We start from the raw sequence: 72,089 nt of genomic DNA on the forward strand, positions 1-72,089 counted from the left end.
AATAATTTTAGACATTCACTCAAGTAGTATTTAACTGGGTGACTTTCACTTTTACTTGAGTCATTTTCTAGTAAGGTATCTCTACTTTTACAACAGTATGACTTTTGACTACTTTTCCCACCACTGCCTAATATTGGCACCCGGCCGCAGGACCCACTAATTTGTACAGTTTGTAACATTCATCTCCGTCCGAATGCTTGAAAAAAACAATACCACGGGGGGTAACAAAATATGATATAACATCACATTAAAGTGAATTACTTAGGCTTTAGGAAATGCAACCAACTACAGAGATTGATGGGGAGGGGAGCGGGAATGAAATGGGGCCCATGTACCCCACTTCAATCAAGCAGACTTCAGTCACCCACTTGGCCTCAGTCACCCACTTGGCTTCAGTCAAATCGAATCAAATCAAATTGTATTTGTCACATGCGCCTTACAGTGAAATGCTTACTTACAAGCCCTTAACCAACAATACAGTTTTAGAAAAACAAAGTCAAACAATTAAATTAAAATAACGAGGATTCATACAGGGGGTACCAGTACCGAGTCAATGTGTGGGGGTACAGGTTGGTCGAGGTAATTGAGGTAGTATGTACGTGTCGGCACAGTATGGGTAAAGTGAATAGATAATAAACAGCGAGTAGCAGCAGTGTAAAAAAGGGGGGGGGGGGGTCAATGCAAATAGTCCGGGTAGCCATTTGATTAACGTTCAGAAGTCTTATGGCTTGTTAAGGAGCCTTCTGGACCTAGACTTGGTGCTCCGGTACCATTTGCCATGCGGTAGCAGACAGAACAGTTGGGGGGAGCCTTCTGGACCTAGACTTGTTGCTCCGGTACCATTTGACATGCGGTAGCAGACAGAACAGTTGGGGGGAGCCTTCTGGACCTAGACTTGGTGCTCCGGGTACCATTTTCCATGCGGTAGCAGACAGAACAGTTGGGGGGAGCCTTCTGGACCTAGACTTGGTGCTCCGGTACCATTTGCCATGCGGTAGCAGACAGAACAGTTGGGGGGAGCCTTCTGCACCTAGACTTGGTGCTCCGGTACCATTTGCCATGCGGTAGCAGACAGAACAGTTGGGGGGAGCCTTCTGGACCTAGACTTGGTGCTCTGATACCATTTGCCATGCGGTAGCAGACAGAACAGTTGGGGGAGCCTTCTGGACCTAGACTTGTTGCTCCGGTACCATTTGACATGCGGTAGCAGACAGAACAGTTGGGGGGAGCCTTCTGGACCTAGACTTGGTGCTCCGGTACCATTTGCCATGCGGTAGCAGACAGAACAGTTGGGGGGAGCCTTCTGCACCTAGACTTGGTGCTCCGGTACCATTTGCAATGCGGTAGCAGACAGAACAGTTGGGGGGAGCCTTCTGGACCTAGACTTGGTGCTCCGGTACCATTTGCCATGCAGTAGCAGACAGAACAGTTGCTAGGATTGCTGGAGTCGTTGACAATTTTTAGGGACTTCCTCTGACACCGCTTGGTACAGAGGTCCTGGGTGGCAGGAAGCTTGGCCGCAGTGATGTACTGGGCCGTGCACACTACCCTCTCTCGTGCCTTGCGGTCGAACGCCGAGCAGTAGCCATACCAGGCGGCGATACAACCAGTCACGATGCTCTCGATGGTGCATCAATAGGACTTTTTGAGGATCTGAGTACCCATGCCAAATCTTTTCAGTCTCCTGGGGGGATTAGGCATTATCGGGCCCTCTTCATGAATGTCTTGGTGTGCTTGGACCATGATAGTTTGTTGGTGATGTGGACACCAAGGAACTTGAAGCTCTCAAATTGCTCCACTACAGCCCTGTTGATGTGAATGGTTGTGTGCTCGGCTCTCCTTTTCCTGTAGTCCACGATTAGCTCCTTTGTCTTGATCACGTTGAGAGAGAGGTTGTTGTCCTGACACTACACTGCTAGGTCTCTGACCTCCTATGGTCAGCGCTTACAAGATCCACTAACCCACTGTCAATGATGGTACATCATCCTTATTCAGGATTAGCTTCCTGGCAACACCCACCGAATGTCCTCCCTAATTGACAAAGCAACTTCACTTGAAATGTGCACTGCACACTGCACACTGCACACTGCACAATTTTCAGTGCACCCTGTCCACCCAAAATGTGAAGCAGCCACTTCTGTCAGATGTCTTCATTCTTCGTAAAATAGTGTAAAGTTAATATTACACTATGACATCCAGTCACAACACAGTGTGCTTTTGCCGGCATGCTGGTAAGTAGCTTGCTAGCTAACAGTCAAACCACAGATGAAAGGTTACCAGTGTCTTTGGTCGTAGGCACACATGTGACGATGGTTTTAAGGTGGTTCATATTTCAATTCATTAAAATGATAAGACACTACTGTTGGTGTATAACATTTCTGGCTTTATGTGACATTGCTTAAACCAGGAAGTAAATCCTTGGTCATGACTTCCTCTTGAATCCACAAGGGGAGGGGCACCACTAACTTTATGATCAAACTTGATCAATGTAGCAGCTACAGTCATTTTTCATACCTAGGTCACCCCACAGTACTTTGAACTGGTTTCATACAAATATCATCCAATTTTGATTTACAAGGTGTTATAACCATATCATAATGCATATAAGCACTTAATTATAACCACTTCATAATACATTATACGTCAGCTTCAAGTGTTTGAAAAACTGTGATGTCATATTTTCAGATTCAGCTAATATGGAGTGTTCAGCTTGGAAATATGAGGTAAAAAAAAATGATATACGTTTAAAAAAAAGGAAGTATATAATCGATAACTTGAACTGCTTAACAAAGGATGTAGATAGTCATAGTGCATTGTAACCCACAGTATTATAGCCACTACACTATGACAACCTTACAGTGATGCCAAGCCAAATAATGCAGCAAATCTGATTCCAACCCTACAAAATGAACATTACTTCAATTTCACAGTCAATTCCATACAGCATTATGATCACTAAATTACGTTGATGGATATTATGACAGTTTTGACAGCTATTACAGTGAGTCTCTCAGAATATGTCACTGTTCATGGGGTGGATGTCAGGGCCAGATAGATCCTTTCATCACGTCTTCAGTCAGACTGCTATCCTCAGTGTCCAACAGAAACAACAGCTGCCATAGAGGTCAAGGCTATGAAGCAAGTGCTACAGACACTAAACAGTCAGGGACAACTTTATTTTCTCATTCATGCACAGACAGGAACACAATCAGTCAAGTGTGCGACTGGTGGGGAAACTGCAAATGAATGGACTGTGCTGTACCTTACTCTTACTTATATCAGACTGGACCCCTGCTCCTCTAGTTACTGGTCCTCTAAACCCTAACCATTGGAACTGACCGGACCCCTGCTCCTCTTGTCCTTGTTACTCCAAACCATAACCCTAAACCTAACCCTTAGAGCTGACTGGACCCCTGCACCTCTACTTCCTGGTCCTCTAAACCCTAACCCTTAGAGATGACTGGACCCCTGCTCCTCTAGTTCCTGGCCCTCCAAACCCTAACCCTTAGAGCTGACTGGACCCCTGCACCTCTACTTCCTGGTACTCCAAACCCTAACCCTAACACTTAGAACCTACTGGTCCCCTGTTCCTCTAAACCCTAACCGTTAGAGCTGACTGGACGCCTGCTCCTCCAGTTCCTGGCCCTCTAAACCCTAACCCTTAGAGCTGATTGGACCCCTGCTCCTCTAGTCCCTTGCCCTCTAAACCCTAACCCTTAGAGCAGACTGGACCCCTGCTCCTCTAGTCCTTGTTCCTCCAAAGCCTAACCCTTAGAGCAGACTGGACCCCTTGTCCTCTAGTCCTTGTTCCTCCAAAGCCTAACCCTTAGAGCAGACTGGACCCCTGCTCCTCAAGTCCTTGTTCCTCCAAAGCCTAACCCTTAGAGCAGACTGGACCCCTGCTCCTCTAGTCCTTGTTCCTCCAAAGCCTAACCCTTAGAGCAGACTGGACCCCTGCTCCTCTAAACCCTAACCCTTAGATCAGACTGGACCCATGCTCTAGTCCCTGGTCCTCTAAACCCTAACCCTTAGATCAGACTGGACCCCTGCTCCTCTAGTCCCTTGCCCTCTAAACCCTAACCCTTAGAGCTCACTGGACCCCTGCTCCTCTAGTCCCTGGTCCTCTAAACCCTAACCCTTAGAGCTCACTGGACCCCTGCTCCTCTAGTCCCTGGTCCTCTAAACCCTAACCCTTAGAGCTCACTGGACCCCTGCTCTCTAGTCCCTGGTCCACGTTACAAACGGCATATCACATTCAACAAAGCAAACATTCAAATACCTGTTATGGAAGGTAAAGTAAAACACAAACTGGTTTGTTCATCAATACCGGTATATTGTAAAATACGCTATACCACCCAGCCCTGGTTTCAATGCTCCAGCAACCTCCCCTTGTGAGGATAACGGCACTGAGCCTTTTAATAAAATGTTTTCTGAGATGGGAGGACACATTGGAAAGGATCTTAGACAATTCCTCCATACAGAATCTTTCCCAGATCCTTGATATCCTTTGTCTGCGCTTGTGGACTACTCTCATCAATTCAAACCACATGATTTCATTGGGATTCAAGTCCGGAGACTGAGATGGCCATTGCAAAAATGTTCACGATGCCGTTGAGCTTAACAAAGGCCCCAGGACCAGTGGAAGCAAAATAGTCCCATAACATTAAAGGTCCACCACCATATTTTACAGTAGGTACAAGGTTTGTTTCTGCATATGCATCCATTTTTCGACATCAAACCCTCTACTGGTGTGCGTGGCTGAAAATGTAGCTCAGTATTTGTATAATTTATTTTATACAGTCTTTTCTGCTCATCTTTATCAAAGGGTGCCAATAATGTTGACTGACTGTATATTTCTCCCATCTGCAACACAGCAAAGCAGAGATAGACGACAGACATTAACATTTATGTTAACGGTCTGTCACAAGAGACTATACTCTAGAGGACTGTGATGTCACTCTTTCCTAAGGCTGGTCTGGACGAGTCGCCCCTGCTACCCAAGATGCTTGTTCTGCCAACAGCTGCAGGACAAGCGACCTTGAAGGAAGGGAGGGGGTGGGATTACCGCTTTCATCAATGTTCTCTTTTGTATTTCACACTGGTCTGTATTTGGCTTTGTCTGGTCTGTATTTGGCCATATCACGCTGGAGCGCAGCTCAAATTGCAGCAGATGTGGTTTGATACTCATTACTATGGCGGGGTGGTAATAAAGCCATCGTGCTATGGTGGCTGCATTTACTTCTAACACCCAGTTTGTGAACATATTGAAGACAAGGTCATTGTAAATAAGGCTTGTAAATAATCCTGTTTTGGTCTACTGTGTCTACTGTGTCTTTGACTTCCTGACATTGAACCTTATTTAAGTCCAAAGGTTTAACAGATCTGTTTGATTGGGTGGTTATGGGGGATGTAAATCTTGCTAAAAGACACAATAACTCACCTTTGGACTAATTAATTAATACTTTTAAGAAATATGTTTAATTATACATTTCAGACTTGCTGTAAAAGTAAAGCCAAGGACAACCTACACTGTAGAGCAGAGGGATCCGGTGCAGGACAGCACAATATTTTGACCATATTAGTAGACCCTGTCTTCACATTGCTGACATTGGGTACTGTAATAGATTTTACCACGGAGATATGGCCTGGAAAAAAACAAGCTCTGAATGAGCTGAGCCTTGCACTGGCCTCTCCAAGTCTTTCAAAGGGGACCAGGAGTGTTATGTGGATCCCTGCCACCGCATGTGACATTACACATCCCAAAATAGACCTTTTACCGTGGGGACATTGTTATGGATTAAATCATGTAAAAAAAAAAAATCTGCTGTTGTGAGCCAACGGCTCATGTCTGTTGTAGTGAAAACTACTTTGTGAGTGTAGATGTAGTATAAAACACCATTAATGTGTACTGGATCAAGAGTTTACTTAGCAACCACATAAAGGCTCCGCAGTCCAAAAATATCAGACTTTTAGAATGACAGTAATGACAGTTTAGCATACTTATCGACAGCTGACGGTCAACAATACCATCGGGGTTTGGCAATGGTTCTGACAGCTGCAAGGTGTGCAGACTTATGTTCCATCCCAGCAACACCCTATCACAGCTTATTGCGAAATAGACAAATTAGCCTACTCATTCGAAATTCATTGTTCGTTGTGTATTATACACCATTTTTTTCATAATCGTGTACATTACAGCATTTTCTTACGAATTCCAATTTATTGTGTCTAAAATAAGCTAGGTCAACTCTGTGGCTAACGTTAACTAGGCTGAAATAAGCTAGGTCAACTCTGTGGCTAACGTTAACTAGGCTAAAATAAGCTAGGTCAACTCTGTGGCTAACGTTAACTAGGCTAAAATAAGCTAGGTCAACTCTGTGGCTAACGTTAACTAGGCTAAAATAAGCTAGGTCAACTCTGTGGCTAACGTTAACTAGGCTAAAATAAGCTAGGTCAACTAAGTGGCTAACGTTAGCTAGGCTAAAATAACCATTTGCTAGCATGTTAAGGTTAGGGTTTAGTTAACATGCTAGCTAATTAGTAAGTAGTTGCACAGTTGCTAATTAGCTAAAGTTGTCAATGATGTGATTCTAACACGCAACATTTGGTTTGCTAGTCCTTTGCGTTATCCGTCCTGACCACCACCCTCCTATTGTTTCTGTCTTAAGTAACCTACTGTCTTTATCTGATTGAAATGCACTGTATATTAGTGTACTGTACACACACAAAAAAAACGAATTTCCAATAAATAATTTTGATGTTTTTCACAATAATCTGTGATAGTGGGTTGATCACAGCTCATAGTTTTCATTTAGATGAGCCAGGTGTGTTGATGCTGGGACTGGTTTAATAAAGCATGTGCACAGCAGCTCTCCAGTCAGGTGGATCGAATCCTGAGCTGACAAGGTCAAAATCTGTTGTTCTTCCCCTGAGCAAGGCAGTTAACCCACTGTTTCCCCGGGCGCCGATGACATGGATGTAGATTAAGGCAGCCCCCCTTCCCCAGCATCTCTCCGATTTAATTCTGCTTTCTTTTTTTATGCGGAAGACACATTTCAGTTGAATGCATTCAGTTATACAGCTGACTAGGTATCCACCTTTCCCCTTCCTGTCGAGGGCTTTGGTCCACAGCATTCATCGTCAGCACACCTTTACTCCTTCCTGTCCAGGGCATTCATCGTCAGCACACCTTCACCCCTTCCAGTCCACAGCATTCATCGTCAGCACACCTTTACCCCTTCCTGTCCACAGCATTCATCGTCAGCACACCTTTACTCCTTCCTGTCCAGGGCATTCATCGTCAGCACACCTTTACCCCTTCCTGTCCACAGCATTCATCGTCAGCACACCTTTACCCCTTCCTGTCCAGGGCATTCATCGTCAGCACACCTTTACCCCTTCCTGTCCAGGGCATTCATCGTCAGCACACCTTTACCCCTTCCTGTCCAGGGCATTCATCGTCAGCACACCTTTACCCCTTCCTGTCCACAGCATTTATCGTCAGCACACCTTTACTCCTTCCTGTCCAGGGCATTCATCGTCAGCACACCTTTACCCCTTCCTGTCCAGGGCATTCATCGTCAGCACACCTTTACCCCTTCCTGTCCACAGCATTTATCGTCAGCACACCTTTACTCCTTCCTGTCCAGGGCATTCATCGTCAGCACACCTTTACCCCTTCCTGTCCAGGGCATTCATCGTCAGCACACCTTTACCCCTTCCTGTCCACAGCATTTATCGTCAGCACACCTTTACTCCTTCCTGTCCAGGGCATTCATCGTCAGCACACCTTTACCCCTTCCTGTCCAGGGCATTCATCGTCAGAACACCTTTACTCCTTCCTGTCCAGGTACCGTTTTAACACTCCTTTACACTGCTCATTCCATTATGAGAGTCCTCCCTTGGCTGTGAAGTCAGTTTTGACCTTTGTGGCCTACTGTACAGGTGTGCCCTCTGGCTTGGAGTGAAATGTATATAATTACTTTTACATTGATCTTTGTAAATCCCCCTCCACCTGTAATGGTTAAATTGAAGATTTGGTAAACTGATGTTAAGGGAAGCTTCTAACCAACTGTTTATCTTAGAGAAACATGCCCCTCAGGTGTCAAATATCAAGTATGCTACATCTCTTCCCATTCAAATATCTTTCATGTCATGAACTCCATTGAAATAATCTTCACGTGCGAAGGCTCTCGCTATCCACAAACGAGTCCAAGAAAATGTGTTGTGTCTCTGTGTGGCATCAGTGGCCAAACTTAGCTGTGTGCAAGTGTTGGCTGATAATCACTTCAAAGGTGTTAAACAATAAGCCTTGAATGCAGAGATGAGAATAGCATAGCCCAAGAAATGTAAAGATTGTTTGCCTTGCCTACTCAACATATGTCTCCTGCAACGCCCCCAATGGAGTTTCCAACTTGATTAACATTGTGACATTGTCACATCGTTGCACAGGTTTGGAGAATGTTGTTATCAGTTTACTAGTAGGGGATAGGATGAGACATCTAACATAAACAGAATGCCACATTAATTTAGCTGAACCAATTGGAAATAACTCCCTTTTATTGAACAACAGCTGATTGCAGAAGTTTGACAGAAAAGATTCACTGGATATTAAAAGCTGTGAAATTATTGACTTAAACATTTAAAAAATAAAATAAATATTATACCATGAACAAACACATCTCTTAACAACTACATACCGCAGTAGTATATCAAATCTTAGGGATAAATCTCAGATCTCCAATTTGGAAAAACAAATGAATTGTTTTGGCCACAGGATTGGTGGTTTCTTTTGGTATCATTTGAAAGGGTTACATGTGAAGCTTCGACAATACCTTGGTGAAACAATTTAAACAAGTGTTGTTAGTATCATTCACAGCAGCATTCAAAACACATGTTCAACATCATTCATATTTATCAATTTCACAATGAAAATGTGTATTTTTACTGTCGCAATCCCTAAGCACCCTGACACATTGTTCACTCAAAAGGCTAGTGGGCAGTGTAACAGGGGTGTTTATGCCAATTCAGTAATCTAATGTTTATGATCGGTTGGTTGAATTTGCATGCCAATAAAACGTATTGCCGTTGGCCACGCTTGTTGATAGCGGGAGATCGAATGTCAATTCTTCCCAGTCTAATATTTACATACAAGTTTAGTAGACCATGTTCTAAACTTAATCTCTGTATTCTATTCATGTAAATTAACATGTGTAGAAGTTTAGTATGTACAGCAGCAGAGGGTCAGTCACAGCGCTTTACTCTTGAAGCATGTTAGGGATAAAATCCCTTGCTCAAGGTCGACCGAGGTTTAAATTGTACATTTCACATTTTTAAGCTAGATTAGCTTGATTTCACTTTCCAGACGCAATGAAACCAACGGAATAGTCCCAAAAGTGTAAACCCAAACCGTCTGACACTCAAGGCAGGTTCAAGCAAATTCGATTTGAACCCAGGTGTGGAAGGCACCTGAGCAATTTGATGCTATTGTAACGTGTTAATTAAACTTACCGGAGACTAGCATTACTGCCACAACCCTATGGATATAGGCTTTAGTAAAGGATGAATTGACATGAAATGTTAATGAATAGGCTAAATTACTTTATTGTAACTATTCCGTATAAATGTTATATCAGTTTTATTGAAGGCAGCTCAGCTGCTATGCGGTTTACCGCAGAGGCAGCTAATATTGCAGTCAGCAATATGAGTGGATAACATTATTGGGTATCATTTTACAATAACACCTTATAATAAAGCACTTATAATGGATTATAACTAGTTTACTCATCATTTATTAATCATTACTCCCACATTTGTACATGTTAATAAGCTACTTGTTCACGCATTTATAAACACTTAACTTTTACAGTATGTCATAATGATTCGTAAGATGCTTAATATAGGTCCTTATAAAACCATTTACTAATCATTAGTTAAGTATTTTTTGCATAACCTAAAGTGAGGGCTATTTATACTTTACAAACGTTTCGAATGACCAGTGTAATTGCGCGCAAAAAGACATGCCATTTGTGGACATTCCTGCAGTAGGCTACCTGACGCTCCTTAATGTATGTCTCAGAATAGCCTAGAACATATCAACGGTAAAAGAATAAGGAGTGTGATGCTCCTTGGCGTGGGAGGGGCTAGTGAAACACAGACACACAGAGATCTCTCATCCAATCCATTTCCTTCACCATGGTGGTCCATAATTAACTTTTGCTTGGTTGGCACTTTCGACCAGATATAAGGAGGCTGAGGCCCCAGCATCCATAAGTCAGATACCTTCTTCTTCTGTGGTAAGACTCTCTCTCAACCTCCTAAGATTTGTTTATTTGTCTCATCTTTGCGCTCATCGTCTGAGGTAGTAGCTAACTGCACTGTCTGAATTGAGTTTTACATAAAGAAATGTTTTGCCTGTCTCTTGTAATATTGACAAAATGCAATGAAGTGGCATTGATTTAAAATGTAAAAAAATATTTGTTTTACTTAAAATCTGGCACTTTAATTCACAGTCAAAAGTGGTGCTTCTGCACTTGTTTGTAAATTGAGGGGGTTGGTCTCGAATGTAACTGGGTTTTCAGAGGTATTTATTGAAATTCTTGACAGAATGTCTAGTAACGTAAGTACCAAAAAAATGGTATAATAAGTTAAAAAGTTACCAGTTGAACCTGTAGTTGAATTGGACATGGCTGTAATGATTTGGGTTGAATGTTGGCATTCAAATTGTTTTCTAGCCTTTCAGGGGACTAAATGATAAGACTTCAGAATTCACAACACCCTAATGTTTCACAGGCTCAACCAAGAAGTACAACTTCATCTGTAGGAGGGGAAAAAGAAGGTGAGACATTGTTTGAGCCTTCATATAAAAACGATGAAAATATACTGTGAGGGATATCGCTCATCTAACTGTTGAATGTGGAGGAAGCACCACAGAGTCACTCTAGTTTCTTGTTTCATCTCTTTCCTAGTAATCCGTCACCATGAGTACGGACGCGGAGATGCAAATCTACGGCAAGGCTGCCTTGTACCTTCGTAAGCCTGAGAGGGAGAGGATGGAGGCACAAGCAGCACCTTTTGATTCAAAGAACGCCTGCTATGTGACAGATGTCAAGGAGCTGTACCTAAAGGGTTTGGTCACTGCCAGGGCCGATGGCAAGTGTACTGTGACAGTCACCAAACCTGACGGGACTAAGGAGGTAAGTCTGATCTGAAAAGTATTCAAGTTCAAGTTTGTGCCATTACTCTATTTCTTGAAGAAAAAAAATCATAAAATTGATTTTAAAAAAACAATATGAAAATCAGTAACAAAAGACAGATTAGTATTGTTTTTGTATAAACAGAATATAACCTTCAAGCACACAATTTTTCTTACTGCTATTTAAAAATGGCATGAATTATTGATATTGAGTAGTCAAGAATATCCATGTATGTGTCAATGGGTGATAACAGAGTAGTTGGATTAAATTAAAATATACATTTTTTGATCTAATTAAGGAGCAAAAGGCATTCAGTCATGTCCAGTTTGATCTGTGTGTAATGTAGATTCCTGACTGTTTCAGGAAGGAAAAGAGTTCAAAGAAGCAGACATCTATCAGATGAATCCCCCTAAGTACGACAAGATTGAGGACATGGCCATGATGACCTACCTGAATGAAGCCTCTGTGTTGTATAACCTCAAAGAGCGTTATGCAGCATGGATGATCTATGTAAGAAACCTGCATAAACATACACACACACATACATCAACCTAAGAAATACACACTTCCAGTACTACACATACATCAACATAAGAAATACACACTTCCAGGACTACACATACATCAACTTAAGAAATACACACTTCCAGTACTACACATACATCAACTTAAGAAATACACACTTCCAGGACTACACATACATCAACTTAAGAAATACACACTTCCAGTACTACACATACATCAACATAAGAAATACACACACAAAGTACTACACATACAGTGAGCTCCAAAAGTATCGGGACAGTGACAGATTTTGGGGATTTGAATGATACAATGACTATGACGTTAAAGTGCAGACTGTCCGCTTTAATTTGAGGGTATTTTCATGAATATGGGGTGACCCGTTTGGAAATTACAGCACTTTATGTACATAGTCCGTCCCCCCCCCCTTTTAGAGGACCAAAAGTATTGGGACACGTATGTATATCAAAGTAGTAAAAAGTTAAAGTATTTGGTCCCATATTCTTAGCGTGCTATGATTAAATCAACATTGTTGTTGGATGCATTTGCTGTTTGGTTTGGTTATGTTTCAGATTATTTTGTGGCCCAAGAAAATGAATGGTAAATAATGTATTGTAAATAAGATTTGAATATGTTTCTAAATACTCCTACATTAACGTGGCTCCTACTATAATTACGGATAATCTTGAATAATGATGAGTGAGAAAGTTATAGACGCAAAAATACCCCCCCCCCCCCCCAAAAAAAAATGCTAACCTCGCCTGTTACTGTAATGGTGAGAGGTTAGCATGTCCTGGGGGTATGCTAACCCCCACTGTTATTGTAATGGTGAGGGGTTAGCATGTCTTGGGGGTATGCTAACCTCCCCTGTTATTGTAATGGTGAGGGGTTAGCATGTCCTGGGGGTATGCTAACCTCCCCTGTTATTGTAATGGTGAGGGGTTAGCATGTCTTGGGGGTATGATAAATTGACAGTCTGCTCTTTAACCTCATTGTCATTGTATAATTTCAAATACAAAGTGCTGGAGTACAGAGACAAAACAACAAAATATTTGTTACTGTCCCAATACTTTTTGAACTGTAAATTAAATGGTAGAATACATGCCAATACAGTAGACCAACATAAGTATACCAAAGTACACCCACATCCTCACATAAAATCCAGGTAAAAGTCATTCTGATTTACTAATCCCTGAATTCAAATGAATCCCTTTCATCCAGACCTACTCTGGGCTCTTCTGTGCCACGGTGAACCCCTACAAGTGGCTCCCCGTGTACGACGAAGAGGTTGTCAACGCCTACAGAGGGAAGAAGAGGATGGAGGCTCCACCCCATATCTTCTCCGTCTCTGACAACGCCTTTCAGTTCATGATGATTGGTAAGAGCTCTCATGGATGGATGGATGGATGGATGGATGGATGGATGGATGGATGGATGAATAGACGGATGGATGGACAGATGGGGGTAGGGAGGGAATCTACTGTTTTCTCATGTATGTTAGTTTCATTAGTCTCCAATTGTAAAATATTGCTGTTACATTCAATGGACAACCTTCAATGTTATGTCATAATTATGTACAATTCTGGCAAATGAATTACGGTCTTTGTTAGGAAGAAATGGTCTTCACACAGTTCGCAACGAGCCAGGTGGCCCAAACTGCTGCATATACTGATTGCACGGAACGCAAGTGACAAAATTTCACTCGTTAAAAGAAAGTCATGTTAGCAGGAAATATTAACTAAATATACAGGTTTAAAAATATATACTTCTGTATTGATTTTTAAAGAAAGGCATTGATGTTTATGGTTAGGTACACATTGGTGCAATGACAGTGCATTTCACGAACGTGCTTGTTAAATCATCACCCGTTTTTGAGAAGTAGGCTGTGATTCGATGAGAAATCAACAAGCACCCCATCGATTATATGCAACGCAGGTCACGCTAGATAAACTAGTAATATCATCAACCATGTGTAGTTTATTATTATGTTTAGATTGATTGTTTTTTATAAGATAAGTTTAATGCTAGCTAGCAACTTACCTTGGCTTCTGCTGCACTCGCATAACAGGTAGTCAGCCTGCCACGCAGGCTCCTCACGGAGTGCAATGTAAGGCAGGTGGTTAGAGCGTTGGACTAGTAGCCGGAAGGTTGCAAGATCGAATCCCTGAGCTGACAAGGTAAAAATCTGTCGTTCTGCCCCTGAACAAGGCAGTTAACCCACTGTTCCTAGGCCGACATTGAAAATAAGAATTTGTTCTTAACTGACTTGCCTTGTTAAATAAAGGTAAACAAAATAAATAATGATGAATAAATAAAAATCGGCCACAATCGGTGTCCAAAAATGCCAATTACCAATTAATATGAAAACTTGAAATCGGCCCTAATTAATCGGCCATTCCGATTAATCGGTCGACCTCTACTATGACTGCAATAATGTACCCATAATGTTGCAGGAGTATGATAAGCAAAATGTTTTTTTTTGGGTTACAGATAAGGAGAACCAGTCTGTCCTGATTACGTAAGTTTTTATAAAATACATGACATTAAGAATGACCCCTGGATATTGCTATGTGCAATAATACATCAATGAGTGGGAATATTTGTTAATTATTTACTTTTGTTAGAAAACAGGTCAACAGTGTATATTCTAATGCTATTTCTTAGTGAAAGCCAATCTGACGCAATCTGTGACTAAAGCCCCTCTTTCTCTGTCATATTAACCAGTGGAGAATCCGGTGCAGGAAAGACTGTCAACACCAAGCGTGTCATCCAGTACTTCGCCACCATTGCGGTATCTGGTGCCAAGAAGGAAGTAGACCCCAGCAAAATGCAGGTAGGTTGTGCCTTAACACATTTCAGTTTGGTGGGCTGTGTAAACGTTTTTCTCCAGCGGTGAATCTTGTTTCAAGAAAGGGTTTACCAGTTTCTAAGCAACTTGTGTTTGTCTCAATCAGGGGTCTCTTGAGGATCAGATCATTGCAGCTAACCCTCTGCTGGAGTCTTACGGTAATGCCAAGACAGTGAGGAACGACAACTCGTCTCGCTTTGTAAGTTTGAAGGACATACTGTGGAAGTGACATTATATTTGGAAAAAAAAACATTTCAGTAGTTTCTTATAGTTATAACAGTCCAACAAACTAACATGTCAAGGGGTTCTATCAAATACCTATTTCTAACCCCCATGCTCTACTACAGGGTAAATTCATCAGGATTCACTTCCAAGCAGGCAAACTGGCTAAAGCTGATATTGAGACCTGTGAGTTGGTTTTTGATTGTTTCTCAATGCTTTCTTTAATTCACACAGAATATTTTTGGGAGATCATGTCATCGTATGTAATGTTCTCATGTTCTCTCTCTCTCTCTTCTCTTTGTCTCTCAGACCTGCTGGAGAAGTCCAGAGTGTCCTTCCAGCTGCCCGATGAGAGAGGCTACCACATCTTCTACCAGATGATGACAGGCCACAAACCTGAGCTAGTTGGTAAGGAAAAGTATAGGTTAGGGGGAAACTATCCCCATCTGGGAAATCTTCTCCAGCATCACCCCAACATCAACATTATGTGAAAATGGTGCATTTCTGTGTTTTGTAGTAAAAAAATATAGAGGAAGTGTTTCCAATGACATCATCAACCAATTAGTAGACAAGTAGTAGATTCAAATCACTTGATGCACATTGATGATGTCATTGGAGACACTTGTCTTCCTCCTTTTTAACTACAAAACAAAACACGCCAATTTCATTTTTGTTGATGTTGGGGTGGTGCTTTATTTTATGTTGAGATGATGAGGAAGGAAGATACTGAGATGATGAATATTTTAGACATTTGTATTAAAATAATCATAGTCCATCTATTATTAATACTATTACAATGAGAACATCCAAGATAACAAGGCATCTAGACATGTTTCAGGTCTTTATAGATCTTTCATTGGAAAGACCTATCAAGTAATGCACTGTGATGCACTACTCTAGGAGCCTCAGTCCAGTTTTTTGATGCTATTTATTATGTACAACAAATATCTTTGAGTCCATCTACTGACTAAAGGAGGGTGAGATACTGTAAATGTAGGACAGTGGAATTCTACGAGATTTAACTGAGAAGCCGTTTTCCGTTGTCCACAGAAATGACGCTCATCACTACCAACCCCTACGACTATCCCATGATCAGCCAGGGTCAGATCACTGTGGCCAGCATCAACGACAAGGAAGAGCTGGATGCCACAGACGTGAGTTATAAGGGCTAACCAAACTCCGGTGCAGGAGTTGTGGACTTGTGCATGTCCACAAGTCATGGAACGGGTAGGAACATTGTGCAATTCCAACTTGGTGTCAGATGGGCACCTTTGTGTTAGTTGACATGTGTCTCAAACCACTTGTCATGCCTCCACACTTCACCTTTAAGTACATGTAAGACAAGAGAGTGCCACTAAATGTCCTGCGGAACTGTGTAAAACTGCTCGTGGTGCCACATAAGTGTTGGCCACAAGTAATCATGTGGAACAGAGAAGCCAGTCAATTCTATCCATCCCGTCTGTTCTGGAGTGAGCACAGAACTGTAGTGTTCTGTAACAGACCAACCTACTGTTGAGTTCATCACTGTTGTACTTCCTCTCTAATTCCAGGATGCCATTACGATCCTGGGCTTCACTAATGATGAGAAGATGGCCATCTACAAGTTGACAGGTGCTGTAATGCATCATGGCAACTTGAAATTCAAGCAGAAGCAGCGTGAGGAGCAGGCCGAGCCAGAAGGCACAGAGGGTGAGTCGCACTCATAGATAACTCAGTGCCTCTTTGCTTGACATCATAGGAAAATCAAAACAAATGTAGAGCTCCACAAGTCTGGTTTATCCTTGGGAGCAATTTCCAAATGCCTGAAGGTACCACGTTCATCTGAACAAACAATAGTGGGTATTAACACCATGGGACCACGCAGCCGTCATACCGCTCAGCAAGGAGACGCTTTCTGTCTCCTAGAGATGACTGTACTTTGGTGCGAAAAGTGCAAATCAATCCCTGAACAATAACAAATGACCTTGTGAAAATTCTGAAGGAAACAGGTACAAAAGTATCTATATCCACAGTAAAACAAGTCTTATATCGACATAACCTGAAAGGCCGCTCAGCAAGGAAGAAGCCACTGCTCCAAAACCACCATAAAAAAGCCAGACTACGGTTTGCAACTGCACATAGGGACAAAGATCAAACTTTTTGGAGAAATGTCCTCTGGTCTGATGAAACACAAATAAAACTGTTTGGCCATAATGACCATCGTTATGTTTGGAGTGAAAAGAGGGAGGCTTGCAAGCAGAAGAACACCATCCCAGCTGTGAAGCATGGGGGTGGCAGCATCATGTTGTGGGGGTGCTTTGCTGCAGGAGGGACTTGTGCACTTCACAAAATAGATAGCATCGTGAGGATGGAAAATTATGTGGATATATTGAAGCAACATCTCAAGACATCAGTTAAAGCTTGGTCGCAAATGGGTCTTCTAAATGGACAATGACCCCAAGCATACTTCCAAGTAGTGGCAAAATGGCTTAAGGGCAATGAAGTCAAGGTATTGGAGTGGCCATCACAAAGCCCTGACCTCAATCCAATAGAAAATGTATGGGCAGAACTGAAAAAGCATGTTCGAGCAAGGAGGCCTACAAATCTGACCCAGTTACACCAGCTCTGTCGGGAGGAATGGGCCAAAATTCACCCAACATATTGTGGGAAGCATTTGGAAGGCTACCCGAAACATTTGACCCAAGTTAAACAATTTAAAGGCAATGCTACCAAATACTAATTGAGTGTATGTAAACTTCTGACCCACTGGGAATGTGATGAAGGAATTAAGAGCTGAAATAAATAATTCTCTCTACTATTATTCTGACATTTCACATTCTGAAAATAAAGTGGTGATCCTAACTGACCTAAAACAGGGAATTTTTCCATGGATTAAATGTCAGGAAATGTGAAAAACTGAGTTTAAATGTATTTGGAAATAGAAACGGTAAGACAGACAGTACCACATGAAAGTCATTTAGGAGATAAACGATGCAGACTAAATTCCAACCTCCCCAAATGATTTGAAGCAATGGTTGAGGATGAAATTCAAAACGTATCCCACAAAAGAGTTTGATAAACTATGTTGTCAGTGTAACATCAGAAACAAGCGATCTTGAGTGCCTGAGTCTGTTGATGTTGGTTCTCTCTCCAGTGGCTGATAAAATCGGTTACCTGCTGGGCCTGAACTCAGCGGAGTTGCTGAAATGTTTGTGCTACCCCAGAGTGAAGGTTGGCAATGAGTATGTGACCAAGGGACAGACTGTGCCTCAGGTAAGGTGGTCAAACCAGTGTCAAACACTTTCTGAGCACCGTAATTCTGTTGGGGACGAGTGCATAGCTTTTTTGTTTTACAGTACTTTGGTTTTTCCAAACGCTTATCACTTAATCACTAGACATGGTCAATATCTCCTGTATTAATTTGAGGTATTATCTTTGCAGGTTTATAATGCAGTCATGGCTCTGGCCAAGTCCATCTATGAGAGGATGTTCTTGTGGATGGTCATCCGTATCAACGAGATGTTGGACACCAAGAATCCAAGGCAGTTCTATATCGGTGTGCTCGACATTGCCGGATTCGAGATCTTTGATGTGAGTATGAGACCAGAACAAGACAATTAGTTGTGATTGAGAGGGATTACAGCCTTGTACAATGAAATGATCCCTTTTGAAATTCCTTCAACAGTACAACAGCATGGAGCAACTGTGCATCAACTTCACCAATGAGAAACTGCAACAGTTTTTCAACCACACCATGTTCGTCCTGGAGCAAGAGGAGTACAAGAAGGAGGGAATTGTCTGGGCCTTCATTGACTTCGGCATGGACTTGGCTGCCTGCATTGAGCTTATTGAGAAGGTAAACTGTCTGTGAAGATTATAATGGACCACAACAGCAAAGCTCATAGCAAGTGATGTGTGATATATTATCACAGAGGTACAATGTATCTGACGGTCGAGAACTCAATATGCCTCCATATATGTGACCCTAAAGGAATAGAATCCTATAATAGCATGTTTACTAAAGGAATAAATGTTTCTTAAATCTCTTTTCTTAAAGCCATTGGGCATCTTCTCCATCCTTGAAGAGGAGTGCATGTTCCCCAAGGCTTCAGACACTACCTTCAAGAACAAGTTGAACGACCAGCATCTTGGCAAAACCAAGGCATATGAGAAGCCCAAACCTGCCAAAGGCAAGGCAGAGGCCCACTTCTCTCTGGTACACTACGCCGGCACTGTGGACTACAACATCACTGGCTGGCTGGAGAAGAACAAGGACCCCCTGAACGAATCAGTTCTTCTGATGTACGGGAAGGCCTCAGTCAAACTGTTGGCTGCCCTGTACCCTGCTGCCCCACCTGAGGGTAAGACTAGCATCACGTCAAAAGATTTAACTAAGCACCAGTTAAAACTCAGACCCAAAGGAATATTTCAGGATTTTGGCAATGATACCCTTTATATACTTCGCCAGAGTCAGATGAACTTGTGGATACCATTTCTATGTCTCTGTGTCCAGTAAGAAGGAAGTTAGTTATGTTTATTATCTATCCTGCTGCCTAGCCACTTTACCATAACTATAGACCCAGACGGTATTAGATAGAATGTCACCACCCTACCTGCCTGTGGGGAAAACAACATATGGTTACCTAGGTTACCCCATTGTCTCAGAGTAAATACTTCGCCTTTTTCAAGCAAAATTTACTTTTTGTCTGCTTGTTTTAGTCAATTACAAAACGACATTTATGCAAAGTACAACACGTGTAAAGATTTATTTTCAACATTGCCTACTCCAGAGTGTTCTCACTACTTAACATAATATAATATTGTAGGGCTTCCCTCATGCCCCTTTTCATGACGTTGCTAGCAGCCACATGAATGAGTGGATGCTAGTTAGCTATCAACCTAGACCAACATTACAAACATACTATACAGCCTCTGTTAGTGAGTGGAAGCTAGTTAGCTATCAACCTAGGCCAACAATACAAACAGACTATACAGCCTCTGGTAGTGAGTGGAAGCTAGTTAGCTATCAACCTAGACCAACAATACAAACAGACTATACAGCCTTTGGTAGTGAGTGGATGCTAGTTAGCTATCAACCTAGACCAACAATACAAACAGACTATACAGCCTCTGGTAGTGAGTCGATGCTAGTTAGCTATCAACCTAGACCAACAATACTAACAGACTATACAGCCTCTGGTAGTGAGTGGATGCTAGTTAGCTATCAACCTAGACCAACAATACAAACAGACTATACAGCCTTTGGTAGTGAGTGGATGCTAGTTAGCTATCAACCTAGACCAACAATACAAACAGACTATACAGCCTCTGGTAGTGAGTATAAATACAAAACAGACTTTACTAAACTAGTGAAATGTCTTATGGGTGATGAAATGTTTTGCACACATAAATGCTACGTGTAGCCTAATTGGACACCAGGTCCCCACATTTCCGTACAGCCAGAAACCACAAGGCTCTTCTTGCAGGATCTATTTCCCTGTGGGAGCATTGTGAACTGGGTCTGGATTTTGGACCTGATTACAACACGGGAAGCTTTTTGGGATGTTTTGTATAACAAAAGATTTTACACCGGGGATCAGTGGGATTGAAAAAAAAAATCTCCACAATTTGTGAGTGTGGTCGAGGGCAATTCAGTATTATTACGTTTATATTGGCTGACTATATGTGCATATCTACCTCAATGACCTTGTACCCCTGCACATGGACTCAGTACAGGTAGCCCGTGTATATAGCCAAGTTATTGTTACTCATTGTGTATTTTTACATGCTATTTTTTCTATATTTTTCTCTCTGCATTGTTGGGAAGGGTTCACTGTTGGTCTACAACTGTTGTTTAAGAAGCATGTGACAAATACAATATGATTTGACTTTGAATGTATCACTATTTCTCAGGGTTATTCAGATAAGAGTGTTTATCGAGTTTATAGTTATCTTTTACTTTCCCCTCATTTGAACAGATACAACCAAGAAAGGAGGCAAGAAGAAGGGTGGCTCCATGCAGACTGTGTCGTCCCAGTTCAGGGTGAGCTTCTGAAATGTGTCTATTCAGTCCTTCAAAAGGAGCCTTGACGATGATCAATAATTTCTGAGAAAATGGTTTGTAACCCTCTTACAGGAGAACTTGGGCAAGCTGATGACCAACTTGAGGAGCACTCATCCTCACTTTGTGCGCTGCCTGATCCCCAACGAGTCAAAGACTCCAGGTGTATATTGAGTTAAATAGGACATATTATCAGTACAGTATCACTACCCTTAACCATCTGAATCTTTAACCTGTTTATGAATATTAAAAGAGACTTGGTTTGTTTTACCAGGTCTGATGGAGAACTTCCTGGTTATCCACCAGCTCAGGTGTAATGGTGTTCTGGAGGGTATCAGGATCTGCAGAAAGGGCTTCCCCAGCAGAATCATCTATGCTGACTTCAAGCAGAGGTACATGCATATAAACACTAATGTACACACATAATTTCTGCTCCAAGGGTTTCCCGGCATCAGAATAGGCTCAGGGATTGACATAACTTTTTTAGCAACTTATCCGCACCCGGAGGACACTTCAATCTAATTCTTCTGAGTAGTCTAAATGCTTGATATTGTGATCTTTTTTAATTCTCCATTCTAACAACTTAAATCTATAATCTGCTTGTCCCCCCAAAAATGCACTTGCCCCGGACAAGTGCCCTGAGGCTTACCTTTTACGTCATTTAACCAAGCTATTGCAACTTGGCATATGTTAAAAATGTCTCCTCATTCAGGTATAAAGTACTGAATGCCAGTGTCATCCCAGAGGGCCAGTTCATGGACAACAAGAAGGCTTCTGAGAAGCTACTTGGGTCCATTGATATAAATCACGAGGATTATAAATTTGGACACACCAAGGTCAGTCAAATACAACCCAGCCATAACTGACAACAAAACACAACTACAAAAATGTCAACCACAATGTAACTAATGGAGAATAAAGGTGGAAAAACATTGTTTTGTTTTTCAAAGTCAAACATTACTAATAATATAGAAGATAAACTAAATCAGTCTACTTCCCCTCTTTTGATTCAACCCTTTCTATGTGTTACCATTTATATCTGTCCCCATCTGACTGTGGTTCCATTGACCATGTTAACCTGTGTCAGGTGTTCTTCAAAGCCGGCCTGCTGGGTGTCCTGGAGGAGATGAGAGATGAGAAACTAGCAGCTCTGGTCGGCATGGTCCAGGCTCTCAGCCGTGGATTCCTCATGAGGAAAGAGTTCACCAAGATGATGGAGAGGAGGTGAGGAAGAGTAGACATCTTGGCAAAGCTTTCTGTGAACCACCTGTATGTAATTCATCATGATTATATACTGTATATGATGTGAGTTGATCATAATGAGAAAGTAAGTTTGGAAAGCTGTTCAATTTTCCTTTAAGTTTGTGCCTCATGAACTTAGCATAGGCCTGTCAGTCCTTGCATCAAGAACGCTGTCTATGAATTTACGAGGGGGGTTGGGCAATTCCAAATGTATGCCAAACAAAAAACGTTCTCAAAATTTAACAAGCCATACACATCTAAGCACAATGATGTCACAATGCTTTCAAGAATGTAAATACAGCAAATATTATGTAAAATATGCTGGAAAAACTGTGCCTTTGCAAATTTTGGTAATAGAATTATGGTCAAATCTCCTTTCGATTGATTCTGTTAACTAACTTTGTATTTGCACAGTTCTTCCTGTGAAAGTGTTTTTGTAAAATGTGTCCTTGTGCATAGAGTTGTATGGTTTGTTCAACTTTGAAATCAATGGTTTTTGTTTAGTAAATATTTTAAAGTGAAAAACCTTTCATTATCATGCCTGGTTACAACTGTATACCAAAAGTGGGACAGGGCTCCAAATTGTTATTCTTTGACTCCCAGAATGTAGGTTTATTAAGCATGTCACTCAACATTCTATCCTTTCTGTCGACCAGAGAGGCCATCTTCTCCATCCAGTACAACATCCGCTCATTCATGAATGTGAAAACTTGGCCATGGATGAAGTTGTACTTCAAGATCAAGCCCCTGCTGAAGAGTGCTGAGACTGAGAAGGAGCTGGCCAACATGAAGGAGAACTATGAGAAGATGAAGACAGACCTGGCCAAAGCTCTGGCCAAGAAGAAGGAGTTGGAGGAGAAGATGGTGTCCCTGTTGCAAGAGAAAAACGACCTGGCACTCCAAGTCACATCTGTGAGTGAGCAACAACCCTCAAAGGGAACATTTACAAACACACACACTGTGAAAGAAGTATGTGGCTAACTCACACATTTTAATAGCCCATGAATATATTTAATCCATTTATATTGATTTGCTCTGATCTATAACTAAATGTCTATATTTTAATATACAAAGTGAGGCCTCTGATTTTTTCTTCTGTTCTGAAACCAGGAATCAGAGAATCTGAACGATGCTGAGGAAAGGTGCGAGGGGCTCATCAAGAGCAAGATCCAGCTGGAGGCCAAACTCAAAGAGACGACTGAGAGGCTGGAGGATGAGGAGGAGATGAATGCTGAGTTGACTGCCAAGAAGAGGAAGCTGGAGGACGAGTGCTCTGAGCTAAAGAAGGACATTGATGACCTGGAGCTCACCCTAGCCAAAGTGGAGAAGGAGAAGCACGCCACTGAAAACAAGGTCTCGTGTTTTTACCAGTGACAGTATAACCACCAAACAATAATCAACTCGAAACATAGTTTAACAGAAATTGAATTCAAGTCGTATTGTGGGTGCAGGAAAAATGAAAAATAGTTGATTTTCAGTTGCGGAGTACTTCCCACACTCATTGCATGTTCCCCCCTCGTTTATGAATTCCATTCAGTACACTTGCATGGTGTACACCGGTTGAATATATAACTACAGTACTTGTTGACATTTCTAATCTGAATGAAACTAATGCAGGTAATTAACAAAATAAATCACTTGAGTGAATGAGGGATACAAAGTATATTGAAAGCAAAATGAAGCAATTAACATTCCATCATGCTTAGTGTCATGTATAAAAATGCCCAGGAGTCAATTATTTTGTCTACCACGGTTAGAGGAGATCTCAGTGACTTTGAAAGAGGAGTACAGGGGTTTTAAAGGGTGTGTTTGAATATCTCAGTGCCCAGATCTCATCCGGATTGAACACTTATAGGAGATTCTGGTGTGGTGCCTGAGACATTTTCCACAACCATCAACAAAACACCAAATTAGGACATTTCTTGGGGAAGAATGTTGTTACATCTCTCCAATAGAGTTATAGACACTTGTAGAATCTGTCAAAGAGCATAGAAGCTGATTTGGCAGCTCGTGGTGGCCAAACACACTAAGAGCATTGAAGCTGATTTGGCAGCTCGTGGTGGCCAAACACACTAAGAGCATTGAAGCTGATTTGGCAGCTCGTGGTGGCCAAACACACTAAGAGCATTGAAGCTGATTTGGCAGCTCGTGGTGGCCAAACACACTAAGAGCATTGAAGCTGATTTGGCAGCTCGTGGTGGCCAAACACACTAAGAGCATTGAAGCTGATTTGGCAGCTCGTGGTGGCCAAACACACTAAGAGCATTGAAGCTGATTTGGCAGCTCGTGGTGGCCAAACACACTAAGAGCATTGAAGCTGATTTGGCAGCTCGTGGTGGCCAAACACACTAAGAGCATTGAAGCTGATTTGGCAGCTCGTGGTGGCCAAACACACTAAGAGCATTGAAGCTGATTTGGCAGCTCGTGGTGGCCAAACACACTAAGAGCATTGAAGCTGATTTGGCAGCTCGTGGTGGCCAAACACACTAAGAGCATTGAAGCTGATTTGGCAGCTCGTGGTGGCCAAACACACTAAGAGCATTGAAGCTGATTTGGCAGCTCGTGGTGGCCAAACACACTATGTTGGTGTTTTATTTTTTTGGGGGCAGTTACCTGTACATTGTAATATTGTACCACTGTAAATGTCCCCATCATGGTGAAGAGACCAAAGACAAATTTTGTTGTGGCGGTTTTCAGGTTAAAAACCTGACAGAGGAGATGGCGTCTATGGATGAGAGTGTTGCCAAGCTGACCAAGGAGAAGAAAGCCCTCCAAGAGGCCCACCAGCAGACACTGGACGACCTGCAGTCAGAGGAGGACAAAGTCAACACTCTGACCAAGGCCAAGACCAAGCTGGAACAGCAAGTGGACGACGTGAGAGGAGTTTGACATTTTGGCCATGATAGTATGTGAGATGATATTATCTTCAGTTGTTAAAATTTGAACATTGTGGTTATATCTTATAGCTTGAGGGTTCTCTGGAGCAAGAGAAGAAGCTCCGTATGGACCTTGAGAGAGCCAAGAGAAAGCTGGAGGGAGATCTGAAACTGGCCCAGGAGTCCATAATGGACCTGGAGAATGACAAGCAGCAAGCCGATGAGAAAATCAAGAAGTAAACACACAGTGTTACCTGCCATAATGATCAAAACAATAGTTGTTCTTGACTAATCCTTGTAATTATGAATTACCATTTGCATGTGATTCTTGAAAGAAAACTGAATGGTATGATACTCTCTCTTTACATTATCAAACCAAAACAATGCAATCTACGTGTTCGTGTTTCTTAGAAAGGAGTTTGAGACCAGCCAGCTCCTCAGCAAGGTTGAGGATGAACAGTCTCTGGGAGCTCAGTTGCAGAAGAAGATCAAGGAACTCCAGGTACAGAACAGGATCTCAGCTCCAGTACAGGAAAGCCAAAACCTGAATCATTTCCTTCATTTCCTGAAAACAATTAATCTGGTAGCATACATTTTTCCTGGTGCTTCTTACTGTTGCTTCTTACCATTGTAAAGATGGTGCTTCTTACCATTGTGGTTTTGGTTCCTGCATGGGAAAGTTTCGACTGAATATATTAGTGGAACTGGCTTTGTGTGAACACATTCAATTGTTTCAACTGCATTGTAGTGTTCATTCCTCCTGCTCCTGCCCCCTGTTCTAGGCCCGTATTGAGGAGCTGGAGGAGGAAATTGAGGCTGAGCGTGCTGCCAGGGCTAAGGTTGAGAAGCAAAGGGCCGATCTCTCCAGGGAACTTGAGGAGATCAGCGAGAGGCTGGAGGAGGCCGGTGGTGCCACTGCTGCTCAGATTGAGATGAACAAAAAGCGTGAGGCTGAGTTCCAGAAGCTGCGTCGTGATCTTGAAGAGTCCACTTTGCAGCATGAGGCCACAGCCGCCGCTCTGCGCAAGAAGCAGGCCGACAGTGTGGCTGAGCTCGGGGAGCAGATCGACAACCTGCAGCGTGTCAAGCAGAAGCTAGAGAAGGAGAAGAGCGAGTACAAGATGGAGATTGATGACCTCTCCAGCAACATGGAGGCCGTCGCCAAGGCTAAGGTGAGTAGTGATATTTTGATCAAGCAGCGTTGAGGAGGGTCAAAATACATTACCATTCAAGAGAACTGCAGCTGACAGGAGTCCCATATATAAAGTAATGATGGAACATGTTTCACTAACAGGGCAATCTGGAGAAGATGTGCCGTACTCTTGAGGACCAGCTGAGTGAGCTCAAGACTAAGAATGATGAGAATTCTCGCCAGATCAACGACATCAGTGGACAGAGGGCCAGACTCCTGACAGAAAATGGTACCATCATCAACAATTAACAACAAGCAAATTGTTTCCTTCAGTAAAACACAAGAACATGTATTGGGGGCTATATCCTGATAATCCAGTCCACAATAGTTTCTAGCATCATATTCACAACATAACATTGCCCTACGATACCTAAAAATACATTTTCAATCTTAGGAGGTCAGAGACCCCATTAACAAGGTATCCCTCTATCCCTGCAGGTGAGTTTGGACGCCAGCTGGAGGAGAAGGAAGCCCTGGTGTCTCAGCTGACCAGAGGAAAACAGGCCTTCATCCAGCAGGTGGAGGAGCTGAAGAGGCAGATTGAGGAGGAGGTCAAGGTAAGGGACATAAAACGGACACTACCGACCACAGAGTTAATAGCCATATCGTCATATAGATGGTGACTACGCCACCCTCAGAGACTTCTACTGTCATTTGCTGTACTATCTCTCTAATATCTCTTTGTCGTTCTCTTTCACAGGCTAAAAACGCCCTGGCCCACGGTGTCCAGTCTGCCCGCCATGACTGTGACCTCCTGAGAGAGCAGTTTGAGGAGGAGCAGGAGGCCAAGGCAGAGCTGCAGCGCGGCATGTCCAAAGCGAACAGTGAGGTGGCTCAGTGGAGGACTAAGTATGAAACTGATGCCATCCAGCGCACAGAGGAGCTGGAGGAGGCCAAGTGAGTCACACGCAACAGCAACAACTCAAATATAGGGTGTGGATGGTGAGGTTCCATGTGTATTGTAACATTCCTACACCCTCTGTCGTCAAACAGGAAGAAGCTGGCCCAGCGTCTGCAGGACGCTGAGGAGACCATTGAGGCGACCAACTCCAAGTGCGCCTCCCTGGAGAAGACCAAGCAGAGGCTGCAGGGAGAGGTGGAGGACCTCATGATTGACGTTGAGAGAGCCAACGCCATGGCCGCCAACCTAGACAAGAAGCAGCGTAACTTTGACAAGGTGAAAATAAATAAACCTTACCCTAGGTTCTGCTATATGATTAATTGTAGTGTAATTGTAGCATATTTCTGATTCAAAACTCTTCATCAATGCATGCTAATGAAAATCCGATGGATTTCCCTAGGTCCTGGCAGAGTGGAAGCAGAAATATGAGGAGAGCCAGGCTGAGCTGGAAGGAGCTCAGAAGGAGGCTCGCTCTATGAGCACTGAACTCTTCAAGATGAAGAACTCCTACGAGGAGGCTTTGGATCATCTGGAGACTCTGAAGAGAGAGAACAAGAACCTGCAACGTGAGCATTTGACAGCAGTTTTACTTGGCTCATGTTTGACTGGGGTATTGAAGATGGAGAAAACTGTAACCATTAACATTTTGATAACACCATTTTAGAACGGTATAAAATATCATTTTTTTGAACTTGTAATCGGTATTCCTTTGAAAAACCCAAGGAAGCAGGAGCAATTAGAATTGCAAGACCATATGAACTACTGAGTAAATAATGAATTAATCATTATGATTCAATGTCAACTGGAGTGCATTGGAGATATCCAATCTCTACCAAGTCTAAACTGCTCCTGTGCTTGTGTGTGCAGAGGAGATCTCTGATCTGACTGAGCAGATCGGAGAGACTGGCAAGAGCATCCATGAGTTGGAGAAGGCCAAGAAGACCGTGGAGACAGAGAAGTCTGAGATCCAGACCGCTCTGGAGGAGGCTGAGGTACAAACTGCAGCTGTTTGATGGGAAAAGCAGTGTAACGATAGCCAGTGACAGCTACAGTTCAATGCTCCCCGTATTTGTGTTTATTATAGTTATATATATTTAATTCCTTGTGTTATACACATCCAAATGTATTGAACACAATTTACCCGACTGCTTCTCCTTGTCCAGGGAACACTGGAGCACGAGGAATCCAAGATTCTGCGTGTGCAGCTGGAGCTGAACCAGATCAAGGGTGAGGTGGACAGGAAGCTGGCTGAGAAGGACGAGGAGATGGAGCAGATCAAGAGGAGCAGCCAGAGGATGGTTGACTCCATGCAGAGCACCCTGGACTCTGAGATCAGGAGCAGGAATGACGCCCTGAGGGTGAAGAAGAAGATGGAGGGAGACCTGAACGAGATGGAGATCCAGCTGAGCCACTCCAACAGGCAGGCCGCTGAGGCCCAGAAACAGCTGAGGAATGTCCAGGGACTGCTTAAGGTAAAGGGACCGGGATATCAGGCTCAAACATCTGAACATGGGGAGGGATTTGTTTGTGAATCTGTAGAAAAGAATAGAACAGAGGAATTGAATAGTGTTGACTAATATACAGTAGAAAGGTAGGGATATTGGGGAAATTCTTACCAATGAACAGTTCTATCACCAATCCTATCGCCTCTACTTCCACACGTCCTAATGAACCTATGTCATTTTGAACCCCAGGATGCCCAATTGCACCTTGATGACGCTGTCCGTGCCTCAGAGGACATGAAGGAACAGGTAGCCATGGTGGAGCGCAGGAACGGTCTGATGGTGGCTGAAATTGAGGAGCTGAGAGTTGCTCTGGAGCAGACTGAGAGAGGCCGCAAAGTGGCTGAGACTGAGCTGGTAGATGCCAGCGAGCGCGTTGGACTCCTGCACTCCCAGGTGCGGCTCTAAGCCATTTCTCATTCAACTCAACCAAGCATACCTTTCCTGCCTTGTGACTTGTAAGTTCTCTTGAGATTCAAACAAATGGTCTTGTTTCATCCTCCAGAACACCAGCCTTCTGAACACCAAGAAGAAGCTGGAGACTGACCTGGTGCAGGTGCAGGGAGAGGTGGAGGACATTGTCCAGGAGGCCAGGAACGCAGAGGAGAAGGCCAAGAAGGCCATCACTGACGTGAGTCCTTATGATCTATTGAATTACATCCACATGATTTGTCACCAAGGGCCAATGGTAGCTGAGCTGGTTTACAACAACAAAGATCTCAGAGGGACGTTATGATTGGTGCCAATTGGTGCATAAATTAAACAAACTACCATTCCAGGCGGCCATGATGGCTGAGGAGCTGAAGAAGGAGCAGGACACCAGCTCTCACCTGGAGAGAATGAAGAAGAACCTGGAGATCACAGTCAAGGACCTGCAGCACCGACTGGATGAGGCTGAGAATCTGGCCATGAAGGGAGGCAAGAAGCAGCTCCAGAAACTGGAGTCCAGGGTGAGTTAACAGCAGGGTGTGTTAGGGTGAATTATGTCTTGCAATAGCCATACTTCGAAATCACATCGTCACCACACCTCCTTTGGAGGTCTGGATAACTTTGTATTAGCCGAACGCCTAGAATGGTCCGCTGGAAGCTCCATTTTTATTGGATGTTACATTTCCAGAACACCTCCAAATGAAGGCATTACAACTCCTTTGAACACTCTCTCTGCCCAAGCAAGTCATTTGATTGTTTTGGTGTGTTGTGAGGCGTCAATGATTTACACCAGATTTACACCAGATTTACACCAGATTTACACCAGATTTACACCAGATTTACACCAGATTTACACCCTTTTTTTTATAGCAAATTCATACCATTTTCATCAGGCTTCCGATTCGGGAAGTCTGGTTCTCAATGAGGCTAGGGTGGACTGATTGCTGAAAATGTATTTGATTATATACAGTGCATCCGGGAAAGTTTTTCAGAACCCTTATTCCAAAAGGGATTACATCTTTTTTTTCATCATCAATCTACACACGATACCCCATAATGACAAAGAAATAACAGGTTTTCAGAAATGTTTGCTAATTTATTATAAATAAAAAAGTTGAAATATCACATTTACATCACATTTACATCATTATTCAGACCCTTTACTCAGTACTTTATTGAAGCACCTTTGGCAGCGATTACAGCATTGAGTCTTCTTGGATATGACGCTACAAGCTTGGCACAAATGTGTATTTGGGGAGTTTCTCCAATTCTTTTCTGCAGATCCTCTCAAGCTCTGTCAGGTTGGATGGGGAGCATCGCTGCACAGCTATTTTCAGGTCTCTCCAGAGATGTTCGATCGGGTTCAAGTCCGTGCTCTGGCTGGGCGACTCAAGGACATTCAGAGACTTGTCCCGAAGCCACTCCTGCATTGTCTTGGCTGTGTGCTTAGGGTTGTTGTCCTTTTGGAAATCCTGAGTGCTCTGGAGAAGGTTTTCATCAAGGATCTCTCTGTACTTTGCTCCCTTCATCTTTCCCTGACTAGTCTCCCTGCAGCTGAAAAACCTCTCCACATCATGATGCTTCCACCACCATGCTTCACCGTAGGGATGGTGCCAGGTTTCCTCCAGATGTTACGCTTGGCATTCAGGCCAAAGAGTTCAATCTTGGTTTCTTCAGACCAGAGAATCTCATGGCACTGCCAACTTTGGGACCTTATATAGACAGGTGTATGACTTTCCAAATCATGTCCAATCAATTGATTTTACCACAGATGGATTCCAATCAAGATGTAGAAACATCTCAAGGATGATCAATGGAAAGAGGATACAACTTAGCTCAATTTCGAGTCTCATAGCAAAGGGTCTGAATACTTATGTAAATAAGGTATTTGTGTTTAGTTTTATAATACATTTGAGAACATAAAAAAAAAATGTTTTCGCTTTGTCATTATGGGGTATTGTGATGTCATTATGGGGTATTGTGATGTCATTGTGGGGTATTGTAATGTCATTATGGGGTATTGTGATGTCATTATGGGGTATTGTGATGTCATTATGGGGTATTGTGATGTCATTATGGGGTATTGTGATGTCATTATGGGGTATTGTGTTGTCATTATGGGGTATTGTGATGTCATTATGGGGTATTGTGATGTCATTGTGGGGTATTGTAATGTCATTATGGGGTATTGTGATGTCATTGTGGGGTATTGTAATGTCATTATGGGGTATTGTGATGTCATTTTGGGGTATTGTAATGTCATTGTGGGGTATTGTAATGTCATTATGGGGTATTGTGATGTCATTTTGGGGTATTGTGATGTCATTTTGGGGTATTGTGATGTCATTGTGGGGTATTGTGATGTCATTTTGGGGTATTGTGATGTCATTTTGGGGTATTGTGATGTCATTGTGGGGTATTGTGATGTCATTTTGGGGTATTGTGATGTCATTGTGGGGTATTGTGATGTCATTGTGGGGTATTGTAATGTCATTGTGGGGTATTGTGGTGTCATTGTGGGGTATTGTAATGTCATTATGGGGTATTGTGATGTCATTATGGGGTATTGTGATGTCATTGTGGGGTATTGTAATGTCATTGTGGGGTATTGTGGTGTCATTGTGGGGTATTGTAATGTCATTATGGGGTATTGTGGTGTCATTGTGGGGTATTGTAATGTCATTTTGGGGTATTGTGATGTCATTGTGGGGTATTGTGATGTCATTGTGGGGTATTGTAATGTCATTGTGGGGTATTGTGGTGTCATTGTGGGGTATTGTAATGTCATTATGGGGTATTGTGATGTCATTATGGGGTATTGTGATGTCAGATTGATGAGGAGAAAATAAGGCTGTAATGTAACTAAATGTGGAAAAAGGGAAAGGGTCTGAATACTTTCTGAATGCACTGTAACAATACACAGGAGCGTAATGACTTTCTGTCAATAACCAAACTACAAACCAAACCAAACTAAACTAAATGAAAAGCTTTTATCAATACAGACCCCTTCAATGAAAATGGTAAAAGTATATAGGAACAGACAACAATTTTGCCTCCTTGACTGAGTAGAAGAATATACATCTGTTTTACAAAGATTTGTTATATCTGATTTCACCCCCTCAAACAAATGCCTACGTTCATTTATTTCACAAACAAGGTTCGTGAGCTTGAGACTGAGGTGGAGGCCGAGCAGAGAAGAGGTGCAGACGCAGTCAAGGGAGTCCGCAAGTATGAGCGCAGAGTCAAGGAGCTCACTTACCAGGTAAGAGAAAGCACCTTCTTCCATCACTTCCCACTGAGCACACTGGTTAAATCAACATCGTTTCCACGTCATTTCAATGTAAATACATTGAACCAATGTGAAATAGGTGTTGAATTGATGCCTTTGCCCAGTGGGTTGATGCAAACACAGACAGGTTTGTGTATAAAAAACTACTGGGCTTTGATTCTTTGATCTTCTCCCACAGACTGAGGAGGACAAGAAGAATGTTGTCAGACTTCAGGATCTGGTAGATAAGCTGCAGATGAAAGTGAAGGCCTACAAGAGACAGGCTGAGGAAGCGGTGAGCACACTTCATTTGTCAAATACTCTGAAAGCATACATTCAAAAACATATTTCTTCCCTAGGAGACATTACAAGTTGAAGTAAGTGTTGCTACTGCACATCAGCCACCAATGACTCAATTGATAGTGCAAGTAATTGCTGAAGAAATGATGCACATATTTGAGTTACACCCATGTCTACATTTGACCAACTTGAAGGAGGGGGACTAGTCTAGTGGTCGATCACATACAGCCTTCTATATGACCAACTTGAAGGAGGGGGACTAGTCTAGTGGTCGATCACATACAGCCTTCTATAAGTATTCACCCCCATTGGATGTTTTTCACATTTAGTTACAAAGTGGGATTGAAATAGTATTTTTTTAGGGGAGGTCACAAACTCTACATAATGTCAAAGTGAAAAGAAAAGATGTAATTGAGCTGAGCCCGATTTTTTTTAAACTTTAAAATGCCAAACAAAAAACCATTGATTTATACATTTTAACATAGCAACCAACTCTATGCACAATTACTATTTTTTAACAATTTACACATTTTTATTTTATTTTTTAATTACACATTTACTGGAAAAACTGTGCAGATGCAAAGTTTGATAAGAGAATTACGGTAAAATGTCCAAAATGTTTTAATCTGTTAAATTTCATATCTGCACAGTTCTTCCTGGGTCGTTCCACTTGATTTGAATCACCTTTTGATTTGAACATAACTTGCCATACATATTTGCCCATGGTAGAAGTGGTTAGAAAGCTTACAAACTATTATAGAATTTGTGTGGTGTATCAATACACCCAGTCAATACAAAGATAAAGGCGTCCTTCTTAACTCAGTTGCCGAAGAGAAAGGAAACTACTCAGGGATTTCACCATGAGGCCAATGGTGACTTTAAAACAGTTACAGAGTTTAATGGCTGTGATAGGAGAAAACTGAGGATGGATCAACAACATTGTAGTTACTACACAATACTGACCTAAATGACATAGTGAAGAGAAGGAAGTCTGTACAGAATATTCCTAAACCTGCATCCTGTTTGCAACAAAGGCACTAAAGTAAAACTGCAAAAAATGTGCCAAAGGAATAAACGTTTTTTTCCGGAATAAAAAGTTTTAGGTTTGGGGCAAATCAAACCCAACACATCACTGAGTACCACTCTCCATATTTTCAAGCATGATGGTGGCTGCATTATGTTACTGGTATGCTTGTCATCGACAAGGGCAAGGGAGTTTTTCAGGGGGGAAAAATGGAATGGAGTTAAGCACAGGCACCATCATAGAGGGAAAACCTGATTCAGTCCTGCTTTCCACCAGACACTGGGAGATGAATTTACCTTTCAGCAAGACAACCTAAAACACAAGGTCAAATCTACACTGCAGTCGCTTACCAAGAAGACAGTGAACATTCCTGAGTGGCCTAGTTACAGTTTGGACATATAATTGCTTAGACATATATTGTGAGACTAGAAAATGGCTGTCTAGCGATGATCAACAACCAAATTGACTGAGCTTGAATATTTTTTTGAAGAATAATAGGCAAGTATTGCACAATTCAGATGTGCAAAGCTCCTATAGACTTAGGATAGCCAAAAAATTGTAATTGTTGCTAAATTAATTTGTTTATAGCATGTGTTGACTCAGGGGAGTGAATACTTATCTAGTTAAGATATAGTGTTTTATTTTTCAATAATTCTTAAAATATGTTCCATCACCTATATAATAAAATATATAATCACGAGTTAATTTACAAAATATACCCCGAAACGCAATTGTGTCATTCATTTGGAATGGATAACATTGCTTAGTTCATCATCAACAATAATTCATATATTTGACAGTTTTATGTACAATTGATTAACACTTTGCGTGATGATCCCTTCCAAGACAGTTTGAAGAATATTTCTCCATAAATAATGTAATGAAAACAAATCAAAATGTTACCAGTTCAACTGAAAAAACACATACTCCATATGGTTTTGCATATGTTCCAGACAATTATGTGTAGCTCGTTGACAATTTACATTTTTTAAAACCATTTTAATACCACTTTGTAACACAAAATGTGAAGAGGGGTGAATACTTACAATAGGCACTGGAGGCAGTGGTTGGATGCACATTTACGACACCCACTTTCTCTACTGTATCATCTATCTCCCTATATACAGTGCAATCCTAAATCTGTCAATAAAAATACAATTGAAATTACTTAAAAAAACAAAAACATTAATTTGCCTAAATTTGTCATGTACAAATAAAAATAAAAACTTAAAATACTTCTAAAAATCATATTAATTTTCTACCTGAAGCTTCAAACTTTGAATGCTGATGTTGTGCTCTCCCTCTCTGTTCCTCACACAGGAGGAACAAGCCAACGGCCACATGTCTAAGTTCCGGAAGGTTCAGCATGAACTGGAGGAGGCTGAAGAGCGTGCTGACATCGCTGAGACTCAAGTCAACAAGCTCAGAGCCAAGACCCGCGACACTGGAAAGGTACAGAGCTGCTACCAATTCTACATCTGACTCATGCTCAGATATGACCACATCAACACCACCTATGATTCGGTCTTCACAGAAGTCAATAAATCCTCTTACACTCAATAAAACATATTTAAGATACACTATATACACAAAAGTATGTGGACACCCCTTCAAAATAGTTTATTTGGTTATTCAGCCACACCAGTTGCCACACCAGTTGCTGCCAGGTGTATAGAATCCGTGCACAACGCCATGCAATCTCCATAGACAAACATTGGCAAAACTGAGGAGCTCAGTGACTTTCAACGTGGCACCGTCATAGGATGCCACTTTTCCAACAAGTCATTTCTAAAATGTCTGCCCTGCTAGAGCTGCCCGGTCAACTGTAAGTGCTGTTATTGTGAAGTGGAAACGTCTAAGAGCAACAACGGCTCAGCCGCGAAGTGGTAGGCCACAAGCTCACACGTAGCGTGTAAAAAATATTCTGTCTTCGGGTTGCAACACTCACTACCAAGTTCCAAACTGCCTCTGGAAGAAATGTCAGAACAAGAACTGATCGTCGTGAGCTTCATGAAATGGAGTGTCCACATACTTTTGAATACATAGAGTATATATTGCACGTTCATTGTTAATACTGATCCATTCTTTTCTTTCTTCTTACAGGGAAAAGAAGTTGCTGAATAAACAAGACCGAAGTCTTATATCATTTTCCTGTGTTGCATAAAATATGATTTTCATGGTGAAAATGATTGTTGATTAAAAACATGTAGGCCTACATACCCCTTGTGACGGTGGACTTATTACTCAGCAAACAGTTTGTTCATACCATAAAAATACTGTACTTTAATTAAAGGAGCAATCTGGTATTCCAACAACAACAAAGTGGGCACCCAAACAAAGGGTCATTTTTTGGGGGGGGTTAAACAGCTGTGGGATGAGGCTGGAGAAATGCAACCACTTTCAAATTCATAGACAGCTATGGATTCAAGGACTTACGATCCATAAATCTAAATTATTGTTTGACAGTGAGAGTAATTTGCCTATTCCTATTTGCTATAGCCTACTTCAATAAATATGTTAAATACAGAACTTAAGAGGAATGTGGACCAGACTGAGCTGGAGAAATCCACCAAAGCAGAGCTAAATGTCCAGTTAGTAACCATGGTTTCTCTCTCTGTCGGATGCATGGGCCTTAGACTATATTTTTCATAACGGACACACCTTAACTATCTTGTATATCTATCTATATTCCCTTCTCTCTCTATTGGATAGAGAACCAATAACCTATCTTCCTACTAGGCCAATCATAAAAGCTTTAAGAAAAGTTAAAGGAGTTATATGTCATATTTTTGCATTGAAAATTTCAGAAATGTTCCTTAATATATCTACAATATTTGTTTCCACACAAAATTGCATTCTAATGATGCAGTCTTCTTATTGGTCAACAAAATACTTCTCAAATTGACTGGGGTGAGCAAAGGGTAAGCATCAAACATGTAAAAACCGCTCTGCCCCAGTTCATTTGACAACAACAGATTTGCTGGTCCCAGTCAATTTGACAACAGGATATTTGCTGGTCCCAGTCAATTTGACAACAGGATATTTGCTGGTCCCAGTCAATTTGACAACAGGATATTTGCTGGTCCCAGTCAATTTGACAACAGGATATTTGCTGGTCCCAGTCAATTTGACAACAGATTTGCTGGTCCCAGTCAATTTGACAACAGGATATTTGCTGGTCCCAGTCAATTTGACAACAGGATATTTGCTGGTCCCAGTCAATTTGACAACAACAGATTTGCTGGTCCCAGTCAATTTGACAACAGGATATTTGCTGGTCCCAGTCAATTTGACAACAACAGATTTGCTGGCCCCACTCAATTTGACAAAAAGACGTGGTCTGTTGTTGAATTGTTCCATGTACTACCTTTAAAGGTAAAGTGAACCTTTAAAGTTATGAACAGCAGCTTACTTCCCAAATGTTCTAGCATAAGAAGGTGCTATCCTAAAGTGCTATTATCCATCTCTGAGGACGGTAGACTGCTTCTATCCAGCCCATGTTGTATAACCTAAAGGCCAATTTATGCTTGATCAGAAAATGGGGTTGGAGGCTCTTATATGGATGGTGTGATGCAATTGCAGAGCCTCCGGATGTATGCAGAGGTCAAAATGAGCTCCATACCGCATCACCTTGCGACTCCCAAATCGTTTAACAATGCAGAAGGGCTCTGTAAAGCTCCGCATTGACGTGATTGGTTGACGGTAGCTGGGACGACAGGTCCTGTATAAACACAAACACACTTCCTTGACAACTTCCTTCACAACAGCTCTGCCCTGACTTCACCATAAATGCTGCACGGGCCAATGCAGACGTCAGATTGACCACGCAGCGGTCCTTATATTCACTGCTGTCAGACCGTTTCTCATCACTGTCACTGATCCATCGTGTGTAAGCCACACAGGCATTGGGAGAATCTCAATGGCATACTTCTCGCGTCCCTCTCACTTCGGCTTCCTTCTCAAAACCCATTGGAGGAGGTCAGAGTAGAGGAACCTCCGCTGGCTTCCTCATCCAATGGGTTTTGAGAAGGAGGCCGAAGTGAGAGGGCGCGAGGAGAAGGCAATTGAGATTCTCCCAGACACACACACACACACACATACACACAAACAACCCTGTTCCATAAAGCCCCTCCACCAGATAGGAGTACTAGAAAATATTTGCCTGAACCTAGCCTCTGCCCAGGCTTTTAACATCACATTTCGTCATGATTCATCCAGCTGTAGCATTCTAGTTCGCTGTTTTTATTTATTATTATTGGCCAATAGGGGGCGATACCATCATATCACAATGTTTAATTGGTACATAATCATGATAGGACAAAGGTTGACATCGCCCTAACCCATATATGAAATAGCTGTACATAAATAGGAAATTAATCTCTGAATGATATTCACTAAATAACAGAAACACTGCCAAATACAACAAAATTCAGTATTTCAATCTCACCAATGAACACACTAAGAACATTCACATAATGTTCCAGTCTAGTATAGAAAGCCCCTTCATTTCATGACGACAGAATCAGCAAGACACCAGATTCACTGGTGGCACCCCTCTAAAACTAGCTAGCAGTCCCTCTTGATAGCTAGATATCTTAGCTCCAGAGCTTATTAGCTTCATTGCATTCTGGTCACATTTATTCATTTGTTACCGATAAACATCTTAAAGAATGTCACACCGTGTTCCTTATAAATTCTCAACACTCTCGGTTTGGACAAATAAAGGAATCTTTACCTGAAACGCAGTGGGAAAAGTAAGCACGTGAGAATGATTCAACTACATCAAGTGACAGTTCAAAAGTAATTTGCCTTGATCGCTAGTCCAACAAAATAGTAAGAGCGCCCTCTTGTGTCCTGACTCCTTATTGTAAATTCAATCTACTGCATAACACGCCTGACCGTGAAGGAATTAATATACTCAGACCAGCAAAATAAGAAAAGGTACCACCTGAATATCATTTACTTTGAGTTATACCGCAAATAACCCACCACACATATGCATAACCATGATAGCAATTGAAAGGGAACACTTTGGAGAATGTGAGAATTCTCAGAACAAAGTTCTCAGGAAACAACAGACCGGATTTTTGCATTTCCCATGGCCAGATTTCATCCAACCTTTTCATGCGAGTAAAGTACATGTCGGATAAGAAAATGTCATGTAAGGCAGGATGGAAACAAAAAAAAAATCAAATGTAGACAAAGCTAAACATGATAGACATGGTGGGATCTTTTTGTGTCAGTAAAATGAATTATGCGAGAAATGTTGGAATCACTCGATGACATGTGGTGCGATCCTTCCGCTACGACTCGCCGGGAAAGCGTGCAGTTTATTAGGCTACAGATTATATAAATGATGATCAAAATTCACAGGCTGGTAAAAGTGCAAAGTGATGAAGCTTGATGCACCTTTCCGATGCTTGGCTGCCATTTGACAGATACAAAGAATCTCGCTCTTTTGTCCATACTAGTCTCATCATTTAGGCCAGTGGTTCCCAACCAGGGGCAGGGGGTACTTTGGGAGACTCGTGAGACCATAGGCCTAACAGTAAAATGTACATAAGGAGGCACTTCAGGGGTACTGGTGGTACAGTAACCGAAAAGGTCGGGGAACCACTGATGTAGGCTATACCCGCACTGTATCTGCGAGCTGCTGGCTGGAGCGCAGGTGTCCACACCAGAGTGGGCACACGCTATATAATGCTACATTTTCTGTGAGAGAACAACCAGCAGGGTTGAAAATGCAAGGGAAAGCCATGTTTTAACCGCAAAAGGTATTTTTATGTGCACTACCTCATCACGCACATATTTTTTTCCCGCAACGACTCAATTTGATGTAAACATCTCTGGTGGGAAAATGCGCATGTTGTTTTATGAATAGTTTTTTGAATATTACCATGAAAATGTATTGCCAATTGGATGAAAACCTGGCTCATTTTGTTACAGATTATGCACACAATAATATATTGCGGACAGACCATGACAGTGTTCCCCAACAAAGGATTTAAAAAAATAATAGTAAATAATTTGTTGGACATAAACGACTGTACAAACACCAGCAAATGAGCTCCATGTGATTTTAATTTTGGAAATATGTTCTAAAGTATTCCCACGCATATTAGAGAAATATACAGCGCCTTCAATTTGTATTCATACCCGTTGTCACCTTGGTAAGTATATATTTTGGTGTATAGTATGTATTTGACCTTGTCTTGTTGAAAGGTGAATTGTTCTAGTGTGTGTTGGAAAGCAGCCTGAACCAGGTTTTCCTCTAGGATTTTGACTGTGCTCAGCTCTATTCTGTTTCGTTTCATCATAAAAATAAAAAAAACTCCCTAGTGCCCTTTTGGATGGTGTTATAAAAATAAAACAAATTGTATAGCCTACACTCTGGGTGAAAAGGGACCATGAAAAGGGATATCTTTACATGACAAGTGTTTGATATTCTAGACCAGTGTGTAGGCTATACACACCATTTCCAATGTATCTTTGGAGTTTTGTGGATATGCATCTGTAACAGTATAACTTTAGACCGTCCCCTCGCCCATACCCGGGCGTGAACCAGGGACCCTCTGCACACATCAACAACAGTCACCCACGAAGCATCGTTACCCATCGCTCCACAAAAACTGCTGCAAGGGGAACCACTACTTCAAGGTCTCAGAGCAAGTGACGTCACCAATTGAAACGCTATTTAGCGCCGCACCACCGCTAACTAGCTAGCCGTTTCACATCCGTTACACATCATATCCATACTGTCTTTTAGATATACACTACCGGTCAAAAGTTTTAGAACACCGACTAATTCAAGGGTTTTTCATTATTATTGTCCTATTTTCTACATTGTAGAGTAACAATGAAGACATCAAAACTAATAAATAACACATATGGAATCATGTCGTAACCAAAAAAGTGTTAAACAAATCAAAATATATTTTATATTTGAGATTCTTTTATAAATAGCCAACCTTTGACCTTGATGACAGCTTTGCACACTCTTGGCATTCTTTTCACAACACAAAACTATTTTCACAACACATCCGGTGTGTTCCCTTAAGCCCACTACTCTATCATATATCTACAGTACAAAAATCCACGTGAACGTGTGTGTAGGGTGCGTGTCTTATCGTGTGTATGTGTGCCTGTGTGTGTGTGTGTGTGTGTCTCTTCACAGATATATCTTTTTGATATGCCATCATAATTATTTGAGTTTTGAGGACATGTTCAATAATTTGAAGAATATTACATTCATATCATTCTGTCAGACATCAGTAATAAAGGCACAGGCAAACCATAAGCTCAAAGCACTGTAACTGGTAGACTAGCCTCGTTCCAACTGAGTGTGTAAAATGGTCGAACTGACAACTTGAGAAACAACGAAATTAGAATCTGTTCTGAAAATACCTCAAAGAAGTTAACGCTAAAGTAAGTAGCTAATTTGAGATGTTTTATTTATTTCAATAACTAGAATCAAGAAGCTAATAAATAAATAACAAAATTGCCTTCCCTTCAGGGTAATTTTGTTTTTACCCGCTATCAAGCCTTAAGGTGACAGCTAAGTTAGCGTTTTAAAACGTTTAAGCGTATTTTGTTGTTGTTTTACTGGTTGATATAAACTAGCTTGCTAACTTAATTAGCAACTTGGCTAACTAAGTTATCTAGCTAGCTTATTCAAGTTAGTTTTCTCGTCATGAATGAAGCAGGTAGAGTAGCTACCTTGTGGTATGGTTATGTGAAAGGCCAATATTTTCTTGCAATAGACACAATTTTGATTCATGATTTATGCATTGCCAGTTTGGAGTGGATCACATACCAACACTACCACCACGACAGGAAGATCACGTCAGTGACTCAACCCACTCAAGTGACGCACCCCTCCTAGGGACGGCATGGAAGAGCACCAGTAAGCCAGTGGCTCAGCCCCCGTAATAGGGTTAGAGGCAGAGAATCCCAGTGGAAAGAGGGGAACCGGCCAGGCAGAGACAGCAAGGGCGGTTCGTTGCTCCAGAGCCTTTCCATTCACCTTCACACTCCTGGGCCAGACTACACTCAATCATAGGACCTACTGAAGAGATTAGTCTTCAATAAAGACTTAAAGGTTCAGACCGAGTCTGCGCCTATCACATGGGTAGGCAGACCATTTCATAAAAACGGAGCTCGATAGGAGAAAGCCCTGCCTCCAGCTGTTTGCTTAGAAAGTCTAGGGAAAAATAATGAAAAATAATAATTTAATTAATTAAATAAAAAATGTTCAACTTATTTCTATCATAGGTAAAGAATCCAAGCAGTACATCTCTCCACAATAGTGTAAAATCCTCATAAGCGTGTTTGATTATGCCCCAGACCATTATTCCTCATCCACCAAACTTTACAGTTGGCACTATGGATTCAGCCAGGTAGCGTTCTCCTGGCATCCATCAAACCCAGATTCGTCCGTCGGACTGAAGGATGGTGAAGCGTAATCCAACACTCCAGAGAACACATTTCCACTGCTCCAGAGTCCAATGGCAGCAAGCTTTACACCACTCCAGCTGATGCTTGGCATTGTGCATGGTGATCTTAGGCTCTTGTGCATCTGCTCAGCCATGGAAATCCATTTCATGAAGCTCCTGATGAACAATTCTTGTGCTGACATTGCTTCCAGAGGCAGTTTGGAACTCTGTAATGAGTGTTGCAACCGAGGAGATACAATTTTTATGCGCTTCAGCTCTCTGTGGTCCTATTTTGTGAGCTTCTGTGGCCTACTGAAGTTGAGCCGTTGTTGCTCCTAGATATTTCCACTTCAGAATAACACCTCTTACAGTTGACCGGGGCAGCTCTAGCAGGGCAGAAATTTGACGAACTGACTCCTTGGAAAGGTGGCATCCTATGACGGTGCCACGTTGAAAGTCACTTAGCTCTTCAGTACAGGCCATTCTACTGCCAATGTTTGTCTATGGAGATTGCATGGCTGTGTGCTCAATTTTATACATCTGTCAGCAACGGTTGGGGCTGAAATAGCTGAATCCACTAATTTGAAAGGGGTGTCCACATACTTTTGTATATATAGTGCATTGTCATGACGTTGGCCTCTCTCTCTGACTCTACTGAAGGACTCTTGAATAGCCTTTGTTAAACATAGAGAGTCTGGGAACATCAAACAAGTGGGGGGAAAGGAACCATATTTCGGTAATAGAACCAGTGGTAATTATGCGTTGGTACTTAATGAATATGATGTCAGTTCAGTTGTTATCTGAGACATTATGACTGATGACAGGACGACAAACTGTATCTGGGAAAGTCTACACATTCTAGTTATCAGATTCACATGGAATTGTTGTGCAATATGTGGACCATGACAATTTCAGCCAGATGATAGGCTAGAAAGACTCTCTTGGTGAGGGTGTGTGTGTGTGAGGGTGTGTAGGAATGTGTTATTATCAGGGTCAGAGAATGATAGTTTTACTTTATTCTAGTCCACTCTGGTGGGAAAGTCTGGCACTAATGGGGAGGTGCTCTGTGTTTACCTTCATTGTAATATACCCTCCACCTTTTAATGCTCCTCCTTCCCGTCCTCTGACCAGACTGGTCAGACACCCATGAACCATTATGTCCCCATTCTCAACGTCCCGTCTGTCTGACCCTGAGTTAAAGCCCTCAGAGCCCAGGACCAATCCCCAGGTATCAAACCTCTGGGTTGTCAGGAAGCTGCTGTCTCTCTTCATTACATTTCATGCTGGTCAGATCTTCCACACTGGGTCAGACAGGATGAGATGTGTGTTGACTTTGTTTTGGGTCCAGAATCACAGGTCCTGAACAGACAGAACTAGAGATTAGAACTGGTCGTGACATCAGGACAGAAGGAAATCAAAACAACAACACTTTAATGCTTTTAAACAATATACATCTTGTTGATCTATAAAAATCTATGTTTTTTACAGCAACATATTTTTGTCTGTTTTTATTTTTTTATTTAATTAAAATTTTTAATTTTACCTTTTTTTTAACTAGGCAAGTCCACCATTTCCTGGTTGCAAAAATTCTAATAGTTTGCCTAATTTCACTTTATGTGACAAATCAAGCATGTATAGTGTGCAGAATCATTATACCATCTAAACCACTGTGAATATATTTTCTAAAACCAAAAATCGAGAATTTTCAGCTGTTTGAAGCTGGTGTACAAAACTGAAAGTAAAAAGATAAAGTTTCGATTTGCTTTCAATGAGAATAACAGATCAATTGAACCTTTATTTAACATGGCAAGTTAGTTAAGAACAAATTCTTATTTTTCAATGACGGCCTAGGAACAGTGAGTTAACTGCCTTGTTCAGGGGCAGAACGACTGATTTGTACCTTGTCAGCTCAGGGATTCAATCTTGCAACCTTGCGGTTATTAGTCCAACACTCTTACCACTAGGCTACGCTGCCGCCCCAACTGTTGTGTTAAATAGATAAATAAAGGAAATTGTTCATCTAGGTAAGTAAAATGACTCTCTGTATTTCACAATCCTGAGACCAGCTGTGGATCCGGCAGTGTGAAATGGGCTCTGAAATAAACATTAAGGAGTCAGTGCTGCTGTGGGGGTTGGGTTCAGAACCACAGAGTCAAGTCAGTGCTGCTGTGGGGGTTGGGTTCAGAACCACAGAGTCAAGTCAGTGCTGCTGTGGGGGTTGGGTTCAGAACCACAGAGTCAAGTCAGTGCTGCTGTGGGGTTGGGTTCAGAACCACAGAGTCAAGTCAGTGCTGCTGTGGGGGTTGGGTTCAGAACCACAGAGTCAAGTCAGTGCTGCTGTGGGGGTTGGGTTCAGAACCACAGAGTCAAGTCAGTGGTGCTGTGGGGGTTGGGTTCAGAACCACAGAGTTAAGTCAGTGCTGCTGTGGGGGTTGGGTTCAGAACCACAGAGTCAAGAGAGACAGGAGGCAGATCACTTACCTTTTCACTGTGGCCTTGTAGTTCTGCCGTGGGAGAAAATTGTAAATTAATACAAAATACTTTTCCTGAAATCAAATCAGTCACAATAATTTTTACTTATTACAGAGATAATAACATTTGTAAAGCGCTTTTAATTATACAAGAATAATCTCAAAATGCATAAAATAAAAGATCTAGGAGAAAAATAAACATCTAGGAGGAATGGTTGGCCTGACAAAAAATACTGCTTTAAAAGCCCCAACCGTCTGAGTCTCAAGGCCTGCTTTAATAAAAGCCCCAACCGTCTGAGTCTCAAGGCCTGCTTTAATAAAAGCCCCAACCGTCTGAGTCTCAAGGCCTGCTTTAATAAAAGCCCCAACCGTCTGAGTCTCAAGGCCTGCTTTAATAAAAGCCCCAACCGTCTGAGTCTCAAGGCCTGCTTTAATAAAAGCCCCAACCGTCTGAGTCTCAAGGCTTGCTTTAATAAAAGCCCCAACCGTCTGAGTCTCAAGGCCTGCTTTAATAAAAGCCCCAACCGTCTGAGTCTCAAGGCCTGCTTTAATAAAAGCCCCAACCGTCTGAGTCTCAAGGCCTGCTTTAATAAAAGCCCCAACCGTCTGAGTCTCAAGGCCTGCTTTAATAAAAGCCCCAACCGTCTGAGTCTCAAGGCCTGCTTTAAAAGTCCCAACTGTCTGAACAGCCCTGAGTTTGTCAGGAAGGGAGTTCCAACTGTGTGGCGCGTGGGAGGAGCCAGGTCCTGGGGCCATGGAGCAGTTTGACCTGAGTTGAACATAGCGTGAGTGGAGGTTCATGGGGGGAGAGTAGGTCTGACCGATAGGCAGGTTCAATTCCATTTAGGGATTCGTAGACAAGGAGAATTGTTGAACAACGTTTTAGATGAGCTATAATTTGACCCCTAAATACTGCATTTCCATAATCGATTGGGGAGAAAATGAATGAATGAAAACGCTTTTCTGTGTCAGATGTGGTGAGAGAGGGTCTTAGGCGGGAGAAAAATAATCCCATGTTGGATCAAATACACTAAATAACATGGAAACATGCCATACTCTTTCTGCAGTTCATTGGGGGAACTCATATCATTGCAATGGTGTTCGCATGTTCAATTTGTGTGTATGATTTCAGAGATTGGAATGGACAGTGTCCAGGAAGGGTGGTTCTGGCCAATATGTTCTTGTTCAAGAAATGTAGGAATGTTCTGGGAATGTTCTCTAAACATTAGGAAAAAGAACATGGTTTTAATCTCAGACAGACTACAGTGTAATCCTGTGGTAAGGAGTTGTGGTCATAGACTGACTGAACAGACTGGGCTTTAGGCCAGTGCATATCTAATGGTGGGAGCATTTTAACCTACATTTCACCTCACGTTAAACCCACTTTTACCAGATCTTTCTTTAGGCATCTGTGTCATCTTCACATTACTCCAGGAGCATATCTCCTAGCCATGGTGGGCTTTACCAACATCAAGTCACAGAGGAAGTGTTTATAAGGATGGCTTTATTATAGAAATGCCTTCATTGAAAATAACAAGTAGAAACATCTTCATACAACATGCTGCGAGTCAACAGAATAAAGAGCATCCAGTTCCAACCCACTAGTTTAGGCTGGGACCTTCATTTAATGTTCTGTCAAAGTGCACCAGTCAGTGAAGATAGTGGGAACGGGTGGTAATAAAGTTACATACGTGGTCATCTAGAATGTGAATAATAAACGGTCAGAAGTAGTTGGATTACATTTGGTGATAACGTTCAGTCACTTTTTTGCCGAGTTCCAGGAGAGAGTTGTACCGTAGTGTCTTGGTCTTCCATGAGTTAGGGATGCCTTGAAGCCCAATCTGTACGGATAAAAACATTGAATTAAAACATTAGTAATATTATTTTTTGAGTTCCTAAAAAAAAATCATCTAACCATAATGAAATGTATATTTAATATGGAGACCCGAGTTTTTCATGACCATACGTGACTTGAACAGTCTTAGTAGTAGTCTTTCCCAGCCAAGTCATAAACATGGCCAGGAAACTGCTGACCCTAGAACATCAGATTATACAGAAAAGATCCATGACAGGTATGTCCCCAAGTTGACCAGGTCCAGCCCTGTTTAATAGTGTCCATAGTTACCTGACCAGGTACAGCCTTGTTTGATAGTGTCCATAGTTACCTGACCAAGTAAAGCCCTGTTTAATAGTGTCCATAGTTACCTGACCAGGTACAGCCTGTTTGATAGTGTCCATAGTTACCTGACCAAGTAAAGCCCTGTTTGATAGTGTCCATAGTTACCTGACCAGGTACAGCCCTGTTTGATAGTGTCCATAGTTACCTGACCAAGTAAAGCCCTGTTTGATAGTGTCCATAGTTACCTGACCAGGTACAGCCCTGTTTGATAGTGTCCATAGTTACCTGACCAGCTAAAGCCCTGTTTAATAGTGTCCATAGTTACCTGACCAGCTAAAGCCCTGTTTGATAGTGTCCATAGTTACCTGACCAAGTAAAGCCCTGTTTGATAGTGTCCATAGTTACCTGACCAGGTACAGCCCTGTTTAATAGTGTCCATAGTTACCTGACCAAGTAAAGCCCTGTTTGATAGTGTCCATAGTTACCCGAGTAATATCATTAAGTCACCAGAACATCCAGAAGAGATCCACAGTTAGTTAGGTCCTAGTTAGGTCCTAGTTCGGTCCTAGTTAGGTCCTAGTTAGGTCCTAGTTATACAGTGTTCCATACCAGAGCCCTGATACATTTTTACATTGTAGTCATTTAGCAGATGCTCTTGCCCAGAGCGACATACACGTTGGGCATTCATCTAAAAAGGGAAACTAAGCATTTTCTTCGGTAAGTAACTATTAGCAAAGTCAGTGGTAAATAAGAAAAGACTAGTGTTAAGTGTCCATGGTACCTGAGCCCCCAGACAAGCACCGATGAATGAGCTCCTGCTGCAGGTGCATCCTCCGCACACCATGGTGTCCCTGATAGCTTGATCAAACTCCTTAGCCGTCAGGACCCCATGCAGCGCCGCTTGGAACGAACCAGGCAAACCTAAGAGATCGAGACCATACAGTAGAATAGAAAACATCAGCCACATTACCCAACCCGATCACTTAAAACCCACTCAAACACAACTGACAGACTGAGACCAAGACGAGGACGGACAACCATAATTTAATTCTGTTTATATTTCATATCCCCACAAAAAAAGTAAACGAAATAGCTGACCACAGCTGTTGGGGAACACACTGGGGATCAGATCCTGGTGAGCCTTGGACAGATTCTCCCTCACCTGGTAAATGTGGCCTAAAACAGAGTAGAATTGATAAGAAATGTGTTAGATCATTACATATTTATTCTAATAGAATTACTTTTTTTTCATGGTAACTATTCATACAGGATGCATGAATAGTTAGTAGTGGACGACTGCACACTTTAAGAGAAAGGACAGATTATTGGGACACAGGCCAGGGTGGGCCTCCCAGTCAGTGAGTCACATACCAACCACAGCTTTGTCCAAGTCCTGTGGCTGTTTCCTGTTCGGGTCAGTGAGCTGATCAAGCACAGAATCTAGGACCTTCTCATCAGGACCATTCAGGATGAAATGCTCTAGGATCCTGGAACAGAAAGAAGGAAAAAGCTATTTGGGTTTTAAATGAATAACCAGAGTTATTAGGTCTATAATGTTGTGTTTTGCTCTGTGTATAACCAGAGTTATTAGGTCTATAATGTTGTGTTTTGCTCTGTGTATAACCAGAGTTATTAGGTCTATAATGTTGTGTTTTGCTCTGTGTATAACCAGTTATTAGGTCTATAATGTTGTCCTCTGTGTATAACCAGTTATTAGGTCTATAATGTTGTGTTTTGCTCTGTGTATAACCAGAGTTATGAGGTCTATAATTATGTGGTTTGCTCTGTGTATAACCAGAGTTATTAGGTCTATAATGTTGTGTTTTGCTCTGTGTAAAACCAGAGTTATGAGGTCTGTAATGTTGTGTTTTGCTCTGTGTATAACCAGAGTTATGAGGTCTGTAATGTTGTGTTTTGCTCTGTGTATAACCAGAGTTATTAGGTCTATAATGTTGTGTTTTGCTCTGTGAATAACCAGAGTTATTAGGTCTATAATGTTGTGTTTTGCTCTGTGTATAACCAGAGTTATGAGGTCTGTAATGTTGTGTTTTGCTCTGTGTATAACCAGAGTTATTAGGTCTATAATGTTGTGTTTTGCTCTGTGTATAACCAGAGTTATGAGGTCTATAATGTTGTGTTTTGCTCTGTGTATAACCAGAGTTATTAGGTCTATAATGTTGTGTTTTGCTCTGTGTATAACCAGAGTTATTAGGTCTATAATGTTGTGTTTTGTTCTGTGTATAACCAGAGTTATTAGGTCTATAATGTTGTGTTTTGCTCTGTGAATAACCAGAGTTATGAGGTCTGTAATGTTGTGTTTTGCTCTGTGAATAACCAGAGTTATGAGGTCTGTAATGTTGTGTTTTGCTCTGTGTATAACCAGAATTATGAGGTCTAAAATGTTGTGTTTTGCTCTGTGTATAACCAGAGTTATTAGGTCTATAATGTTGTGTTTTGCTCTGTGAATAACCAGAGTTATTAGGTCTATAATGTTGTGTTTTGCTCTGTGAATAACCAGAGTTATTAGGTCTATAATGTTGTGTTTTGCTCTGTGTATAACCAGTTATTAGGCCTATAATGTTGTGTTTTGCTCTGTGTATAACCAGTTATTAGGTCTATAATGTTGTGTTTTGCTCTGTGTACAACCAGAGTTATTAGGTCTATAATGTTGTGTTTTGCTCTGTGTATAACCAGAGTTATTACTAGTTAGTACTCCCAACTCCTTTCTACCTCTACCTAGTCTGTTTGGCTGTTTGTGTGGAGTACTCCCAACTCCTTTCTACCTCTACCTAGTCTGTTTGTCTGTCTGTGTGGAGTACTCCCAACTCCTTTCTACCTCTACCTAGTCTGTTTGGCTGTTTGTGTGGAGTACTCCCAACTCCTTTCTACCTCTACCTAGTCTGTTTGTCTGTCTGTGTGGAGTACTCCCAACTCCTTTCTACCTCTACCTAGTCTGTTTGGCTGTTTGTGTGGAGTACTCCCAACTCCTTTCTACCTCTACCTAGTCTGTTTGTCTGTCTGTGTGGAGTACTCCCAACTCCTTTCTACCTCTACCTAGTCTGTTTGTCTGTCTGTGTGGAGTACTCCCAACTCCTTTCTACCTCTACCTAGTCTGTTTGTCTGTCTGTGTGGAGTACTCCCAACTCCTTTCTACCTCTACCTAGTCTGTTTGTCTGTCTGTGTGGAGTACTCCCAACTCCTTTCTACCTCTACCTAGTCTGTTTGTGTGGAGTACTCCCAACTCCTTTCTACCTCTACCTAGTCTGTTTGTCTGTCTGTGTGGAGTACTCCCAACTCCTTTCTACCTCTACCTAGTCTGTTTGGCTGTTTGTGTGGAGTACTCCCAACTCCTTTCTACCTCTACCTAGTCTGTTTGTCTGTCTGTGTGGAGTACTCCCAACTCCTTTCTACCTCTACCTAGTCTGTTTGGCTGTTTGTGTGGAGTACTCCCAACTCCTTTCTACCTCTACCTAGTCTGTTTGTCTGTCTGTGTGGAGTACTCCCAACTCCTTTCTACCTCTACCTAGTCTGTTTGGCTGTTTGTGTGGAGTACTCCCAACTCCTTTCTACCTCTACCTAGTCTGTTTGTCTGTCTGTGTGGAGTACTCCCAACTCCTTTCTACCTCTACCTAGTCTGTTTGTCTGTCTGTGTGGAGTACTCCCAACTCCTTTCTACCTCTACCTAGTCTGTTTGTCTGTCTGTGTGGAGTACTCCCAACTCCTTTCTACCTCTACCTAGTCTGTTTGGCTGTTTGTGTGGAGTACTCCCAACTCCTTTCTACCTCTACCTAGTCTGTTTGGCTGTTTGTGTGGAATACTCCCAACTCCTTTCTACCTCTACCTAGTCTGTTTGGCTGTTTGTGTGGAATACTCCCAACTCCTTTCTACCTCTACCTAGTCTGTTTGTCTGTCTGTGTGGAGTACTCCCAACTCCTTTCTACCTCTACCTAGTCTGTTTGGCTGTTTGTGTGGAGTACTCCCAACTCCTTTCTACCTCTACCTAGTCTATTTGGCTGTTTGTGTGGAGTACTCCCAACTCCTTTCTACCTCTACCTAGTCTATTTGGCTGTTTGTGTGGAGTACTCCCAACTCCTTTCTACCTCTACCTAGTCTGTTTGTCTGTCTGTGTGGAGTACTCCCAACTCCTTTCTACCTCTACCTAGTCCGTTTGGAAGTTTTTCTTGGTAAGTCCTCCACATGATTTCTGTCATTGTTGTTGAACACCCCTCCGTTCCTTTATTTACTGAAGCGCGAAGGCCCGCCTTGTGATCACCATGTCCTGATACCTGTACATGCTATACAGTATGTTTCCTTCATACAGGAAACTGACCTTGCTGCTGCCAGTGTCTCAGCCACACACGCGTCATTGTTCTGCGTGACTCGGACAGCCTCCTCTACCTTCTCCAACATGTCAGGCTTCCCAGCATACAACGCAACGATCGGAGCCAGCTTTGCTATGCCATCCGGCTGAAAGTCCGTCTCACATCCTAGAAGACCAGAGAGACATTACGCAACATTAGAGCTGGTAAGGCTTTATTTAACATCTATCACGTACGTATAGTATACACATAATGTTGTTTTTGTTATTGTTTACCTGTTTCTTCCTTGCCTGCGTCCATGTTTTCATGAAGCTCTTTATACTTCCATGTCGCCATGGTCCCTCAATGGGCAGCTGGGGTCTGGGTCCTTACGCAACACACAATACAACACATTCAGCTTTTTGACAATCATTATCATGCATGGTTGGGGGCCAGTTTCCCCTGACATAGAGGAAGTGGTGAGGTTAGGGTAAAGTTCAATTTAAGGCTAGGGATCTGCTGGTCATATATATCCACAGCCTAAAAAATAAATAAAAAAAATATATATATATACAGTCCTGTCATGTTTGTTTTATTTTAGATGCAACTATATTGATCCACTACGTGATCCTGAATGGAGTGTATTCATTCCTTTCAGCCTTCATCATCAGGTTTCCTTACCACTCCTATCCCTGTACGGGTCATTGACAGGGGTGTCATACTCGGACCTGGGCCCAAAGAAGTTATACGTCCTCTTCCTCAGATCATTGACGTTCAGACCTGAACAAATGGGAGAGAAAAAAACAAAACAAAAAAACAACAAGGTCTGAACCTATGAAGATGCTGTGTAGCTAAAGGAATAGTTTTGAGGTTAATCTTAAGAGAACAGTTAGTTTAAAAAAAAGTTGCATACTGTGCCACACTATAATAGAACAGACTATACCTCCACATTCAGACAGTGATTCCAGCAACACGAAGGCCTGGTCCCCGTAGCAGCTCTGGTTACCCGTGTCACGGCGGTAGAAAGGGTTGGCTGACTTGGGCCTGAACTCAGGTGTAGGGGCCTCATTCAGGAAGCCATCCAGTTTATCCAGGTCGTACACCCAGTGCAGGGGCTGGGCTGGGATGGGATTGACAGTCAAATTGACGTCATGTCATGAGGGGAAGCTGATGGCCAAAGTAAATACCTGTTTATTATGTGTATGTTCTTTTTTAATTTTTATCCTTAACATTAAAATTGCTGGGCTAGAAGGGATGGTGCAGGTTTTTCAACATTATATCACAGAGTTATTAATACACACTGATGCTGAATACAATGATGCCATTTTATGTTCTAAATCATACTCGTGAGCACGTATCTATGTTTGCCTCTGAGAAGAGACCATGGGATGGGAGCTCTATAAACCAAATTCCAACAACATTATAGAAAATCTGTAAAAAATCCCCACCCCCCCCCCAAAAAAATGAGCCCTATTTACAGGCTGAAACTATAGCACCTAGAGTTTGTCAAGAAAAACTCCCTATTTATACAAAAAAAAGTCCAAACTATTTATACAGTAACGCCAACGATTTGTATTAGTCATTACCTGCTGCGTCGGCTACAGCTGATCCAATGATGGCTCCTAGAGCTCTGTCAGCCAGAGACATGGCCATCTGGGGGGAAAAACACACACGTCAACGTTATTCACGTTATTCATGTCTATTGGACATATGACGTTGGAATCTATGCCTGTAGGACATTTACTTTAGATCTACTATAGCACTGTGACTAGAATAGTGACAGTGCTATAATAGCCTATCTACCATTAGGCTAAAGACGATTCAATGGGGCAGAAATAGATACAGGCAACAGTCTACAGACGATTCAGGGGGGCAGAACGAGATACAGGCTACAGTCGCTGGATACATTTTGGTTTGCTGAAGACGCGCTACAACAATGATTGTCATAGAATATATATATATATTTTAAATGTCTTACCGTGGAAAACCTCCTCAGATTGTTCTAGATACAGGGCCTATTTACACCATGCAGCTGTCTGGCGTTATAAAATAATAACTTCAGCCGTTCTCTCATTGGACAGACTCAATGAGAATCTACATTTGCGTAAAAGCCGCTCCTCCTTACGCCATGCGACTCCAGACTTTACATTAAATGCGCGCATGACGCATACACTTTCATTGATCTAGACAACAAATTCATAGCCCAAATTATAACATCATCATGTGTCTGACTATGTAGATGATTTGTACATTTGTACATACATTCACGCAGCAGAACAACGACCCGGTGAAGTGAAAAGGAAACCCGAATTACACCGCCATTGCTCCAGATTCCAGAGTACATTATTCAGTGATTGGTCCTTCTGTGTGAGCTAAACGCTTTCATTGGTCAGCTGTGTGTGGAGGCGGGACAGAGATATTATAGGAGGCGGGCGAGACAAAGGGTGTAGCCCCCACCCAAAATGGTATATATATATACATTTTTTTTAAACGTAGGCTGTTGTCAGAAAAGAAAAAATATATCAGTTTCAAAAAATACATTACATTGCAAATTGAAAACCAAAACACACACACACACACACACACACACACACACACACACACACACACACACACACACACACACACACACACACACACACACACCACACCACACACACACACACACACACACACACACACACACACACACATACAATAATTTTATGACTCAAAACTCCTGTTTGTGCATGTTTGTGTATGTGTACAGTAAACTGAGCTTACAAAACATTATGAACACTTGATCTTTCAATTACATAGATAGACTGACCAGGTTAATACAGATGAAAGCTATGATCCCTTATTGATGTCACTTGTTATGATTCCCCAATCCAGTCTGTTCCTATGAATTTAATAACAATATACTGGAAATCACATGAAGCTTATTGTTTCTACAGAAAAGTATTTGCAACCCCCAGACACGCGTGTTTGATGTTAAGGATGAGCAAAATTTCAGGAGAACAGACCAGACTTGAATGCAACACTTAACTAGTTGCCTTGAACGCAACTCAACAAGCACCGGGCTGCTAACCATTGCCAATCAGCCTCCACTACTGTTTGCAACACTTAACTAGTTGCCTTGAATGTAACTCCTCAAACAGGGTCCAGTTGCTACTAACTGCTAATCAGCCTCAACACCTGTTCTCACTCTCATTACTCACCACCACCACCCTACTTTACCCTGACCAAACAGTCATTCCTTCTCTCTGTTTTGCATCACATCCCTCCTCCCCCGTTTTTCTCTTTTTTTCATCTTTTTTTATTTATTACTTAGGCTGCTGTGGTGAAGGAAATCCCCCACAGAAGATTATTGATAAAACTTAACTACCATAGACATCTCCATCAGGCCATCTGAGACTCCAAGCCAAAACCTAGAGAGTCAACGTCTCCGGATCCTTCATCTGCAGCCCTTGGCTTCATCCGGCCCATTCTCATTCTCCCACTGAATCCTCATTCACACACCCATTCCATCTCCTCAATAAATATTCTAAACCCATTTCATGTCTGGTCCTTAAATGGGTGAATTTTCTTTTATAGCAGGCCTATTCCAGTATTGTCTCAGACTGTAGTTTCATGAAACAAAAATATATTTCTGGTTCCTTTCACCAAATCCCTTACTTTAAAGTGAACAGTCACCATGTAAAGCCATTTACAGTGTAATCCAGAAGGAATGCTTTAAAACAAGGTTGTGTCTTCTTTCACAATGTTTCACTGTTTTACTTTTTATCTTTATATAGCAATGTAGTGTTTCTAGAAATACAGTTGTCACAATCTGTATGTATGCCTTAATGATATTTTACAGTGAATGACATCACTCTAATGGATCCAATAAACTTTCACATTGATTGTCATAGTAATTCGGGGATTATGTATCATATAGTGTATTATGGTGTGGTAATCCATACAATTCCACTCGCTAAGTGCATTTCAGTGAACTTCCCACAATAATATTTGGCCATTTGTCAATTGCCATTTTTTATGAATGAATGACATGTCCAAATATGTCACTTCTTTAGAGAAGCATTTAGTATTTGTCATACGAATTCAACAAAAACCCAAAAAATGTAGACGGAAGAGGAAGTGAAATAGAGTTTGACGTTTCGGAGATCGAATTCATGTGCAAAAGTATCACGCTCCATAAACACACTGCAACCAGTTCAGTATCGCGCACCTCGCGATTCTGCTGGAGTGGAGCAGAAAGTAGCGTCACTTTCTTCATCGTCACAAGGAACAGAACCAGAGTGACAGCTTTCAAACGTCCAGTTCTTCGTTTACAATGTCGTTTCAAACACTTATTGAATAGACATAACTATTTTTTGTTATTCTTCTACTTTGTTTTGACTCTCGAAAGCGGAGATGAAGTACTGGCGGCAGTGCGCATTGTGGCTGATAAACTGCAAGGTGCTTCCTCCGACCCATCGGGTAACCGGGGACAGTGCCCAGGTATTTGACTTGGCTCAGACGCTCCGGGATGGGGTGCTGCTCTGTCAGCTGCTCAACAACTTGAAACCACACACCATCAACCTGAAGGAGATTAACCTTAGACCACAGATGTCTCAGGTAAAGACAACTGTTATTTTGCTTGATGTGTAGCCTAGTAGGCTAGCTACAGGGAAAAGTCTTAAAAGTGTGATAAATTCAATGGCTACCAAACCATTTATTTTTATTCAAGGATTCTTTGGTGCGAGCAACATTTTTTTTTGAAAATGATGAAATACATTAATTTATTTCATGATTGATTTGAAATTGATAGTCCTTGATGTCATACACACATTTTAAATAATTGTCATTAGTTTAAACTATTTTATGCGATTTCGGGTTTGGCTAGTTTATTCATCATCACAGATAAATACCAACTGCCACTGTAATTATATTAAACATATAGGCCTATTTCATCCCCAACTTGTGAAACTGGTGCCTGAGTCAGTGAGAGGTAAACCATCTCATGGATGTCTGTTTCTTCTTGGCTCTGTGTCAAACAATATTATTATGTTGACACAAAGCCAAGTAGGTTTGCTAATTGCTATTCTAAAATCCTCAGCGCTCTTCTTAGTAATGACAGTCAGTATACTCAACTTTCTTATGGACATGTTTGTTACATAATTAAGTGGTCTATACTACCCAGCTACAACTAATACTTCAAATACACACATGTATTTCCTAGCTGTTCATGAATAATGTTGACTCTATTGGCCTACAGTCTTATAAACCTTGTTGGTTTTCAACCTCGGGTTCCTCTTAACTACTTCAATTCATCATGTTGAGGAAGTTTGTAAAAAGCTTCAGCCCCATGGGGACACAGGAATGCTGTCCAGAGTGTGCATCCCAACTGGCACCCTATTACCATAGGGGCTCTGGTCAAAAGTAGTGCACTACATAAGACATAGGGTAGATCGCTGCTCTCTACCCAGAATCCTCCATCCTCTCCACCACAACACTCATTCCAGGGGACAGATAACATCCCAGCTTTGATCCACCCTTTAGTTACAGCCACACACACACACACACACACACACACACACACACACACACACACACACACACACACACACACACACACACACACACACACAGATGTGTGTCGGCTGCATGATTTATACTACATCTGTCAGTAGCCTTTTACTAGTTGTAGACTTTATTGAAATGACCACTAGGCCTTGTAGTTCTTTTGCCAGATTCTCTTAAAATCAAAATGGCAGATTTACAGTGAGTGTACAAAACATTAAGAACACCTGCTCTTTCCATGACATGGACTGACCAGGTAAATCCAGGTGAAAGCTATGATCCCTTATTGATGTCACTTGTTAAATCCACTTCAATCAGTGTAGATGAAGGGGAGGAGACGGGTTAAAGAAGGATTTTTAAACCTTGAGACAATAGAGACATGGATTGTGTATGTGTGCAATTCAGAGGGCGAATGGACAAGACAAAAGATTGAAGTGCCTTTGAACAGGGTATGGTCGTAGGTGCCAGGCGCACCGGTTTCAGTGTGTTAAGAACCGCAACACTGCTGAGTTCTTCACACGCAACAGTTTCCTGTGTGTATCTAGAACGGTCCACCACCCAAAGGACATCCAGCCAACTTGACACACCTGATGAGAATCATTGGAGTCAACATGGGGCCAGCATCCGTGTGGAATGTTTTTGACACCTTGTAAAGTCCATGCGCCCGACAAATTGAGTCTGTTCTGAGGGCAAAACGGCAATGCAACTCAATATACTAGGAAGGTGTTCTTAATGTTTTTGGTGTACTCTGTGTAGAACTTATTGAACAACTTTATTGTTCCCGAAACAGTGAACGCACACAACATGTTATATGTGGTGCCATTGCTATGTGCTAAAACCATATTTTAACCTTCTGTGAATCTGGCCCTGCTTGTGGCCTTGGTCATAGAGAACGCTGTTTTAAAAGTGTATGTTTAGCTGTGAATCTGGCCCTGCCTGTGGCCTTGGTCATAGAGAACGCTGTTTTAAAAGTGTATGTTTAGCTGTGAATCTGGCCCTGCCTGTGGCCTTGGTCATAGAGAACGCTGTTTTAAAAGTGTATGTTTAGCTGTGAATCTGGCCCTGCCTGTGGCCTTGGTCATAGAGAACGCTGTTTTAAAAGTGTATGTTTAGCTGTGAATCTGGCCCTGCCTGTGGCCTTGGTCATAGAGAACGCTGTTTTAAAAGTGTATGTTTAGCTGTGAATCTGGCCCTGCCTGTGGCCTTGGTCATAGAGAACGCTGTTTTAAAAGTGTATGTTTAGCTGTGAATCTGGCCCTGCCTGTGGCCTTGGTCATAGAGAACGCTGTTTTAAAAGTGTATGTTTAGCTGTGAATCTGGCCCTGCCTGTGGCCTTGGTCATAGAGAACGCTGTTTTAAAAGTGTATGTTTAGCTGTGAATCTGGCCCTGCCTGTGGCCTTGGTCATAGAGAAAGCTCGCTCTTCTCAAACAAAAGCAATGGTATTTGTTCTCTGTAATGGCTATTTTAAATTGGAAAACGTAGTTTGATTACCAAGATCCTAATCTTTTGGAAGGATGTAAGACACTTGCATTTTCAAGAATGTTTAATGTTACGTCGTTGTATTTTTAGTTAGTCACTCTGAAATTTCCCCTGATGTTGATCCCTGTACGGGGATCGCAGCCATAAGAGGTTTTAAAGGTGTATGTTTCGCTCAAGAGTGTCACTGCATTGAGCAACCGACAATTTCTGCAGAAACACCCACAGTCAGAACACCCACTATAGATTAGGATGTGTTTTAATCTTTGTGTTTCTGTAATATGTCACAACGTCATTGTCAACGTTGACATCTTTCCCCGAATGGACAATCAATTAATTTATTATCAGTGTTGTCTTTATCTCACAACATGGCTGTTTCATTGATCTGTGTGGGTTTGGATTTGGATTTGTAAGCTTTTCCCATTGTGTGTGTATCCATTCTGCACTATAGAATAGAATAGAGCTCCGGTCCAGGCATATCTTACTGGACAATGCAGAAAGTTGTAGCCTACAGCAGTAGGTCATCTGATGCAGTAGGTCATCTGTGTAGTAATTCCAGATAGGAAATGGCTTTGTCATAGTGCGCTACCACTGTTCTAGCCATACGATGTGGGTGGTTTAATACACGCAGAAGTCTATCATTAATGGATTGAAGGGAGAGATAGAGGGGGAGGGAGGGATTGATGGAGAGAGGGAGGAATGGGGAGAGAGAGATGGATAAGCGGGCAGTGTACTGTGATTAAGTAGTTATAGCCTACTGAACTGCTATTTTTAGCCAAGTACTGCATCTAGGGGTAGGTAGTGTAAAATCTGCATTTTGTGGAGCAGGCAGTGGAATGTGTATGTGTGGGTGACGATATGCATTATCAACGTTGGTGCCAACCTATATTGTACCATTTCGATATATTTCACATTTAAATGTGGAATACTCACAGTAGTTGAGACATGTCTTTGACAGAGCTGATTCTTCAACCAAAAACAGTGTATTCATACAGAGAGCGAGAGAATCAGAGACCGAGAAAAATAAATGAATGACTTGAAAGAGAAGAAGAAAGAAGAGAGGGAGAAAGTGGATTACTTTGCGCTGTGACGTTCAGATTGATCCTGTGGAGTAAAACCGAGACCTTTAGGCAGACACACTTTAAAACAGTACAATATAATCAAAAATATAGCGTGTCTACAGTACCTAAATTGATTAGGCCTACATATCGATTCCCCCCCAGTGTTGTTACATGGCAGTGGCCTTGGTGTATTTTACATCTGAGGATGTGTCGCTAGTCTCCTCCTGGGTCTCCTTATCATAACAGTTGATCACAGAGATGCCTGTGATTTATCCTCTAACCCCAGGGGCCCTCTCTCTCTAGCTCTAGCTCTAGCTCTAGCTCTAGCTCTAGCTCTAGCTCTAGCTCTCTGTCGGTGGAGGAAGTGGAAGAGCGCTGCCCACAGTCAAAGTCACAGCTATTTAACTCACAAAGGGCTTTATTAACTAAATGTCTAGTTGTACTGTGTTACCAGCTCTAAGCAGCACTGGCGCATGTTGAGAATGAATGTTGTGTAGTATTCCTGTTCCAACTTCCTGCCACACTGTAATAAGACTGGATTTCCTGACCCCCAACTGAGCGTGATAATTGGTCAAAATGTATAAAGCCCAACCAAATAACCCCCCGTAGCCCCACATTTCTTATCCGGTCAATCACATTGCCATGATTGAATACATGTATATATTAAATCCCATTACAGTATATCATTTTTTTTACACATAAAAATAAATAAATGGAAAGCTGAAAGTTAAAAAGTCATAAAAACCATAAAATCAGTGTTGATGTTGTCCTGGACTGGCCCTCAGACTAGTGTTCACAAGTGTGATGTGTCCTGATTTATCCTAATGGAATAGATTTGTTGGAAAACTCCACTTTGCTAAAGGTTTAACCTTCTCCTCCTCCAGCAATCAAATATTGATGGGTAATGTCATCATCTCTCAGTCATTAATGTTCAAGAAAGAGTATGTAGGAAGTTAGAAGTCCCTCAAAATCTTTGATGTACAGTGTGTGTTCTTTGAGTCTGTTTGATAAATTTGATGAGTTTTCAGAAATATGAACAGAGATAAATGTTAGAGTTCACCAGGAGCTTATTACTGTCTTATGTGTTATAAATGTCTTAACATCTAATGTATGTCTTATGAATGTGTTATGAATGTCTTATTAACATCTAATGTATGTCTTATGAATGTGTTATGAATGTCTTATTAACATCTAATGTATGTCTTATGAATGTGTTATAAATGTCTTATTAACATCTAATGTATGTCTTATGAATGTGTTATGAATGTCTTATTAACATCTAATGTATGGCTTATGAATGTGTTATGAATGTCTTATTAACATCTAATGTATGGCTTATGAATGTGTTATACATGTCTTATTAACATCTAATGTATGTCCTATGAATGTGTTATGAATGTCTTATTAACATCTAATGTATGTCCTATGAATGTGTTATGAATGTCTTATTGTGCAAACCGGTCTCATTAGAATATGTCTAAATTGTGACGTTTAACAGTTATTTGTCACCTGTGCTGACGTATTAGTTACAGAACACTAACCAATATGTCTTAGTGTTCTATTTTGAACTATTTTTGTTCTTCTGTTCCCAGTTCCTCTGCTTGAAGAATATCCGGACCTTCCTGACATCCCTCTGTGAGGTGTTTGGGATGAAGAAGACTGATCTGTTCGAGGCCTTTGATCTGTTTGATGTCCGGGACTTTGGAAAGGTAACAAAGACATACAGCTGCCAACTCTCCTCTCTGTTTGTTCTTACCTTAACAAAAAAGTCGTACAGGAAGTCCTGCAGAATATATCACAGGATTATCGTGTTGGTGTGTATGTTGTGTATTGGTGTGTATTGGTGTGAAGTGTAACGGATATCTGCAATGGTAAACATGGTGAGAGTTGGTTTTAATATGGCTGGTACAACAACAACATCTGACAGTGAAGCATGTGTGTTAGGCTCCGTTTTAAAGGGAGAAATGAGAAGTTGAAACTGTGTGTGGTGTTTCCTTCGCCTGCATGGCTGTCCGGTGCTGCCTTCTGTGGTAGTCAGTCTCACTTTAACAGGCTATGTCTTAACTGAGGAGGACAGGAGACAGATGACAGGGGCAGAGTTATCACTACAGAACATTAGAATATCACTACAGAACATCAGAATATCACTACAGAAATATCACTACAGAACATCAGAATATCACTACAGAACATCAGAATATCACTACAGAACATCAGAATATCACTACAGAACATTAGAATATCACTACAGAACATCAGAATATCACTACAGAACATCAGAATATCACTACAGAACATCAGAATATCACTACAGAACATCAGAATATCACTACAGAACATCAGAATATCACTACAGAACATCAGAATATCACTACAGAACATCAGAATATCACTACAGAACATCAGAATATCACTACAGAACATCAGAATATCACTACAGAACATTAGAATATCACTACAGAACATCAGAATATCACTACAGAACATCAGAATATCACTACAGAACATCAGAATATCACTACAGAACATTAGAATATCACTACAGAACATCAGAATATCACTACAGAACATCACTACAGAACATCAGAATATCACTACAGAACATCACTACAGAACATCACTACAGAACATCACTACAGAACATCACTACAGAACATCAGAATATCACTACAGAACATCACTACAGAACATCACTACAGAACATCAGAATATCACTACAGAATATCACTACAGAACATCAGAATATCACTACAGAACATCAGAATATCACTACAGAACATCAGAATATCACTACAGAACATCAGAATATCACTACAGAACATCAGAATATCACTACAGAACATTAGAATATCACTACAGAACATCAGAATATCACTACAGAACACTAGAATATCACTACAGAACATTAGAATATCACTACAGAACATCAGAATATCACTACAGAACATTAGAATATCACTACAGAACATCAGAATATCACTACAGAACATCACTACAGAACATCAGAATATCACTACAGAACATTAGAATATCACTACAGAACATTAGAATATCACTACAGAACATTAGAATATCACTACAGAACATCAGAATATCACTACAGAACATCAGAATATCACTACGGAACATCAGAATATCACTACAGAACATTAGAATATCACTACAGAACATCAGAATATCACTACAGAACACTAGAATATCACTACAGAACATTAGAATATCACTACAGAACATCAGAATATCACTACAGAACATTAGAATATCACTACAGAACATCAGAATATCACTACAGAACATCACTACAGAACATCAGAATATCACTACAGAACATCACTACAGAACATCAGAACATCACTACAGAACATCAGAATATCACTACAGAACATCACTACAGAACATCAGAATATCACTACAGAATATCACTACAGAACATCAGAATATCACTACAGAACATCAGAATATCACTACAGAACATCAGAATATCACTACAGAACATCAGAATATCACTACAGAACATCACTACAGAACATCAGAATATCACTACAGAACATCAGAATATCACTACAGAATATCACTACAGAACATCAGAATATCACTACAGAACATCAGAATATCACTACAGAACATTAGAATATCACTACAGAACATCAGAATATCACTACAGAACATCACTACAGAACATCAGAATATCACTACAGAACATTAGAATATCACTACAGAACATCACTACAGAACATCAGAATATCACTACAGAACATCACTACAGAACATCAGAATATCACTACAGAACATCAGAATATCACTACAGAACATCAGAATATCACTACAGAACATCACTACAGAACATCAGAATATCACTACAGAACATCACTACAGAATATCAGACCATCACTACAGAACATCAGAATATCACTACAGAACATCACTACAGAATATCAGAACATCACTACAGAACATCAGAATATCACTACAGAACATCACTACAGAATATCAGAATATCACTACAGAATATCACTACAGAACATCACTACAGAACATCAGAATATCACTACAGAACATCAGAATATCACTACAGAACATCAGAATATCACTACAGAACATCACTACAGAACATCAGAATATCACTACAGAACATTAGAATATCACTACAGAACATTAGAATATCACTACAGAACATTAGAATATCACTACACTAAATATCACTACAGAACATCAGAATATCACTACAGAACATCAGAATATCACTACAGAACATTAGAATATCACTACAGAACATCAGAATATCACTACAGAACACTAGAATATCACTACAGAACATTAGAATATCACTACAGAACATCAGAATATCACTACAGAACATCAGAATATCACTACAGAACATCACTACAGAACATCAGAATATCACTACAGAACATCACTACAGAACATCAGAACATCACTACAGAACATCAGAATATCACTACAGAACATCACTACAGAACATCAGAATATCACTACAGAATATCACTACAGAACATCAGAATATCACTACAGAACATCAGAATATCACTACAGAACATCAGAATATCACTACAGAACATCAGAATATCACTACAGAACATCACTACAGAACATCAGAATATCACTACAGAACATCAGAATATCACTACAGAATATCACTACAGAACATCAGTATATCACTACAGAACATCAGAATATCACTACAGAACATTAGAATATCACTACAGAACATCAGAATATCACTACAGAACATCACTACAGAACATCAGAATATCACTACAGAACATTAGAATATCACTACAGAACATCAGAATATCACTACAGAACATCAGAATATCACTACAGAACATCAGAATATCACTACAGAACATCAGAATATCACTACAGAACATCAGAATATCACTACAGAACATTAGAATATCACTACAGAACATCAGAATATCACTACAGAACATCAGAATATCACTACAGAACATCAGAATATCACTACAGAACATCAGAATATCACTACAGAACATCAGAATATCACTACAGAACATCAGAATATCACTACAGAACATCAGAATATCACTACAGAACATCAGAATATCACTACAGAACATTAGAATATCACTACAGAACATCAGAATATCACTACAGAACATCAGAATATCACTACAGAACATCAGAATATCACTACAGAACATTAGAATATCACTACAGAACATCAGAATATCACTACAGAACATCAGAATATCACTACAGAACATCACTACAGAACATCACTACAGAACATCACTACAGAACATCACTACAGAACATCAGAATATCACTACAGAACATCACTACAGAACATCACTACAGAACATCAGAATATCACTACAGAATATCACTACAGAACATCAGAATATCACTACAGAACATCAGAATATCACTACAGAACATCAGAATATCACTACAGAACATTAGAATATCACTACAGAACATTAGAATATCACTACAGAACATCAGAATATCACTACAGAACATCAGAATATCACTACAGAACATCAGAATATCACTACAGAACATTAGAATATCACTACAGAACATCAGAATATCACTACAGAACACTAGAATATCACTACAGAACATTAGAATATCACTACAGAACATCAGAATATCACTACAGAACATTAGAATATCACTACAGAACATCAGAATATCACTACAGAACATCACTACAGAACATCAGAATATCACTACAGAACATCACTACAGAACATCAGAACATCACTACAGAACATCAGAATATCACTACAGAACATTAGAATATCACTACAGAACATCAGAATATCACTACAGAACATCAGAATATCACTACAGAACATCAGAATATCACTACAGAACATTAGAATATCACTACAGAACATCAGAATATCACTACAGAACACTAGAATATCACTACAGAACATTAGAATATCACTACAGAACATCAGAATATCACTACAGAACATTAGAATATCACTACAGAACATCAGAATATCACTACAGAACATCACTACAGAACATCAGAATATCACTACAGAACATCACTACAGAACATCAGAATATCACTACAGAATATCACTACAGAACATCAGAATATCACTACAGAACATCACTACAGAACATCAGAATATCACTACAGAACATTAGAATATCACTACAGAACATCACTACAGAACATCAGAATATCACTACAGAACATCACTACAGAACATCAGAATATCACTACAGAACATCAGAATATCACTACAGAACATCAGAATATCACTACAGAACATCACTACAGAACATCAGAATATCACTACAGAACATCACTACAGAATATCAGAACATCACTACAGAACATCAGAATATCACTACAGAACATCACTACAGAATATCAGAACATCACTACAGAACATCAGAATATCACTACAGAACATCACTACAGAATATCAGAATATCACTACAGAATATCACTACAGAACATCACTACAGAACATCAGAATATCACTACAGAACATCAGAATATCACTACAGAACATCAGAATATCACTACAGAACATCACTACAGAACATCAGAATATCACTACAGAACATTAGAATATTACTACAGAACATTAGAATATCACTACAGAACATTAGAATATCACTACAGAACATCAGAATATCACTACAGAACATCAGAATATCACTACAGAACATCAGAATATCACTACAGAACATTAGAATATCACTACAGAACATCAGAATATCACTACAGAACACTAGAATATCACTACAGAACATTAGAATATCACTACAGAACATCAGAATATCACTACAGAACATTAGAATATCACTACAGAACATCAGAATATCACTACAGAACATCACTACAGAACATCAGAATATCACTACAGAACATCACTACAGAACATCAGAACATCACTACAGAACATCAGAATATCACTACAGAACATCACTACAGAACATCAGAATATCACTACAGAATATCACTACAGAACATCAGAATATCACTACAGAACATCAGAATATCACTACAGAACATCAGAATATCACTACAGAACATCAGAATATCACTACAGAACATCAGAATATCACTACAGAACATCACTACAGAACATCAGAATATCACTACAGAACATCAGAATATCACTACAGAATATCACTACAGAACATCAGAATATCACTACAGAACATCAGAATATCACTACAGAACATTAGAATATCACTACAGAACATCAGAATATCACTACAGAACATCACTACAGAACATCAGAATATCACTACAGAACATCAGAATATCACTACAGAACATCACTACAGAACATCAGAATATCACTACAGAACATCACTACAGAACATCAGAATATCACTACAGAACATCAGAATATCACTACAGAACATCAGAATATCACTACAGAACATCACTACAGAACATCAGAATATCACTACAGAACATCACTACAGAATATCAGAACATCACTACAGAACATCAGAATATCACTACAGAACATCACTACAGAACATCAGAACATCACTACAGAACATCAGAATATCACTACAGAACATCACTACAGAACATCAGAATATCACTACAGAATATCACTACAGAACATCAGAATATCACTACAGAACATCAGAATATCACTACAGAACATCAGAATATCACTACAGAACATCAGAATATCACTACAGAACATCAGAATATCACTACAGAACATCACTACAGAACATCAGAATATCACTACAGAACATCAGAATATCACTACAGAATATCACTACAGAACATCAGAATATCACTACAGAACATCAGAATATCACTACAGAACATTAGAATATCACTACAGAACATCAGAATATCACTACAGAACATCACTACAGAACATCAGAATATCACTACAGAACATCAGAATATCACTACAGAACATCACTACAGAACATCAGAATATCACTACAGAACATCACTACAGAACATCAGAATATCACTACAGAACATCAGAATATCACTACAGAACATCAGAATATCACTACAGAACATCACTACAGAACATCAGAATATCACTACAGAACATCACTACAGAATATCAGAACATCACTACAGAACATCAGAATATCACTACAGAACATCACTACAGAATATCAGAATATCACTACAGAATATCACTACAGAACATCACTACAGAACATCAGAATATCACTACAGAACATCAGAATATCACTACAGAACATCACTACAGAACATCAGAATATCACTACAGAACATCACTACAGAATATCAGAACATCACTACAGAACATTAGAATATCACTACAGAACATCAGAATATCACTACAGAACATCAGAATATCACTACAGAACATCACTACAGAACATCAGAATATCACTACAGAACATCACTACAGAATATCAGAACATCACTACAGAACATCAGAATATCACTACAGAACATCACTACAGAATATCAGAATATAACTACAGAATATCACTACAGAACATCACTACAGAACATCAGAATATCACTACAGAACATCAGAATATCACTACAGAACATCAGAATATCACTACAGAACATCAGAATATCACTACAGAACATCAGAATATCACTACAGAACATCACTACAGAACATCAGAATATCACTACAGAACATCAGAATATCACTACAGAACATCACTACAGAACATCAGAATATCACTACAGAACATCAGAATATCACTACAGAACATCAGAATATCACTACAGAACCTCAGAATATCACTACAGAACATCACTACAGAACATCAGAATATCACTACAGAACATCAGAATATCACTACAGAACATCAGAATATCACTACAGAACATCAGAATATCACTACAGAACATCAGAATATCACTACAGAACATCAGAATATCACTACAGAACATCAGAATATCACTACAGAACATCTGTGTTACATGAAAAACAGAGATAAAATAGTGCACATTTTTATTTTTTATTTTACCTTTATTTAACTAGGCAAGTCAGTTAAAGAACAAATTCTTATTTTCAGTGACGGCCTAGGAACAGTGGGTTAACTGCCTGTTCAGGGGCAGAATGACAGATTTGTGGACTAATGGACTAATGGAACTTTAACTAGTGGACTAATGGAGCTTTAACTAGTAGGCCACTGGACTAAGGGAGCTTTAACTAGTAGGCCACTGGACTAAGGGAGCTTTAACTAGTGGACTAATGGAGCTTTAACTAGTAGGCCACTGGACTAAGGGAGCTTTAACTAGTAGACCACTAGACTAAGGGAGCTTTAACTAGTAGGCCACTGGACTAAGGGAGCTTTAACTAGTAGACCACTGGACTAAGGGAGCTTTAACTAGTAGACCACTAGACTAATGGAGCTTCAACTAGTAGGCTACTGGACTAAGGGAGCTTTAACTAGTAGACCACTAGACTAAGGGAGCTTTAAATAGTAGGCCACTAGATTAATGGAGCTTTAACTAGTGGACTAATGGAGCTTTAACTAGTAGGCCACTGGACTAAGGGAGCTTCAACTAGTAGGCTACTGGACTAAGGGAGCTTTAACTAGTGGACTAATGGAGCTTTAACTAGTAGGCCACTGGACTAAGGGAGCTTTAACTAGTAGGCCACTGGACTAAGGGAGCTTTAACTAGTAGGCCACTGGACTAATGGAGCTTTAACTAGTAGGCCACTGGACTAATGGAGCTTCAACTAGTAGGCTACTGGACTAATGGAGCTTTAACTAGTAGGCCACTGGACTAAGGGAGCTTTAACTAGTAGACCACTAGACTAAGGGAGCTTCAACTAGTAGGCTACTGGACTAAGGGAGCTTTAACTAGTAGACCACTAGACTAAGGGAGCTTTAAATAGTAGGCCACTAGATTAATGGAGCTTTAACTAGTGGACTAATGGAGCTTTAACTAGTAGGCCACTGGACTAAGGGAGCTTTAACTAGTAGGCCACTGGACTAATGGAACTTTAACTAGTAGGCCACTGGACTAATGGTGCTTTAACTAGTGGACTAATGGAGCTGCAAATTAGACAAGGAATCAGAGACAGATGAATTAGTAAATGTATTGTTTTTTCATGCACTTCCCAACTCTAATGTGGTGTGGTGGCCTTCTGCTAAACGGTTAGAAAGACAAGGTAAAGGATTCCAGTGAAATACTAGGTGTGTGTTTTCTATGCTTCCTGTAGTCTAAGCTGTAAGTGAGAAGAAGAGAATTCACATGGTGGAGGTGGGGAAACTGTCCAAGCAAGCTGAGAGTAAAACAGAGAGAAAGTCATGTTAAAATTAGCAATTTATATTTGTATTTTTAATTTGGACCTAATATATTTCAGTTCAAAATAATGTGATATTTCATAGATAAGTGTTTGTGTTCCAAATTGCATATGTCACGCCTTGGTCTTAGGTTTTTGTGTTTTCGTTATATATTTTGGTCAGGCCAGGGTGTGACATGGGTTTACGTGTTGTGTTTCGCATTGGGGTTTTATAGGATTGGGATTGCTATGATTAGGGGTGTGTCTAGTTAGGTTTGGGCTGCCTGAGGCGGTTCTCGATCAGTCAGGTGTTTCTTGTTGTCTCTGATTGGGAACCGTATTTAGGTAGCCTGAGTTTCGCTTTGTCTTTTGTGGGTGATTGTTCCTGTCTCTGTGTAGTTTCACCAGATAGGCTGTAATAAGTTTCACGTTCCGTTTGTTGTTTTTTGTATTTATCGTTATTTCATGTACCGTCACTTTTTTCATTAAAGACATGAGTAACCACCACGCTGCATTTCGGTCCGACTCAATCTCGACAAACGAAGAACGCCGTTACAGAATCACCCACCACACACGGACCGAGCGGCGTGGTTACAGGCAGCGACCGCAGGAAAAGCGAAAGGAGGAATGGACAGGGGAAGACGTAATGGACAGCAATGGCATGGAGTATACGACGTGGGAAGAAATCGACAGGTGGGCGGCCGACCCAGAGAGAGTGCAGGAGCCCGCATGGGATTCGCTGGAACAGTGCGAAGAAGGCTATAGGCGAATGGAGTTGGAGAAACAGACACGGCGGCGCAGAGCGAAACCCGAGAGTCACCCCAAAAAATGTATTGGGGGGGGGCTCAGAGGGAGAGTGGCTGAGTCAGGAGATGGACCTGAGCCAACTCTCCTTGTTTATCGTGAGGAGCAAGGAGGAGACCAGAACCAGAGCCGGTGTTAGAGGTGAGCGAAGCAGAGACTGTGAAGGAGTTAATGGGGAAAGTGGAGTGGAGAGTAATGAGGGAGTTGCTAGCTTGGTGCTATAGATACCATATTCGTCCGACGGATCGTGTCGGGGATTTGATGGCACCTGAGTTAGCGCTCCATACTCGTCCTGAGGTGCGTGTTAGTCGGCTGGTGAAGTTGGTGCCAGCCTCACGCACCAGGCCTCCTGTGCACATCCCTAGCCTTGCACATCCTGTGCCACCTCCACACTCCAGCCCTCCGGTAGCAGCTCCCCGCACCAGGCTTCCTGTGCGTGTCCTCGCTCCAGTATCACCAGTGCCCGCACCACGCATCAGGCCTACAGTGCGCCTCGCCTCTCCTGCTCTGTCGGAGTCTCCCGCCTGTTCAGCACAGCCAGAGCCTTCCTTCTCTACAGCGCTGCCGGAGCCTCCTGCCTGTTTGAAGCAGCCTGAGCTGCCAGTCTGCAGGGTGCTGTCAGCCTGCATGGAGCAGTTAGTGCTGTCAGTCTGCATGAAGCAGCCAGAACTGTCAGTCTGCAAGGAGCTGTCAGTCTGCAAGGAGCTGTCAGTCTGCAAGGAGCTGTCAGCCTGCATGGAGCAGTCAGAGCTGTCAGTCTGCAAGGAGCTGCCAGTCTGCAAGGAGCTGCCTGTCTGCAAGGAGCTGTCAGCCTGCATAGAGCAGTCAGAGATGTCAGTCTGCATGAAGCAGCCAGAGATGTCAGTCTGCAAAGAGCTGCCAGTCTGCAAGGAGCTGTCAGCCTGCAAGGAGCTGCCAGTCTGCAGGGAGCTGTCAGTCTGCAAGGAGCTGTCAGTCTGCAAGGAGCTGTCAGTCTGCAAGGAGCTGCCAATCTGTAAGGAGCTGACAGTCTGCATGAAGCAGCCAGAGCTGCCAGTCTGCAAGGAGCTGCCAGTCTGCAAGGAGCTGCCAGTCTGCAAGGAGCTGCCAGTCTGCAAGGAGCTGCCAGTCTGCAAGGAGCTGTCAGCCTGCATGGAGCAGTCAGAGCTGTCAGTCTGCAAGGAGCTGCCAGTCTGCAGGGAGCTGTCAGTCTGCAAGGAGCTGTCAGTCTGCAAGGAGCTGTCAGCCTGCATGGAGCAGTCAGAGCTGTCAGTCTGCAAAGAGCTGCCAGTCTGCAAGGAGCTGTCAGCCTGCATGGAGCAGAGCTGTCAGTCTGCATGGAGCAGCTAGATCCGCCAGTCAACCAGAATCTTCCAGATCTGCTAGTCAACCTGAATCTTCCAGATCCGCCAGCCAGCCAGGATCTACCGGAGCCTACTACCTACCTGAGCTTCATCTCAGTACTGGGCTTCCTCTCAGTACTGGGCTTCCTCTCAGTACTGGGCTTCCTCTCAGTACTGGGCTTCCCCTCAGTTCCGGGCTGCCCCTCAGTTCCGGGCTGCCCCTCAGTTCCGGGCTGCCCCTCAGTCACGAGCTGCCCCTCAGTCCCTCACCCGGCGTCTCGAGTCCAGAATAGCTCGTATCTTGTACGCCGGGGACCCCTCGATGTCCAGAGGGGGCGGAGGAACCTCCGGAACCTCACCTTCCTGCATGGGACCAGCTACCACCGGCCTGAGAAGAGACACATGAAACGAGGGGTGAATACGATAATACGAAGGAAGTAATAATCGATAACAAACCTCATTTATTCTCCTCAGGACTTTAAATGGCCCTATACACTGCGGACCCAGCTTCCGGCAGGGCAAGCGGATGGGCAGGTTTCGGGTCGAGAGCCAGACCCTGTCCCCAGGTGCAAACACGGGGGCCTCACTGCGGTGACGGTCAGCTCTCTTCTTCTGCCTTATACTTGCTTGGCGTAATGACTCTTGGACAGCCCTCCAGGTCTCCTTAGAGCGCTGCACCCACTCCTCCACCGCAGGAGCCTCAGTCTGGCTCTGATGCCACGGTGCCAGGACTGGCTGGTACCCCAACACGCGCTCAA

The 72,089-nt window shown here is 41.5% G+C and overlaps 3 protein-coding genes across 4 annotated transcripts in view; 2 read left to right on the forward strand and 1 right to left on the reverse strand.

Annotated features, from left to right (window-relative positions):
- The first annotated feature begins 10,792 nt into the window (after positions 1 to 10,792).
- Positions 10,793 to 35,780, forward strand: LOC109886537 (myosin heavy chain, fast skeletal muscle-like). Its single transcript, XM_031809862.1, has 40 exons — positions 10,793 to 10,837; positions 10,968 to 11,195; positions 11,559 to 11,705; positions 12,939 to 13,095; positions 14,208 to 14,235; positions 14,442 to 14,550; positions 14,672 to 14,764; positions 14,913 to 14,973; positions 15,097 to 15,195; positions 15,838 to 15,941; positions 16,338 to 16,476; positions 17,921 to 18,039; positions 18,208 to 18,357; positions 18,452 to 18,622; positions 18,824 to 19,127; positions 20,745 to 20,809; positions 20,903 to 20,990; positions 21,102 to 21,219; positions 21,540 to 21,663; positions 21,915 to 22,051; positions 22,726 to 22,981; positions 23,180 to 23,422; positions 24,767 to 24,943; positions 25,036 to 25,181; positions 25,357 to 25,447; positions 25,728 to 26,117; positions 26,240 to 26,366; positions 26,576 to 26,694; positions 26,838 to 27,034; positions 27,131 to 27,314; positions 27,439 to 27,604; positions 27,906 to 28,030; positions 28,202 to 28,510; positions 28,733 to 28,936; positions 29,046 to 29,171; positions 29,320 to 29,490; positions 32,127 to 32,231; positions 32,437 to 32,532; positions 34,882 to 35,013; positions 35,665 to 35,780. The coding sequence occupies exons 2-40, from the start codon at positions 10,980 to 10,982 to the stop codon at positions 35,683 to 35,685; spliced, it is 5,814 nt and encodes a 1,937-aa protein (XP_031665722.1). The 5' UTR covers positions 10,793 to 10,837; positions 10,968 to 10,979; the 3' UTR covers positions 35,686 to 35,780.
- Positions 35,781 to 45,949: 10,169 nt separating this feature from the next.
- LOC109882029 (crystallin J1A) lies at positions 45,950 to 53,226 on the reverse strand. Its single transcript, XM_020474132.2, is given in 11 exon segments — positions 45,950 to 46,305; positions 47,365 to 47,504; positions 47,682 to 47,759; positions 47,955 to 48,070; positions 50,914 to 51,070; positions 51,178 to 51,210; positions 51,213 to 51,269; positions 51,563 to 51,661; positions 51,825 to 52,001; positions 52,468 to 52,534; positions 52,860 to 53,226. Coding segments are annotated over 10 exon segments (1,029 nt in total). The 5' UTR covers positions 52,860 to 53,226; the 3' UTR covers positions 45,950 to 46,200.
- Positions 53,227 to 55,068: 1,842 nt separating this feature from the next.
- The window catches only part of LOC109883904 (guanine nucleotide exchange factor VAV3), a 113,046-nt gene continuing 96,025 nt past the window's right edge, over positions 55,069 to 72,089 (forward strand). For both annotated transcript variants that reach the window (XM_031810412.1, XM_031810413.1), the window contains exons 1-2: positions 55,069 to 55,480; positions 60,557 to 60,673. In XM_031810412.1, the coding sequence (XP_031666272.1) occupies positions 55,277 to 55,480; positions 60,557 to 60,673 (321 nt within the window). In that variant the 5' untranslated portion in view covers positions 55,069 to 55,276. The remainder of the gene's footprint in view (positions 55,481 to 60,556; positions 60,674 to 72,089) is intronic.

Source organism: Oncorhynchus kisutch, linkage group LG30 (genome assembly GCF_002021735.2).
Source record: "Oncorhynchus kisutch isolate 150728-3 linkage group LG30, Okis_V2, whole genome shotgun sequence".
Taxonomy (NCBI): domain Eukaryota; kingdom Metazoa; phylum Chordata; class Actinopteri; order Salmoniformes; family Salmonidae; genus Oncorhynchus; species Oncorhynchus kisutch.

Coding starts and splice junctions, on each gene's coding strand:
- LOC109886537 (XM_031809862.1), top strand. CDS start 10,980: ATGAGTACGGACGCGGAGATGCAAATCTACGGCAAGGCTGCCTTGTAC. Junction 14,236..14,441: donor AACCAGTCTGTCCTGATTAC/GTAAGTTTTTAT, acceptor CATATTAACCAG/TGGAGAATCCGGTGCAGGAA. Junction 14,551..14,671: donor TAGACCCCAGCAAAATGCAG/GTAGGTTGTGCC, acceptor TGTCTCAATCAG/GGGTCTCTTGAGGATCAGAT.